This window comes from Salvelinus sp. IW2-2015, unplaced genomic scaffold (assembly GCF_002910315.2).
Source record: "Salvelinus sp. IW2-2015 unplaced genomic scaffold, ASM291031v2 Un_scaffold959, whole genome shotgun sequence".
NCBI classification, from domain to species: Eukaryota; Metazoa; Chordata; class Actinopteri; order Salmoniformes; family Salmonidae; genus Salvelinus; species Salvelinus sp. IW2-2015.
Genome location: NW_019942663.1, coordinates 194,812 through 266,900, shown reverse-complemented (window position 1 = coordinate 266,900; position 72,089 = coordinate 194,812). Strand labels below are relative to the sequence as shown.

Genomic DNA, 72,089 nt, shown 5'->3' with positions numbered 1-72,089 from the left:
TATTTGGACAGTGAAGGTAATATGTTTAAATTTGGCTCTAGGCTACAGGATTTTGGATTTGAAATCAAATATTTCATATGAGGTGACAGTATAGTGACAACTTTTATTTGAGGGTATTTTCATGAATATCTGTTGAACTGTTTAGAAATGAAAGTACTTTATGTATCTAGTCCACCCATTTGAAGAAGTCATAAATATTTGGACAAATTCAATTATAGCGTATTAAATTGTTGAACGGTGTTTCCTCCGACACATTGGTGCAGCTGGCTTCCGGGTTAAGTGGGCGGGTGTTAGGAAGCGTGGCTTGGCAGGTCATGTTTCGGAGGACTCGACTTTCGCCTCCCGAGCTCGTTGGGGAGTTGCAGCGATGAGACAAGATCGTAATCACGAAATTGGGGAGAAAAAGGGTGTAAAAAATATTATAGAATTTTCTTTGGAAAAGTAACGTCTATTCTTATTTACAGTAAAAGTGACTCCAAAATGACACAGTAGATTATTCTTAAAATGGAGGGACTAGATACACAAAGTTCTTTAATTTCTAAACGGTAAAACAGATACGTATGAAAATAAATAAAACATTTGATCTCAAATCCAAAATGCTGGCATATAGAGACAACTTTAAACATTGTAGCTTCACTGTCCAAATAAATAGAGGAGAGTGTATCTATATTAGCTAAGAAACATGTCTTATTTGATTAGAAATTGAAAAAACAATTTTTTCAGTAAAACTCAGTAAGGTGGTGTTCAAATGAAAGATTGATTTTCTATTTTCAAAACGTTGTTTCTTTAGTATGGCACTCAATTTCTAAAACATCTCCAGGTGAAAGAGATCAAATGCAAGTGTCAAATAGAGTTACTGTTCTATTAACTAAATTAGTAATTTATCAAGCATTGAACATACTGTATAGCTAGATAGATTAATATGGTTAATTATATTGTGTCAATAATCTATATGTCAACAATATTGTATGACCTGTAGTGATATTAGTGTCAATGCATTTCAGATCAAACAGAGTCTACTGAGAGGCCTGAAGGTATTATATCTATCTTTTTTTCAAGACTACTTCGTGTATTTCTACACATTATATGATTTTCAACATATTTGGTATCTTACTTTTAACCGTTTTCATTTAATAGAAGAAACAGCTCTTGCCGGAGGTAAATTTGAACATTTAATTTAGCATTGCAAAAGCAACTTTGCTGAGCATTTTGTGTTTTGTATTGAATATTATGTATTTATGTGTGTTGTTGATTATTTAATGTATATATACACATTTGCTATGAAATATGTGTCTCATTTCCGGGTAAAGGAAATCAAAGTCAAGAGTCAAATTAGTAATTTATCATCCATTGAACAGATAAATACGGTTGATTATTTGATGCATCAACAGTCAACTATATGTCAATACTAATATGTTCACTCGTGCAGAATGTGGTACGCAAACTGCCAAGGAAACAACTACACAGAAGGAATGTGTCCCGAAAGGTACATTTACATTGACATACGTTTTTATTATTTAACTTTTTCTCCTAATCTTTTAGAATTTATTCACCCACAAACACAGTCAATCCCAGGTTTATTCACATTCACTGAACAACACCCATAAAAAATGAGGTGCAACCCAATATTTATTTTCTGTTGATAAGCTTAATGGTTAGAAAATGTCTCTTATTTTGATTTGTTAATCATTTGCAGAATGGGGTGAAGTAAAAAGATTCAAAGGTAGGACAAAAAAAACATCAAACATAATATTATTACATGGCTGTACCTACTACCTCCATCTCAGCAACCACGTGACTGAATAAATTCACCAAATATTTTTTCCTTTTCTTAGTGGACATCACTCTGGATCCAAAGCCTGGTCATCCGTATCTACACGTGTCTACAAATCGAAAGAAGGTCTACTCTAAGACATCAAAAGAACCTACTGTTTCCGCAGCCCCTCATGTCCTTAGTGAGGACAAATTCAGCTTTGGACAGATATACTGGGAAGTGGTGGTGAGGAATGGTGGAATTTTGGAATCCTTTCTTGGAGAGAAACAGTCATGGTATGTTGGGGTAGCCACAGACACAGCCACTCTGACAACTGGTGTTGTACCTTTAACCTCTCAGAATGGTTTCTGGGTTTTTACATATAAAAAAGAAAAAGGGTATTGTGTCTCTGATGACCCTCAAATGCCAGTATCTGGAAATGAAAGCCCTTCAATGTTGAGCGTCACACCAGCAGACATTCTTACAACACTTGGAGTGTTCTTAGACTGTGACAGACAGATGCTTTCCTTTTATGATGCTGATTCAAAGGTACATCTTTGCAGTTTGTGTAACGTTGTGTCATCTAACACATTCTTCGCTGTATTCAGCCCTGGGTTACGTGACACCTGTCCCTTAACAGTAAAATGACTCTGTATGACAAAGTGTTATGGAATAGGCCAGAGAGTTTAGTTCTTAGGAAGACAATTATACACTACACTACCACTTCGACATTTCATCCCCAGATAGCAGCAACAGAGGCAGGTGCTGTCCTCTGCCAGGAAGTCTTGAACAGGTGTGGGTAATCGGGGTCTGGCAGCTTGTAGCGCCGTGAGGATGTTGTAGTTTGGTGGCCATGTGGGCTTTCGGTTTGGTTTTAAATCTTCAGTTTTGGGAATGCCATGTTTCTGTCCTTTTTGTATATACTATTATTTGTTGATCACAGTAGTGACACGTCATTCAGGGCAGGTGGGGCAGTTTGCAAACAATGTAAAAAAAAAAAAAAAATGTATAATTCAGTTAATAAAGCTGCATACAAACATGATCTCTTTATTGCTTTCTTGAGTAAGGCAGCTCCAAAATGCAGATCTTTCAGCCTAGCTCAGTGCTTTCTGTGGTGGTGGGGCAGCCGGCGGAAAATACGGAGCGTAAGGGTTGGTAATGTTCTCTAGTTGCGCCCTGATTGGCTCAGTGTTCTGTCACTCATGGGGACGCTACGTCACCGCAAAATCTACAGGGAGAAATTGAAAATTCAAGCCCCTTGGGTGCTGAAATAGACTTACATTAGAAGTGCCCATCCAAGAAGGCTCAAGGTCATTGGCCAAATCACATTATATCTACCGTAGCTTTGATTGGACTGATTTTGTCAGCATCATACTTTCACAATCTTAGCTAACAAACTAGACAAGCGGTCATCCTCATGAATCAAGTCGACAATCCAATGGGAAATCCTTTTCAATCCTTGTCATATGAAGATAAATTATAGATAAAACGTATCGGTGCTCATTGGCCATTGGACATAAACATTACACAAAGAGTTGGAAATCGGATTTTTAACAATGAGTGCTGAGGTGCCACTGCAGCCTTGGGCTCAATCCCAGGCTGTGTCACAGCCGGCCGTGACTGGGAAACACATGGGACGGCGCAAAATAGGCCCAGCGTCGTCCGGGTTATGGGAGGGGTTGGCCGGCCGGGATTTCCTTGTCTCATAATGCTCTTGTGTTTACTCCGACACATTGGTGCGGCTGGCTTCCGGGTTACGCGAGCAGTATGTCAAGAAGCAGTGTGTCTTGGCTCTCGACCTTTGCCGAGTCTGCAGGGGAGTTGCAGCGATGAGACAAGATCATAACTTCTGGCCCATGGCGTTGCATGTGAATGTTTATCCATTTTTTATTTATTTATTTTGTACACCCTTTTTCTCCCCAATTTCGTGACATCCCATTGGTAAAGTTTGAATACATTGGCCATGCTGTTAATCCAGCATGACTTCTGCCTCTTTCAAAACAACTGGAAACTCGGAACTAGGAAATCTCAGACTTCAGTGAGTTCCAAGACAAATGGGAACTCTGAAAACAACTAGCTCCGACTGGGAAAATGCGTAAAATTATTTTTAACGATCATCCAACTCGGAATTCCAAGTCGGGAACTCGGGCCTCTTTCTAGAGCCCACCAGAATGACCGCCGCTACACCTTCCGCTCCACTGTTCTGACTTGGTGGTACACAAGTAGCCTATAGCCTGTTTTAGAGAAATGTCATCATCGAATATTGTACAAGCTTTCATTGTCTGCTTGTATGACCCATTGTCTGCTTATTTATTCTACGGTTCTGACTTGGTGTACATGGAGAACACTGTAAGAATGGCCCATGTTCTGAATTCTGTCGCTGTACATTTCAAAAGTGCTGAACAAATAGTTACATTGACTACGTCCGTCCTGGCTCGCTCATTAATGTCTTAATCGAAATTACGGATTGCCTATTATCCTCTCGTCATTCCCTTATGCTATAGTTTGTACATCTCAATTGTCAGTAGAAACCACATTCGTTTCAGCAAGTCAGGCATATACAGTGGCTTGCAAAAGTATTCACCCTCCTTGGCATTTTTCCTATTTTTTTGCCTTACAACCTGGAATTAAAATAGATTTTTGGGGGGCATGTTTGTGTATTTTTTTCTGGCCCGTAAACCCCAGCTCTGTGGAGCGTACTGCTTAAAGTGGTCATATGTACAGATACTCCAATCTCCGCTGTTGAACTTTGCAGCTCCTTCAGGGTTATCTTTGGTCTCTTTGTTGCCTCTCTGATTAATACCCTCTTTGCCTGGTCCGTGAGTTTTGGTGGGCGGCCCTCTCTTGGCAGGTTTGTTGTGGTGCCATATTCTTTCAATTTTTTTTAATAATGGATTTAATGGTGCTCTGTGGGATGTTCAAAGTTTATTATATTTTTTTGTAAACCAACCATGATCTGTACTTCTCCACAACTTTGTCCTTGACCTGTTTGGAGAGCTCTTTGGTCTTCATAGTACCGCTTGCTTGGTGGTGCCCCTTGATTAGTGGTGTTGCGGACTCTGGGGCCTTTCAGAACTGGTGTATATTTACTGAGATCATGTGACAAGTCATGTGACACTTAGATTGCACACAGGTGGACTTTATTTAACTAAATATGTGACTTCTGAAGATAATTGCTTGCCCCAGATCTTATTTAGGGGCTTCATAGCAAAGGGGTGAATGCACTCACCACTTTTCCGTTTTTCATTTTTTTGAATTTCACTTCACCAATTTGGACTATTTTGTGCATGTCCATTACATGAAATCCAAATCAATATACATTTAAATTACAGGTTGTAATGCAACAAAATAGGAATACGCCAAGGGGGTGAATACTTTTGCAAGGCACCGTTGTCACGCCCTGACTTTAGTTATATTTGTTTTCTTTATTTTTTGGTTAGGTCAGGGTGTGACAAGGGTGGTTTGTTTAGTTTTTGTATTGTCTAGGGTTTTTGTCTTGTCTATGGGGATTTTGTATGGTCTAGGGGTATGTAGGTTTATGGTGGCCTGAATTGGTTCCCAATCAGAGACAGCTGTTTTTCGTTGTCTCTGATTGGGGAGCCTATTTAGGTTGCCATTTCCATGTTGGTTTTGTGGGTAGTTGTTTTCTGTTTTGTGTTGCTGCACCTTACAGGACTGTTTCGTTTTCGTTCATTCTCGTTGTTATTTTTGTTTTGTGTTCTGTTATAATAAAAATATAACATGAACACTTACCACGCTGCGCTGTGGTCCGACTACTCTTCATCCCAAGACAAAAATCGTTACAACCGTAAGCGTTTTTTGTAACCGTTATAGTGCAATTAATGTATTGTTTAGTGTTGTGTTGTGTAATGGCTTTGCTGGCATGTATAGAATAACTATCTTCAAAGTTATGACTTGGGACGTCGGGTTTGAAATGAAAGCTTCTTTTAGTAATACTACTTGTTCACGTTACATTTAACAACTTTAGATTCTACAAAACAGTAAAAGAAAGATGCTAGCGAAAGTCAGGATAATCACTTGTCACTTGTACATAACTGGCGCGTACTCTCTCTACTTCGTGTCGCAAGGCATTCTGGAACTTGCAATCAAAAGCATAATCCAATACTAACCAATACTACAAAAATATGTATGTACTTCTCTCGATCTCCAACACACAAATTCTAATACAACTACATATGTAAATAACTGTAAAGAGAATTTATTTAGATACAGCTCAGTGAATTAACTGTAAACATTAACTCTGTAACCCATTAAAGTTACAACAGCATGCGTCAAAACATTATTTTTGTTTTGCCCCACCAAGATTAACATGCCAAAAGCTGCTTGAGCTGGCTGACCAAAGAGTCAAGACGGAGCTGGCCCTGAACTCTAAGTTTGCCTCTCCTGGGGCACACGCATTCAACACCCTGTCCATACATTATACTGTATGCTTAATCCTCACAAAGCACACATTAAATCAGGTCACAAACTCTTTAACTAGGCCTAGTACCCCTAGACTTAGCGAGTGTAGCAAAATCAGTAGACTAGCTAGGTGGTTACGTAACAAAAGCTAAAAACATGCTACAACAATCTACAATTTTACTGAACATAAAACAGGTACACTGTCTATATAAAAGCTAATTATACCTGAATATTTAAATACAAAACCACAGTTGAATACATGAAATTCTACAGTGTTGGTGAGTTCACACAAAGTTAGTGTTATTTTAGGAACAGCCGGGTTGTGGCATGCCTAATTGTCACGCCCTGACCTGAGACCTGCCAGACCTCTGACTCAATCCCCTCATTCGCCCCCACTTCACAGTAGAAGCCTGAAACAATGTTCTAAGGACGGTTGACATCTAGTGGAAGCCTTTGGAAGTGCAAAATGAACCATATCCCACTGTATTCGATAGGGGCTGAGTTCAAAAACTACAAACCTCAGATTTCCCACTTCCTGTTTGGATTTTTTCTCAGGTTTTTGCCTGCCATATGAGTTCTGTTATACTCAGACATCATTCAAACAGTTTTAGAAACTTCCGAGTGTTTTCTATCCAATACTAATAATAATATGCATATATTAGCATCTGGGACTGAGTAGGAGGCAGTTTACTCTGGGCATGCTTTTCATCCAAAAGTGAAAATGCTGCCCCCTATCCCAAAGAAGTCCCAAAGTAGGATGGACGCAAAAAGTTTGAATAAACAATTCAGAGACTGAAACAAATCAGATGACTGATATTTAAGGAGAGAAATCGATATACAATCCCGAAATCAGCTTTAACTGTCAATAGTAAAACAAACTTTAAAACAATGTTTAAGGGAACTCTGAAATACAGAAAATGAATGGTAAATTTGCTCCTCCTAAACCAGTCTATTGAGTCGGGAAAGTCTGGCTGCACGCTCAGGACTGATTTCTTAGCACAATATCATATTATGTCTACAACTTCATCTGCAGGCTGTCAAATTATCGTAAATAAAGCACAAACTACACGCTGTTTTTCAGTGCCCAAAATCACTTGCTAGCTAAGTTTCAATTTTGTTTGTCAATGATGTGAGAAAGTAATAGCTAGCAGGCACATTGTGCAGCCAGGCCACAATCAGCTTATTAAGTCACTGGCGAGTGGCGACGTGTGCTTCCGTGCCGTAATGTTTTTTACAACGTTCTCACTATATTTATTCATAGTGAATCATGTTACAAAACAGGTCGCGGGGGTCACACGGTGCTGAAAAAGGGGTTTTGGAATATTGACAAGTTGCAGTTGGGATACAAGTGCGCTCTGTCTCAATTTTAATTTGGCTCAAAAAAGTGGCAGACTTGAGTGATCACTATCAAACACATCAGCAAGTGGCCACTCCATAAATGGTTTATAGCGAATTGTTATTTCAACATAACATTGGAGTGTTGTCTCATGTAAACATGTCTGAGGCGCTGGCTAATGGGCAGATCAGTCTCACTGTCTGGAGGTTCTGGCTTCTATTATTGGATAGAGCACGTGCAGCTGATAGCGTGCAATCAGCACAGCTGCTTCTCTCGGGTTAGTGGGCACTGGTCTAGTTTTTCATTAGCTACATTCTTATTTGCCAGAATCTAAGCTTATCAATAGTTGTCTGCATGTGTAATTTCCTTTCTTAATAAGGGACTGATGGGGCAGAGTACACTAAGAATGAGTATTCCACCTTGTAAGCGTTTGGCAATGGTCTTCATTCTTATGTAATTCAACAGTGAACTGTAAGCCTTAATAGTGCCCAAATAGCTCCAAAAACATCTCTACAGTCAAATACAGGTTTCCAATGCGTATAGGATACGCCACTTCTCTGCAGACATAGGTGTTCCCTATTCTGAAGTGTAAACACTTTCCTCTGTAATAAATGTATAATAAGTCATTATTACTCCATTGTCACTCCAAATTAGGTTCCCTGTTCTGAAGGGCAGGTTCATATTTTAGTGGAAAGAGGCAGAGTAAATATATCCTGTGTAAATGAATGTTTATTGTGTACAAAATAATTTTTCTGAACAGAGACATAGAAAGTGCATAATAGCAGTTGACCTTGTAATGAGTATGATGGGAGACAGAGAGCTGGTTTCAAGCGCAGGGCGCAGCAGGTGTTAATTTAGTATAGGACCACAGTAGGAGGCAGGTAGCAGGGTCCAGGGACAGGCAGAAGGTCATACACAGGGAATCCAAAAAGGTAACAGTACAGGCAGGGGAAAAAGCTAATAACGTAGTCCGGGAGATCAGGCAAGGTGTTGATGACAGGAAATCTGATAGGAATAGGAAAAAAAGCGTTGTTAGTGAGGATGGCCAAAGAATACGATACACGGGAGAACTAATATGGAAATACACAGAGCTCCGAATAGAATGTGTACAAAAACAAACAATACCTCACAATGATGGGGTGCAATGAACTGAACAAAATAGTGTGTGTAAATGACATGCAGATGTGTGATCAGAATTCAGGTGATTGGGATCTGGAGAGTGAGCTGAGTTCAGGTGATCTATGTGTTTGAGAGTGAGCTGGAAGCAGACGTTACATACATAGGTATATGCCTTTAAAATGTGCAATAGGCTGGAGACTATGGGTAATTTTGATTAACCAAGTTTGCCTCTGTACTATTTGTTGTGCCCTCACTCAGTAGCCTTCCTTAGTGCTGCTTTTATTATCTCTCACACACACACAGAACCCTGGGTTTGCACCTGTGTAATAAAGCGCACAGCAACATATTATACAATTAAATAAAAAGCTGACATTTTTGCATAAGTCCCCCAAAAATATTTAGTAATCAGAACAACATAGCCGAGATGATCGATGATATTTAATACTTTATCATTATTGGGAGCAAGTGGCCTCTTGCTTTCATATCCTCTATCCCCTTCTTACTCTCTGGTGTTAAATGGCCCGCGCAACGCTTCGCGAATGCATGCAGCATTTACATCGATGGGTCGAACATCAGGATGCTGTAGGTTTTCTGGTCCACCTTTTGTAGCTTGGAGATCAGTGCTGTGGCTGCGATGATGCCTCTATCCACGTTGTTGCTATGGAAGGTCCCAGACATGGTGCAGACCTTCTTGGAGGTCTTCAGGACGTTATGGTACCTGCAGATCACCTCTTCTGGACCATTGACTGCACATAAGAAAAAATATATAAAAAAATATTTGTGTGTGTAAACTAACAATAAATAGATAATCAAATGGATAGTTTGGGATTTGGCAATTCTGTACAGACTTCCTTATTTTCAATTTGTCAATTAGGTTACTATTGTGGAGTAACTACAATGTTGTTGATCCATCCTCAGTTTTCTACTATCACAGCCATTAAACTCTGTAACTGTTTTAAAGTCACCATCAGCCTCATGAAATCCCTGAGCGGTTTCCTTCCTTTCCGGCAACTGAGTTAGAATGGACGCCTGTGTCTTTTGTAATGACTGGGTGTATTGATACACCATAAAATGTGTATCAGAGATTAATTAGTCATTCAAAAATCATGTTAAACACTTATTACACACAGAGTGAGTCCATGCAAGTTATTATGTGATTTGTTAAGCAAATATTTACTCCTGAACTGATTTAAGCTTGCCTTAAATAACAAAGGGGTTGAATATTTATTGACTCAAGACATTTCAGATGTTCCTTTTTTATTCATTTGTAAAAAAAATAATAAAAAAAATAAATAATGAAACTTAATTCCACATTGAAATGATGGGAGTATTGTGTGTAGGCCAGTGACACATCTCAATTTAATACATGTTCAATTCAGGCTGTAACAACAAAATGTGGAAAAGACAAGGGGTGTGAATACTTTCTGAAGACACCGTATGTAAAATAAATATATTAGGCGACATGCTGCTAAGCAATCTTACCAATGGCAAATGCATCTGTTTAATCATTAGGCCTGCGTTTTAAATGTTTTTATTAGCCAACCATTATTATAATTCCTGTGCATAAAATAACTATTTGCTTGCAATACAGTTGATTAACCACTAGAATGTGTACGTACGCATGGTCTGAGATTAGCGTGGAAACATGCACACTTTCCCATCAAATTCAACATTTAAAAATACCAACCCTTTGTGGGAAATTGGACGCATGCAAGGTTTAGGGCATTTTTTTTGTGCACACGCACTTTTGATAAATGAGGCCCCTGGAGTGGTTAAGATGTAAGGGGTTGGGGAGACTCAAACAGTGCCAATCCAATTCATAGGAAGGGTACTACACTGAAAATGGATTAAGAACATGTTGTCCTTCAGTGCAACACTCTCACCTAGTGGTCTGGTTAGTGCACTGACGTGAGGTTATTGTTTGTCAGGGGTGCCAGGTAGATAATGTCTACCAGAGAAAATATTGATTTCAATTCCGTACGCCCTAATCTAATCCTACAAAACTTAACCTCATCCCTTCTGTTCCCATTACATGACACTATCTCCTGTACAGATCTCCTTGTATAATAAAAAATGTCTGCCCTTACTACTTTCATCCCTTTGTCTCTGCCAGCAGTCTAACACATTTGAATCAAATCAATGTTTTAAGTTCCCCTCTATCCAATTGCACCTGTGTATCCACAATATTAATTTTCACTGCTCTTTTTGCTATTATATCAACTATATAATTTCCATACACTCCTGTATGAGCTGGAATCCAACAGAACTGAATGTATTTCTTTATAACCCCAACACCTTCGTTATTTCTATTAATAAATCCTCACGTTCTGACTTTCCAGATATTAAACTACACAACTGATGCAGAGTCTGAACATATTACTGCTCTTCTTGGCTGCACCTCTATCCATTGCAATCCAACAATTATCGCAACCATTTCTGTTGAATATACAGATAAATCATTAGTTAGTCTCTTGCGTAGATTAACATCGAACTCAGGAATAAATACACCTGCTCCTGTCTTTCCATTCATTAGACCCATTGAACCATCTGCATACACTGCAAGACAAGAATAATATGGATTACTAATGTTTTGAACCAGTATTGTTCCTACATTATCTTCTTCACACCACCGTTTCTTCCATCAGGCTCAGATCAACATGTGGTCTTGTATAAAACCATGGTGCCGCGTTTCCTATTGCCACAGATGGCCCTATAACGATATCTCTGAGTCCATATTCATCAACCCTTTTTCTAATCTCTGGGCCAAAACCCCTCTTGATAGTGTTCATATTCCCAACAGTCTTCCAGTACTGTCAGTGTAGGATGATCTACCGTACTACCCTTCGGTCTTGCCAAGTATGCCAGGGCTAGCTCAACTCTTCTATGGGATAGTGGCATTTCCCCATTATCTACTTGTAAAGCCTCAACTGATGTAGTTTTTAAATGCACCATCGCACATCCTGAGTGCCCTCGCTTGCAATAACAATGTAAAGGCCACAGAACCATATACAAAGCACGAGAGGGGGCTCTCAGGATTGGTACACGAGAGACTCCGATCTCTGAATCCTGTGTCTTTGCCAAGACATTGCTATAGACGTGCAGCTAAATTAGTTTTCACTTCAGAACCTTTTTATGAAATAAATTGTTTTCTTGTTTGTTGGAGCCATTTATGTAACTTGAAAACAGATTCAATGGACGATCTCATCAAAGTACGATAAATATTCAGTAAAATTTGCCCCTCAATCATGACCAACTATTGTRCTCATAAGATGTAATACTTACTGTACTTACATTTAGTCTCAATACATGTACCATGTGTCCATGTAAGCTTTTCATCAATCCAAAGCCACAAATTATTTAATTATGTTACCCTTTCCATTAGTTCTCCATATAATTGAACACTGACATCTTCCTTAATCTTTTCGTTAGCGAACAACATACAGCATGGCAAGATTTAGACAAAGATAACTTGAAAACCATGATAAAGACCATTCCTCTACTGCTACATCAGCACCTCACATTTTCTCCGTTACATAAGGAATATTCCTTCCCCTTTTCCAAATTGCACCATCATCTGCATTTAATTCCACCCCTATACCCTGTCCAATATCCCCAAAAATATCGTCAGTCATCAACATGAATCAGATAGGACTAATAGCACTACCCTGTAGATTTCCATTTTCCACCTCATATTCTCGAATCCCACCCTGACGTGGAAGGTTCGGTCAAACWATAAATCCAGTTATACATTCTCCCACTAATTTCCATTCCATTCAATTTAATCAGGCTTTCCCACCACATTGTACCATATGCTTTTTCAATATCAAAATATGCTATTGACCTCACTTCCTTCAATGCCGAGGCTTTGGTCACGTCAGTACTAACTTTAACTAATGCATCAAGGGTAGTCCTTATTTTCTGAATCCACTCTGGTTTGGACTAAATAGACCCATATGTTCCAAATAATACATACATCMACCTACAATCAACTTTTCCATTAATTTACAGAGATTTGATGTATGTGAAACAGGTCTATAACCAGTCTTTCTCTGAAAGACTATCATGCTATCAAATTATACAAAGTTATTGCATGCTTCAGCCACCGAATGAACTATCTTTTATCTACCATCCCCCCCTCCTATTGGAGTAGCCAATAAAGCAGCATCAAATTTGACAGAATTCAGATGCAGCACAGTCTTTTTCCATTGACAATTTCTGACTCTCCTTTTCAGAGTCTAAAAAAGTTCCCTGTTTGTTTTGTCAAAGCACCAATTTAAATCCAGTTCCCGTTTCACAAAAAATACGTCAAGATCTATGTTGCACATGACTGGGAAATGATCACTACCTATTGTGGAMTCTATCTTCACATCCCACTCACATACTGTATACCAACAATAGAGAAAGACACCAATGTAAGATCTAAATATTACGATGTACAGTACCTCTAGTCACATTTACCRGTGTCCCCCGACCATCATTTAWACAAACTYGTCCCCTCCGCTAAACCATTGGCATCTGTGGTATTGCTGCCCCASAAGCTGTTATGCGCTTTGAAATCCCCACACCATATTTCCTTATCACCTTTACACAACTATATCTAATACAGATACAGWYATGGGCTTACAAGGATTATAGTAATTAAACAATGTGATATTACCCCCTTCTCTACAAATCTCCACTGCCACACATTTATGTTATTTGAAACCATGAATCGCTCTTTGTGAACCCTCCATTCTATCAATTCTCACAGAGATAAAACAAGGAATAATGTAATCAAATTGAGGTTTAAACCACGTTTATGTTTCACACCATGTAAGACATCTAAATCATATATAATCTTCTAAAATTCTTGTCCATTGGCTATCAGACTCCTAGCATTCCACTGCACAATAAGGAACACCATAATCCTATTTATTATCCTGATCATCATTTGAACTTTGGTTCAGCATCAGATGTATCATTTAGACCGTAWCTTCAGAAATCCCCAGAATGTCATTGGCTGCCTTGACGACTACTTTTATTCGTGCAGTCCTGCTTTTATGTGGAGCGGTCATCTTGATTGCCCTACACACGAAGGACAGGAAGTCTACACAACCTACTACTGTGGTTTTCTCTGTAATCGAGCATTTATGCTCACCTGTCACATTAACGATCGGCGGAGGTTCCACTGGCGTTCTCGGAGCGGCCACTATCTGCCGATATGTTGTACCTGGAGAATTTTGAACACTAAGTTTATTACTTTCCAAACAGCCTCAGTTAGGATACATTGTTTGTAATTTTGTACCTCTGCGCTTCCATTACTTTTTTGTTGTGTTTCACATCCTCCATTTGCTGCACTATGTTTTCCGTCACTGTTACAACGTTTAACTTTATCAGGCCCACATTTCACACACTCCTGATCCCCACCACACTTTGCACATCTCATTTTACCGTTGCAGACGTTAGCAACATGCCCCATCCGTTGGCACATGGAAGTGGCACGTACTCTCTAACTGGATAACAGAGTGATCCTAGATGCATCCTATCTGCCACTCTTTTTGCTTTTCATCTGTTTTGCGTCAATAACTTTTCCTCCTTTCAGGGAAGCCTTAACTTCTTTCATGGTAGTTTCCAATGGCATCCCAGCAATTACTCCTCTCAGTTTAGACACGGCACCAGGAATGTGACCTTTCACCCGACCCCCATTTAGCGAATTAAATTCCAGGACTTTCTCCTGCTGAATTATGTATTTGKAARGATCAGGACCTTCCCACAAACCATCGGTTTGGCCTCTTTAATCACCCCACTCAGAACGACAGATTTTTACCTTGTCAGCTCAGGGATTCGATCCAGCAACCTTTCGGTTACTGGCCCAACGCTCTAACCACTTATCGGTCATGTAGCAGACARTCTTATCCAGAGTGACTTACAGTAGTGATTGCATACATTTTCATAATATATATATTTTTATATCATACTGGTCCCCCATGGGAATCGAACCCACAACCCTGGCCTTGTAAGCACCATGCTCTACCAACTGAGCTACACAGGACCAAAAAGGTTCTTCAGTTGTCCCCATAGGAGAATCCTTTTTGGTTCCAGGTAGACCCCTTTTTGGTTCCAGGTAGAACTTTTTGGGGTTCCATGTAGAACCCTCTGTGTAAAGGGTTCTACATGGAACTAAATTAGTTCTACTTGCAAGCAAAAAGGGATCTTCAAGAACTCTTTCAGGTTTTAGATGGCACCTTTTTTTTCTATGAGTGTAGTTCACTATTCCTAATATAACTACACTGGAAGAATGACCTAAGAAGTAGGTGTTACTTGTTGTTTTTACAAACAACATAACATCCATAGTGTTTCTACAATCAATTCAAAGCCTTTGCCCTGTCACATGACTATACGTTAAGACAATACAATAAACAGAGGGAGTAGACAGATGGGAGTGGATAAACTGTTCTATCTTCATTCTCTCCTACAGAGCAGAACTCAAATACGGTGTGATATGCTAGCTGGTCATGAATCTATAGGAATATCAGTGCATTCCAAAGCCACGGAGGTTTGATGTCGCAACAGCTGGAAATGCATGTTACGACAACTTGAAATTGAAGAAGAATGATGCGTTCAGGTAGAAATGAATTTCACCATATAGCAACGGCCTTTGTTTGAAGCATGTTGTATCTTCTGTACTTCACCATCCTTTATCRTCCTCTCCTCCCATTGGTTTAATGTTATTTACAAAGACATGTTTTGATGTTCTATTGATTGACTTAGTGAGTTATTTGTATATTTACAAAAAAGGCTAAACTTCCTYCTGTAGAATAAGAATAATTCTTATGGAGGGTTAATCAGCATTTACTTGCGCATTCATCCAAGCAGGATCAGTCAAGGCTAGATGTATTTTTCTGCAATATCTTTCATTCTGTACTTTTTTAAACTTCCCTTCACAAGATACAGTAGCAGTAGTACAATTTAATTACACTGTCACAAGTTCTGCACTGAAGGTGCAAAGTTCAGCATCGCATGTGATCTACAGTTGAAGTCGGAAGTTTACATGCACTTAGGTTGGAGTCATTAAAACTCGTTTTTCAACCACTCCACAAATGTCTTGTTAACAAACTATAGTTTTGGCAAGTCGGTTAGGACATCTACTCTGTGCATGACACGTGTCATTTTTCCAACAATTGTTTACAGACAGATTAATTCACTTATAATTCACTGCATCAGAAGTTTACACACACTAAGTTGACTGTGCCTTTAAACAGCTTGGAAAATTCCAGAAATTGATGTCATGGCTTTAGAAGCTTCTGATAGGCTAATTGACGTTATTTGAGTCAATTGGAGGTGTACCTGTGGATGTATTTCAAGGCCTACTTTCAAACTCAGTGCCTCTTTGCTTGACGTCATGGGAAAATCAAAAGAAATCAGCCAAGACCTCAGAAAAAAAATGGTAGACCTCCACAAGTCTGGTTCATCTTTTGGAGCAATTTCCAAATGCCTGAAGATACCACATTCATCTGTACAAACAATAGTACGCAAGTATAAACACTATGGGACCATGCAACCGCCATACCGCTCAGGAAGGAGACACAGGTTCAAAAGTATCTATATCCACAGTAAAAACGAGTCCTAAATCGACATAACCTGAAAGGCTGGTCAGCAAGGAAGAGGCCACTGCTCCAAAACTGCCATAAAAAAGCCAGACTACAACTTGCAACTGCACAAAGATCGTACTTTTTGGAAAAATGTCCTCTGGTCTGATGAAACAAAAATAGAATTGTTTGGCCATAATGACCATTATGTTCGGAGGAAAAAGGGGGATGCTTGCAAGCCGAAGAACACCATCCCAACCGTGAAGCGCGGTGGCAGCATCATGTTGTGGGAGTGCTTTGCTGCAGGAGGGACTGGTGCACTTCACAAAATAGATGGCATCATGAAGATGGAAAAWTGTGGCTATATTGAAGCATCATCTCAAGACATCAGTCAGGAAGTTAAAGCTTGGTCGCAAATGGGTCTTCCAAATGGACAATGACCCSAAGCATACTTCCAAAGATGTGGCAAAATGGCTTAAGGACAACAAAGTCAAGGTTTTGGAGTGGCCATCACAAAGCCCTGACCTTAAATCCTATACATCATTTGTGGGCAGAACTGAAAAAGCGTGTGCGAGCAAGGAGGCCCACAAACCTGACTCAGTTACACCAGCTCTGTCAGGAGGAATGGGCCAAAATTCACCCAACTTATTGTGGGAAGCTTGTGGAAGGCTATCTGAAACATTTGACCCAAGTTAGACAATTTAAAGGCAATTCTACCAAATACTAATTGAGTGTATGTAAACTTCTGACCCACTGGGAATGTGATGTGTCACGTTCCTGACCTATTTTCTGTTGTTTTGTATGTGTTAGTCGGTCAGGGCGTGAGTGTGAGTGGGCATTTCTATGTTTTGTGTTTCTATGTTTAGGTCTATTGTAATCAGCCTTATATGGTTCTCAATCAGAGACAGGTGTTTGACGTTGTCTTCTGATTGAGAACCATATATAGGTTAGCTGTTCACACTGTTTGTTTGTGGGTGGTTGTCTCCTGTGTCAGTGTCTGTCTATGTTGCACCATACGGGACTGTTTCGGTTTGTTTGTACGTTCGTTAATTTATGTAGTCATTTCCCTGTTCGTGCGTTCTTCGTGTTTCATGTAAGTTCTTACGTCCAGGTCTGTCTACATTCGTTTTGTTATTTTGTGAGTTAATTCAAGTATAGTTCGTTTTTTCGTCTTCGTCTGTTTTTGGTTTAAATAAATATCATGTCTTATTCCAACGCTGCGTCTTGGTTCAATCCATGCTCCTCTTCGGATGAAGAGGAGGAGGAGAACCGTTACATGATGAAAGAAATAAAAGCTGACAAATCATTCTCTCTACTATTATTCTGACATTTCACATTCTTAAAATAAAGTGGTGATCCTAGCTGACCTAAAACAGGGAATTTATACGAGGATTAAATGTCAGGAATTGTAAAAAACTGAGTTTAAATGTATTTGGCTATTTGGCTAAGGTGAATGTAAACTTCRGACTTCAACTGTATGTTAATTGTTGTCCTTGCTGCACATTGGCTGGATGAATATGATGTTTTGGCTGAACCAACAGTTTTTGTTTTGAGACACAATGTGGATAGGGATGTATCCCCAAATTACCAGTCACGTACTTTCAGGGTGCAACAAATCAAATCAAATTGTAATGGTCACATACACATATTTAGCATAGGGTGTAGCAATGCTTGTGTTCCTAGCTCCAACAGTGCAGTAGTATCTAAAAATTCACAAAAATATACAGTACCAGTCAAAAGTTTGGACAGGTTTCTCTTTGTTTTTTTCTGTTTTCTACATAGTGAATACATCAAAACTATGAAATAACACATATGGATTCATGTAGTAACCAAAAAAGTGTTAAACAAATCAAAATATATTTGAGATTCTTCAAAGTAGCCTCCCTTTGCCTTGATGACAGCTTTGCACGATCTTGGCATTCTCTCAACCAGCTTCATGAGGTAGTCACCTGTAATGCATTTAAATTAACATGTGTGCCTTGTGTAAAAGTTAGTTTGTGGAATTTATTTCCTTAATGTGTTTAGCCAATCAGTTATGTTGTGACAGGGTAGGGGTGATATACAGAATATAGCCCTATTTGGTAAAAGACAAATCAATATTATGGAAAGAACAGCTCAAATAAGCAAAGAGAAATGACAGTCCATCATTACTTTAGACATGAAGGTCAGTCAATATGGAACATTTCAAGAACTTTGAAGTGCAGTCACAAACTATCAAGCACTATGATGAAACTGGCAGGGGTTAAGTTCATTATAGTACCAGCCTCAGAAATTGCAGCCCAAATAAATTCTTCAGAGTTCAACTAACAGACACATGTCAACATCAACTGTCCAGAGGAGACTGCGTGAATCAGGCCTTCATGGTCGAATTGCTTCAAAGAAACCACTACAAAAGGACACCAATAAGAAGAGACGTGCTTGGGCCAAGAAAACGAGCAATGGACATTAGACTGGTGGAAATCTGTCATTTGGTCTGAGGAGTCCAAATTTGAGATTTCTGGTTCCAACCACCGTGTCTTTTGAGACGCAGAGTAGGTGAATGGATGAACTCTGCATGTGTGGTTCCCACTGTGAAGCATGGAGGAGGAGGCGTGATGGTGTGGGTGAGCTTTGCTGGTGACACTGTCAGTGATTTATAAAAAATAAAAAATCAAGACTACCACAGCATTCTGCAGCGAATCACCGTCCCACCTGGTTTGCGCTTACTGGGATTATTATTGGTTTTTCAACAGGTCATTGTCCTGTTGAAAAACAAATAATAATCCAACACACCTCCAGGCTGTGTAAGGGCTATTTTACCAAGAAGGAGAGTGATGAGTGRTTCATCAGATGACCTGGCCTCCACAATCACCCGACCTCAACCCAATTGAGATGGTTTGGGATGAGTTGGACCGCAGAGTGAAGGAAAAGCAGCAAACAAGTTCTCAGCATATGTGGGAACTCCTTCAAGACTGTTGGAAAAGCATTCCAGGTGAAGCTGGTTGAGAATTCTGAGTGTGCAAAGCTGTCATCAAGGCAAAGGGTGGCTACTTGCAAGAATATTAAAATTCATATTTTGATTTAACACTTTTTTGGTTACTACATGATTCAATATGTGTTATTTCATAGTTTTGATGTATTCACTATTATGATACAATGTAGAAAATAGTAAAAATAAAGAAAAACCCTGGAATGAGTAGGTCTGTAAACTTTTGACTCGTACTGTACATAAAAGTAAAATAATATATAAATCGAGCAATGTGGCCTTGACTAAAATACAGCAGAATAGAATAGAGTATATACATATGAGATGAGTAAAGCAGTATGTAAACATTATTTAAACATTGTTAAAGTGACTAGTTTTCCATTATTAAAGTGGCCAGTGATTTCAAGTCTATGGATATAGGGCAGGAGCCTCTAAGGTGCAGGGTTGCGTAACCGGATGGAAGACGGCTAGTGATGGTTATTTAACAGTCTGATGGCCTTGAGATAGAAGCTGTTTTTCAGTCTCTCTGTCCCAGCTTTGATGCACCTGTCCTGACCTCGCCTTCTGGATGATAGGGGGGTGAACAGGCCGTGCCTCAGGTGGTTGATGTCCTTGATTTATCTTTTTGGTCTTCTTGTGACATCTGGGGCTGTAGGTGTCCTGGAGGGCAGGTAGTTTGCCCCTGTTTTGTTGACGTTGAGTGAGAGGTTATTTTCCTGGCACCACTCTCCCAGGGCCCTCACCTCCTCCCTGTAGGCTGTCTCGTCATTGTTGGTAATCAGGCCTATTACTGTTGTGTCATCTGCAAACTTGATGATTGAGTTGGAGGCGTGCATGGCCATGCAGTCATGGGTGAAAAAAGAGTACAGGAGAGGGCTGAGCACGCACCCTTGTGAGACCCCTGTGTTGAGTATCAGCAAAGTGGAGGTGTTATTTCTTACCTTCACCACCTGGGGGGCGGCCCGTCAGGAAAGCCAGGATGCAGTTGCACAGGGTGGGGTTCAGACCCAGGGCCCCAAGCTTAATGATGAGGTTGGAGAGTACTATGGTGTTGAATTCTGAGCTATAGTCAATGAACAGCATTCTTACATAGGTATTCCTCTTGTCCAGATGGGATAGGGCAGCGTGCAGTGCGATGGCGATTGCATCGTCTGTGGCTCTATTTGMGCGGTAAGCAAATTGAAGTGGGTCTAGGGTGTCCGGTAAGGTAGAGGTGACATGATCCTTAACTAGCCTCTCAAAGCACTTCATGATGACAGACGTGAGTGCTAAGAAGCAATAGCCATTTAGTTCAGTTACCTTTGCTTTCTTGGGTACAGGAACAATGATGGACATCTTGAAGCAAGTGGGGACAGCAGACTGGGATAGGGAGAGATTGAATATGTCCGTAAACTCTCCAGCCAGCTGGTCTGCGCATGCTCTGAGGATGTGGCTAGGGATGCCGTCTGGGCCAGCAGCCTTGCAAGGGTTAACACGCTTAAAAGACTTACTCATATTGCAGATAGAAATTCCATGAATAGAGATGACATGATTCCTTACTCCACTCCTTACTCCAGCATACCCTGTTATGATTATAATGTCGTCACACTGATCTTCAACACAGGTTTGTCTTTGAGGGTGATGATACTGGCATCTCTCACCGTTCCCATCATAGTTCAAAGTCCTGGTGAGCATATGCTATTAGTTTTCTGCAAAATATCCTATTTTCTCAACATAGCTGTCTCAAATTCAGAAATAAAAAATATMAATCTTCAATTTCCTTGAGTAAGAAAATTAGTCTCTCTCTCTCGCTCACACACTCTCTCTCTCTTACCCCAGAAATCTTCACCTTGTCGGTCCCACACGGTCCAATCTTCACCTGGTTGAACTCCTCCGTTTCTTTATCTTGTGAACTTTCACCTCTCTTCAATGCGGAGCCATTGGAGGTGCGCTGGTATAGGGCCAAAGACTTTGACTCAACTGCCTTGTTGTACAAAGATCACAAGATCCAGGAGGCCCCTGTGGACCCCCGGTACAGGGGCAGGGTGTCTCTAACTGGGGGGCTGGAGAGAGGGAACGTGTCCCTGACACTGGAGAGGGTCACACTGGAAGACAGGGGGGAGTATGTGTGCTATGTTAGCAGTGAAAGGTGGTATGAAAAGGCCATTGTACTCCTCACAGTGAATGGTAAGTAATTGGGGACAGTTTAATGGATAGTTCACCCAAATTACAGATTGGTTTCCTTCACTTGCATTGGTTAATAGGCCATAACTGCTAAAGAGTTTGCATTTTATGACAGTGGCCAGGTATACAAAACCGAAGCATGGATTGCCTTCTTAGCMTGTCCATACACAGATTTCAGGGTAAGGAAACCAATGTGTCATTTTGTAATTTGGGTGAACTACCACTTCAACATGGGATGYCATTTTTGTTCTGTCCACAAAACTACAACTTCCCCAAAAATACTGTAACACCAGGGTTTGGGTCAATTCCAATTCATTTCCAGAATGTAAACCAAATTCCAATTCCAAATMTTCCTAATTGAAGAGAATAGGAATTTCACTGTACTTCCTGAATTGACTGAAATTCAAATGCCATTGACTCAATCCTGCGTAATACTCACAATATTGTAGCAGAAATTATCTTGTATCTTTTTTTAAATTATAATTTACAGGTAAATGTGATGCATGAGATACAATAGTCTATTCCAATAATCTATGATCATAGCTTGTCCTCACCCTCCCCTTTTATCTGTCCATTAGTAACAGGTAGTGAACCAGTTCTCTCTGTAGCTGAAGCAAGAGGAGGAGGTCAGGTGAACGTTACCTGTTCATCAGAGGGCTGGTCACCACAACCTACACTCACCTGGAGAAACAAAGAGGGTACAGAGATCAGAAATGAACAAGTACTCAACACCACTGGTAATTACTTGTAGAATCACTACACATGCCAAATCAGTCTGAAGAAGGCTATCTGCAACTGTGCCTGTATCTGAGAATATGTATCTTTCCCATTATAATAAATGGTTGTGTGTATACCTGCCTCTCTTTCTGTTTCAGATCCTCAGGGCTTGGTGAGTGTCAGTAGCTGGCTGCTGTATTCTCCCTCAGACTCAGATTGGCTCTCCTGTACAGTCTCTCTGTCTGGGGAGAAGAGAGAGAGCAGAATCATGCCAAGAGCTCCAATGGAAGGTGAATGTCTCAGAAAAGGTTATCAATACCTTAACATTTAATATCTATTTAATATATTGAACTCTTTCAGTCGGTTCTAAATTATTATTCTTTTAAGTACAAAAGTTTTCACCCCCCTCTCAGACATTAGAGTATTTTTTGAAGATGGTAACAATTACAAATGTTTATTTTTATTACTTTTTTACAATTAAATGAAATGTAATTCCATGTTGTAAAATAATAAAAAGTCTAAGGGTGTAAATACTTATGCAAGGCACTGTGTGTTCTCTTAAAGTTGAAGTGGTTTATCCATCCTTTCTACAGGACATTGGAGCCTTGGTGCCTTCATGACATTACTGTTCGTCAATCTACTAGTAATCTGTACTCTAATTGGACTCTTCACCTGGAACAAAAAAACAGGTATATTAACAAGATTGCATTTTTTAAATTCAATGGCCGACTTCAACTTCAACACCATGCCGTTGAGCTACACAATCTCTGTCATCAGGTTGATTTGGGCATGAAATTGAAAGAATTCAGCTAACTTTAGCCGCCACTAGCTAACAAACAAGTGATGGGGGCAAATGAGCAATGTACTTAAAAAAAAAGCCTAATGATCTTATATTAACATCAAACCAATATAGCTGATTTCAGTTGATTTGGCCATTAAAAAACATTTCACAATTGCCCTTTCACATCCATTGCTTGTTAGCTAGCAGTAGATAAAGTTAGCTGAAATTTGTAGTGGCTGTTTAACGGGAACTGAACTATAGATTACAGTTTCTCCAGGCACATAGACAATTTTCAGGTTGATGAACAATCTCACATCAAGCTGGAAAATCCAGAGCTTCCCCAATACCAATATTCAAAATTAGGGACTAGGCCTGGGCATATTTCCGAGTACACATGTAAGGAGACATTTTGTACTCCCAATATTTAACGGTGTGCACATCTGATTTGTTGAAATTAAATCAAGTCATGAAAAATCCAGCTATGATACTAATTAGTGATAGGAGAACTCATAAACATAAAGTGTGAATGATAGTATTTGTYCTTGMCATTTAGGCTCTGCTTTTCAGGGTGCTCTGAGCCCAAGGGAAATACTCAGCTAATTTCCCTGATCATAGTATTTACATTTCCCCAAATACACAGAATCATACACCAAGGTGAGTTAACTATGTACAGCAGAGCACCCACTGCTTTCTGAAATCACTCAGGATGACCATACATGTTTTTACATTTATATTTTGGTCAGTTTTTATTATAATTTCATCCACAAGTGTTGCATTTGAACATTTCAAATACTATTGTAGGGATCAAGCATTCACTACCCATCTCTATTGTATTATTTTGGTTTTATTTGACTATCTCCTTTTTCCCCTTCTCACAGGGTTTATCAGGTTGTCAACATCAGAGAAAAATGACAATGCAGAGGGTACTGTGTGTTGTCTATTCATGTAAAGATGGTTATGTCTGACACTGGAAACATGAGAACACTGTTTTATTATGTACAATATCTTGATATTCGTGTGTCATTGGATTTCAGGTGAAACAGAGCCTAATGAGAGGCCAGCAGGTATGAATTCATTATTCCTACAAGTCTATTTGTTGTATTTCTACACATCATAATAACATAACTTTCATAACTTTTTTGTTTTTAATTAAATAGAAGAGGCAAATCTTCTTGAAGGTAAGTAGAGTTGAAATGCATTCATATTAAACCTTGAAAAGTGGTGGCAGGGTAGCCTAGTGGTTAGAGCGTTGGGCTAGTAACCGAAAGGTTGCAAGTTCGAAAWCCCTGAGCTGACAAGGTACAAATCTGTCGGCAGAACGGCCGTCATTGAAAATAAGAWMTTGTTCTTAACTGACTTGCCTAGTTAAATAAAGGTAAAATATTGAACTACATTTGCCAGTAAATYCATTTTATTAATCATCTGTTTCATTCTGGACAGAAGGTGTAAAGAAAACTTATAGGGAAAAAGCAACACAGACAGAATTCTTCCTGAAAGGTAAATTATTTTTTACAAAAAAAACATTTCTCTCTTCTTTTGAAAATGTATTAATCAAACATACAGTACATGCAAAATCATTCACAGTTTTTTAGTAGCATTAATTGAACAACACTCAGGAATAAAATAATGGTACATCCCAATAAAGTCAATAATGTTTCATTCTGGGCAGAAAGTGCTACGCAAACTGCACTGAGAGAATCATTCCCAAAAGGTAAATGGAAAATCTGTACAAACCTTAAATTAATTATTGTAGTCTTATTTATATACTTATAATTTTGTAATATTGTGATGTTAATTATATTTATTTAGCAGAAACTCTTATCCAGAGCGACTTACAATTAGTGCATTCATCTTAAGATKGCTAGGTGAGACACCAACAWAGTACAATCATATCAAGTCCATTTTCCCTCAACAAAGTATTTATTTGCAAAATCAGAGGTAGTCGGAAAAGACAAGTCTTTCACCTTATACACAGTCATTCAGGTTTGTTACTTTGGTTTAGAAGTGGGGAGACATAATTACTAATTCCTTTATTCCACATTTTGTTGTGTTACAGCATGATTTTACAATGGATTACATATATGTTTTTCTTACCCATCTACACACATTACCCCATTATGACAAAGTGAAAACCTGTTTTCAAATGTTTTTGCAAATGTATTGAAAATGAAATACAAAAATATGTAATTTAGTACATACACGACATGATCAAAAGTATGTGGACATACAAAAATCTKAATCCAAACACATGGGCATTAAAATGGAGTTGGTCCCCCCTTTGCTGCTATAACAGCCTCCACTCRTCTGGGAAGGCTTTCCACTAGATGTTGTAACATTGCTGTGGCGGCCMATTTCCTTTTAGCAACATTTGTGAGGTCGGGCACTGATGTTGGGCAATTAGGCCTTGCTCGCATTCGGAATTCCAATTAATCCCAAAGGTGTTCAATGGGGTTGAGGTCAGAGCTCTGTGCAAGCCAGTCAAGTTCTTCCACACRGATCTCTGTATAGACATCACTTTGTGCACTGTGGCATTGTCATGCTGAAACAGGAAAGAGCCTTCCCCAAACTGTTGCCACAAAATTGGAAGCACAGAATRGTCTAGAATGTCATTGTATATTGAAGCGTTTAGTTTACCCTTCACTGGATCTAAGCYGCCTAGCCCGAACCATGAAAAACAGCCACAGACCATTATTCCTCCTCCACCAAACTACAGTTGGCAATATGCATTGGGAAAGGTAACGTTGTCCTGGCATCCGCCAAACCCAGATTTGTCCGTCGGACTGCCAGATGGTGAAGCGTGATTCATCACTCCAGAGAATGCGTTTCCACAGRTCCAGAGTCCAATGGCTGCGAGSTTTACACCTCTCCAGCCGACAGTTGGCATTGCGCATYGTGATCTTAYATTTCATTTCATGAAGCTCCCGACGAACAGTTCTTGTGCTGACGTTGCTTCCAGAGTCAGCTTGGAACTCAGTAGTGAGTGTTGCAGCCGACTACAGATTTTTACGCTACACGCTTCAGCACTCGGCTGTCCTTTTCTGTGAGCTTGTGTGGCCTACCACGTCGCGGCTGAGCCAGCGTTGCTCCTAGTCATTTCACTTCACAATAACCGCACTTACAGTTGACAGGGGCAGCTCTAGTAGGGCAGATATTTTACAAACTGACTTGTTGGAAAGGTGGCATCCTACAACGGTGCCACGTTGAAAGTCGCTGAGCTCTTCACCATGGCCATTCTACTACCAGTGTTTGTCTATGGATATTGCATGGCTGTGTGCTCGATTTTATACACCTGTCAGCAACGAATGTGGCTGAAATAGCCGAATCCACTAATTTGAAGGGGTGACTACCTACTTTTGTATATACTGTATAGTGTAAGTATTCACAGCCCTGAGTCAACACATGTTAGAATCACCTTTGGCAGCGATTACAGTTGTAAGTCTTAATGGGTAAGTCTCTAAGCGCTTTGCACATCTGGATTGTACAATATTTTCACATTACTCTTCAAAATTCTTCAACCTCAGTCAAATGTGTTGTTGTTCATTGCTAGACAACCATTGTCAAGTCTTGCCATCGGTTTTCAGGCAGATTTAAGTCAAAACCACTTACTCGGCCAGTCACTGTCTTCTTTGTAAGCAACTCCAGTGTAGATTTGGCCTTGTGTTTTTGGCTATTGTCCTGCTGAAAGGTGAATTCATCTCCCAGTGTCTGGTGGAAAACAGACCCAGGTTTTCCTCTAGGATTTTGCCTGTGCTTAGCTCCATTCCGTTTCTTTTTTATCCTGAAAAACCCCAGTCCTCAATTATTACGAGAGTCCCTATAACATGATGCATCGACCACTATGCTTGAAAATATGAAGTGGTACTCAGTAATGTATTGGATTTGTCTCAAATCTAACACTTTGTATTCATGAAAAAAAGTTAATTGCTTTGTCTTATTATTTTGCAGTATTACTTCAGTGCATTGTTGCAAACATGATGGATGTTTTGGAATATTTTATATAGTGTACAGGTTTCACTCTGTCAATTATGTTAATATTGTGGAGTAACTAAAATGTTGTTGTGCCATCCCCAGTTTTCTCCTATCACAGCCATTAAACTTGAACTGTTTTAAAGTCACCATTGGCCTTATGGTGACATCCATGAGCTGTTTCCTTCCTCCTGGGAAACTGAGTTAGGAAGGATGCCTGTATAGGTGAATTGGAAAGCCGCCGTGGTCTTTGTGGTAGAATCTGTGTGTGAAATCCACTGCTTGACTGAAGGACCTTACAGATAATTGTATGTGTGGGGTACAGAGATGAGGTAGTCATTCAAAAATCCATGCAACTTATGTGACTTGCAAATGTTTACTCCTGAACTTATTTAGGCTTGSCATAACAAAGGGTATTGAGTCAAATACTCAAGACAGATCAGCTTTTCATTTTTTATTAATTTGTAAACATGTCAAAAAACATAATTCTACTGTGACATTATGGGGTATTGTGTGTAAACCAGTGACAAAACATTTCAATTGAATCTACTTTACATAGGCTGTAACACATGTGGAAAAAGTCAAGGGGTGTGAAGGCACTGCATATATTCTGAAGGCACTGCATATATTGTTAAATTACTACACGTGCTATGTGTAGCATGCTAACACAATCCAATGACTAACCATGTAAGTGAATGTATGAATTAAATCCTGTTCTCTTCTCTTAGTGGACATCACTTTGGACCCACTGACTGCTCACTCTTCACAGGCGGTGTCTTGCAGAAAAAAAGATGGTTCATTGTGAAAAAGGAGATCATGCTTCCAAAGCTCATTTTGTCCTTAGTGAGAACACATTCAGCTCAGGACAGATATACTGGGAAGTGGTGGTGGATTCAAAGTGTAAACAGACATGGTATGTCGGGGTAACCACCGCCGACGCAGSCCAGATTAATAAGGCTATTGTTCCCTTAAACCCCGGGAATGGTTTCTGGGTTCTTCGCTATAAAAAAGGAAAAGGTTATTGTGTCTCTACAGACCCTCCAACTCCATTATCTGGAAATGAACACCTTGAAACACTGGGAGTGTTGTTAGATTGTGACAGACAGATTCTTTCCTTTTATGATGCTGATTCGGAAGTACGTCTGTACAGTTTTGCTGACGTGTCATCTGACTCTAACACGTTCTTTGCTGTGTTTAGCCCTGGATTCGACCAAGTTCCCTTAGCAATTAAATGATTGTAGATGACAAAGGTGCAAACTTCCCATAATAATAATCATGTTAGATATTACTGAACAAAAAATTGTCAGTTTAATCAAATCCAATTTTATTTGTCACATGCGTCGAATGCAACAGGTGTAGACTATACCATGACATTTTTACTCATGAGCCCTTTGCCAACAAAGCAGAGTTAAAAAGAAAACAATTAGCAAAAAAATTAAAAATATTTACACAGTAAAACAACAATAATGAGGCTATATACAATGAGTACCGGTACCGAGTCAATGTGCAGGGGTAGGATGTAGTTTAGGTAATTGAGGTAATACAGTATGTACATGTAGGTAGGGGTAAAAATTACTAGGCAATCAGGATAGATAATAAACAGAGTAGCAGCAGTATATTTGAAGAGTGTGAAGGAGTTTGTGTGTGTGGGATCAATAAGCATGTGTGTGTTTGTGTACGTGTTGTAGTGTGTGTAGGTAGAGTCCAGTGAGTGTGCATAGAGCCTGTGCAAGAGAGTCAGAGCATAAAAAAGGTGGTCAATGCAAATAGTCCGGGAAGCTATTTGATTAACTGTTCAGCAGTCTTACGGCTTGGAGGTAGAAGTTGTTCAGGAACCTTTTGGTCCCAGACTTGACACTCCGGTACTGCTCGCCGTGCGGTAGCAGAGAGAATAGTCGATGACTTGGGTAGCCGGAGTCTTTTGACAATTTTTAGAGCCTTTCTCTGACACCGCCTGGTATAGAGGTCCTGGATGGCAGGGAGCTCGGCCCCAGTGATGTACTAGGATATCCACACTACCCTCTGTAGCGCGTTGTGGTCGGATGCCAAGCAGTTGCCMTACCAAGCGGTGATGCAGCCAGTCAAGATGCGCTCAATGGTGCAGCTGTATACCTTTTTGAGGATCTGAGGGCCCATGCCAAATTATTTCGGCCTCCCGAGGTGGAAGAGGCGTTGTCGTGCCCTCCTCATGACTGTGTTGGTGTGTTTGGACCATGATAGGTTGTTAGTGATGTGGACACAGAGGTTCCCCATTGATGTGAATGGGGTGTAATCGGCCCTCCGTTTCCTCTAAAAGCTCATTATAACTGAGACACTCACAAAAGATTGTAAGACATACATTTAAACGCACACATACAATTAAACACTTACAAATGTCAATTGAAAATGTTACTTGAAATCCMAATCAATACCACTCAGTTGTATCAATGTTAAAATATATGTCAATATTTTGATAAAGATGGGCAAAAAAGTCTGTATACAAATAAAGTGCAAATACTGAGCCAAATTGAATGCTAAAAAAGTGAAAATTATATTTTATACTAATACAATTGCTCAGAGAAGTTGATTTTTGTAATACAAAAAAAATCTAAAAAAGATAGGGGTAAAAATTATTGCCACCCCTGTATTCAATACTCCAGCATCGTCCTACTGCGAGGATAATGGCACTGAGCCTTATCCTAAAATATTTGTATTTCCTCCATTCAGAAWCTTTCCAGATCATTGATATCCTTTATTTGCTCTTATGGAATGCCCTCTTCAATTCAAACCACAGGTTTTCAATCGGGGTTCAAGTCCAGAGACTGAGATGGCCATTGCATAATGTTGAGGTCAGCGGAGTCAATCACCACCTTTACACCTGTCTCTTATACACATCTAGATGTGTATAAGAGACAGGTGCTAGGGGTAATTGTCTTGCTGGAAGATCCACTTGAGGCCAAGTTTCAGCCTCCCTGCTCCTTAACTTTGGCAATACATGAGGTAGGCTATACATTAATAGATCATATAGGGACTACTGGCCCAGAAAAATCAGACTCGTTACAGCAAGTCTGAGCAACAAAACCAAAAGAGATAGGCATCATCTCTCACCAATTCAACCTCACATGTCATTGTGATWGAGTCATCTGTTTTATCCATTGTCTAATGCAACGTTTACTAATGTAAAGATAAAGAAAACAGAGATCATGTACAAAATGTACTTTATTTTACAGGGTGATATACTTGATGCATGGAGCAAACATGGGATGATTTTGTGAAATGCGGTAGATTTGAAAGCATCTCTGTTTTTATCCCTCTCTGTACCCTGGTGCAGTGGAACAATCCTTGTTCAGCCTCAGTGTAGCACGATTCTGGATAGCTGAACTCCTGTAAATAGTGAAAGGACATGTAGATGTCTATGGGACGTTGGTCCGACAAAACGATTTATCCAATGTGCAGAGGTATGTGGTAAAACTAGGCTTGTGTCATAATCTTTTTTTGGGGGGGGGGTATTTCAGCTTTAATAGTGCAGATAGATTGTCGCTTCTATCAATGTAATTATCTGTGTCATTATAGTCATATTACTTACTAATTTCATACGAGTGTTCTTTTGTGTTTTCCTACTTATTGTTATTCAAAAGGAACTCGTACATCTATCTTTGTTGCAGGTGCGTGGTAACAGTTGAATAAGATGAGGAAAAAATAAGAAACCAGCACACTGCTCTTGCTAGTATCACTGCACTTTATTAAGCTTTTACGTATCGGAGCTTGACAAAAATACATAAATTACATTTGTTTTACGTAACAGTGCTCTTCTATTCAGATGACCTCTTTACCTTCACCTTATATTGGGTCTAAAGCTCTGACGATGGCCGTGAGGCCGACACGTAAAGCTTAATAAAAAGCAGTGATACTAGCAAGAGCAGTGTGCGGGTCTTTTCTTTTCTCTCTACTTATTTGTATTGAGATAGTGTTCTTAATCTGTTTTTTCACTTATTTTTTTATTGAATATTTTATAAATGTTGTGCTGTTTGAAAGGAGAGCTTGTTAATAAGCATTTTGTCGTGCTGTGTACAGTACGCTGTATAGTGTGCACATAAAAAAATACTTTGATGTGATTTGATTTCACAACAATGTATAGTTTTCTACATGCTGTAAGATTTTTGTTAATAAAAGTGTCTGTCTACAAAATTATTGAATTCTGAATGATTGACATTGTGTACATAACATTCGTTAAACATCCTGATATTGTATACAGTAATGACTTTATAAAAACCACAGTGCTGTTGCCATAGTCTACAGGTACACATTGACATTGAAGATACTGCAAATTGTGGACATAATTTTACAGGTCAGCTGACACAACATACTTTAAAATAAATCCAGAACAACACCTCAACTCAGTGGTCTATTGTTTGATGATGGCCTAACAGCTTTAAAACATTTGTTATATACTTGTTGCCTTGTGAATAATTAAATAAGCATAAAAAACTTTAATCTATTTTTTGAGTGTGTACTCTACAGCAGAGTTAGGTGACCATGGCCCTGGTGTCCTGAAATTACTAGTATTAGTGTTTTCCCATTACTAATTTTGTGTGAGAAAAATCCTGATATTGTCTTCATTCTAACTTTTGGTGCAGTGGTAAACGGGTCCCTACTACCCCCTAAGGTCGATATCCTCGCCCCTGTGAGAATCGAATTAGCATAATTTAAAGAATCCCCATAAAAATCTGTTAGTTTAAAACTTCTTAAAGCTATGCCCCTTTTTCTCAATTTCCGCCTGAATGACGTGCCCAAAGTAAACCGCCTGTTGCTCAGCCCCTGAAGTTAGGATATGCATATAATTGGTACCATTGGAAAGAACATGCTTTGAAGTTGGTAGAAATGTTAAAATAATGTAGGAGAATATAATGCAATAGATATGGTAGGAGAAAATCCAAAGAAAAACAAACCAGATTTTTGGGGGGAGAGAGAGACCATCCTCTTAGAATGGCAAGTTTAAGGTCATACTGACAATTAGCTCCCTGGATGCAATTCCTATGGCTTCCACAGGGTGTCAACAGTCTATGTTTAATGTTTCAGGCTTGTAACTTCCAAAACGAATAAGAAATTTCWGTTTTAGTACAGGTACACAGTCTTGGAAATTTGTTTGGTTGAGCCATGAAGACAGGACGCACCTGCTAAAAATCCGTTTCCTATTGAACATACTTCTTTCTGTAAGAAATATTATAGTTTGATTACATTTTAGGCTATCTGAGGAGTAAATAAACATTTATTTTGACTTGTTGAAACAAATTTTAAGGGTAGATCTTCGGATTCCTCGATGGCGCCAACTAAACAGACTTTTTGGTATATAAAGAAGGATTTTATCTAACAAAACGACACTACATGTTATAGCTGGGACCCTTTGGATGACAAATCAGAGGAAGATTTTCAAAAAGCAAGTGAATATTTAATCGCTATTTGTGAATTTATGAAAACTGTGCCGGTGGAAAAATATTTCYATGTGGGGCGCCGTCCTCAAACAATCGCATGGCATGTTTTCGCTATAATAGCTACTGTAAATCAGACAGTGCAGTTAGATTAACAAGAATTTAAGCTTTCAACCGATATAATACACTTATGTACAGTTGAAATCGGAAGTTTACATGCACCTTAGCCAAATACATTTAAACAATGTTTTTTTTTTTACAATTCCTGACATTTAATCCAAGTAAAGATTCCCTGTTTTAGGTCAGTTAGAATCACCACTTTATTTTAAGAATGTGAAATATCAGAATAATAGTAAAGGGAATGATTTTTTTCAGCTTTTACTTCTTTCATCACATTCCCAGTGGGTCAAAAGTTTACATACACACAATTAGTATATGGTAGCATTGCCTTTAAATTGTTTAACTTGGGTCAAATGTTTTGGATAGCCTTCCACAAGCTTCCCACAATAAGGTGGGTGAATGTTGGCCCATTCCTCCTGACAGAGCTGGTGTAACTGAGTCAGGTTTGTCGGACTCCTTGCTCGCACACGCTTTTTCAGTTCTGCCTTTTTTAAGGCGGTTTTGGAGCAGTGGCTTCTTCCTAGCTGAGCAGCCTTTCAGGTTATGTCGATATAGGACTCGTTTTACTGTGGATAAAGATACTTTTGTACCTGTTTCCTCCAGCATCTTCATAGGGTCCTTTGCTGTTGTTCTGGGATTGAAATGCACCTTTTGCACCAAAGTATGTTCATCTCTAGGAGACAGAACGCGTCTCCTTCCTGAGCGGCATGGCGGCTGTGTCGTCCCATAGTGTTTATACTTGCATACTATTGTTTGGACAGATGAACGTGGTACCTTCAGGCGTTTGGAAATTGCTCCCAATGATGAACCAGACTTGTGGAGGTCTACAATTTATTTTCTGAGGTCTTGGCTGATTTCTTTTGATGTCAAGCAAAGAGGCACTGAGTTTGAAGGTAGGCCTTGAAATTCATCCACAGGTACATCTCCTATTGACTCAAATGATGCAATTAGCCTATCGGAAGCTTCTAAAGCCATGACATAATTTTCTGGAATTTTCAAGCTGTTTAAAGGCATAGTCAATTTAGTGTATGTAAACATCTGACCAACTGGAATTGTGATACGGTGAAATATAAGTGAAATGATCTGTCTGTAAACAATTGTTGGAAAAATTACTTTTGTCATGCACAAAGTAGATGTCCTAACCGACTTGCCAAAACTCTAGTTTGTTAACAAGAAATTTGTGTGGTGGTTGAAAAACGAGTTAATGACTCCAACCTAAGTGTATGTAAACTTCCCACTTCAACTGTACCTAAATGTTTAATATCCATAATTTTTGGGATTATTTATTTAAATTGCGTGCCCTCCACTTTCAACGGAAGTTTGGACGCCTAGCCCTAAATTAAGCTAGAGATATACTGTATATATTTTTTTGCATTGGATGCGTCTCAATCCACCTCATCCGCCTGTGTCACACTTCTGCATCTCCGGTGAAAGTTGACAGAGCTAGACCATTGTTTGTGAGACCATGAGACATCCCGAAAATCGGTCTTCTCACTAAATCGTCTATTGGGACTCGTATGAAGTCAGAACAGCTGATTTGCAAACTTCTGTCCGTAGCATCTGAGCAGTTTGGGATACACAATAATATGACCCATCTGTGCAAAGGACTTTCACGAACGTGTACATGTCGGTTGTGGTACACTAGGACYCCCACAGGCCTTACAAGACTCGTCTGAAGGTCCCCCGGTACCAGTTGAAAAAATGTATGGAAGTGCAGTATATATGGAGACTGTTTACTGCCAAAAATGAGGGGTTAAATACGTGTAAAAAAAATATATATATATATTTTTAAATAACACATTTTTCCTGATCTTTCTCATATCTCCCAGATATAGGACAGAGACTGTTAGATTTTTGTTGGGGAGTATCTATTGTTCCACGTTGTGAATCTCTTATTCATTTATGGGCTAATATCAGTAAGGCCCCACTTTTTTTTTCATCAATTTTTTGGGGGGGAGGGTAAGTCAAGGGATCTTAAAATTAAAAATCAAATAGCTAAATGATCCTTGATATGACCTTCTTAAAACAATTCCATATTGCTTAGTACAACCCCCCCTACCTGGCTTAGACAGGGCTTAGACTCGTATGGGTAAACTTGGCAGTGTTAAATAGGAAACGCAAGAGGAAATGATATTGTACTCCTCTTCTGGCTTCTGACTAATTTACTTGAACAGGAGAGTGGCCCCACTCTTTCTGGCTCATGTTCCTTGGATACTGGCTAGCATCCCCCAGCCATGATAATCATACATACTGTACACTCAGCTGATGTGCACATCAAGTGTTGTAAAAGCAAACTAACCAGGATATTGAGTTCATGTGTTTGGTAAATGAATAAGTCGGAGACGTTTTGTTTGTGAGGAGAAAATGAAATGACTGACTGGAAAAATAGAGGGAGAAAACAGAAGGAGAACAAAGTTGTTCCCACTATCACGTTATCGTTCGTAAAGTACAAATACAGTAGAGTATACAAATATAAAGCCAAAGAGGATTTTGATTTCACAATCTCAGAATTGAAGGATGCACTCTGGAACAAATTTATTTTACTTCTATATATCACTATCACCTCTGGTGAGATACACCAATACTGGTGCCTAGCCCACATGGGCTTATAAAATGTAATTTCTTGAAGTATTATGTGGACAAAACAACATTTAATTTTGCAAATTATACACAAATAATAATCATAGCTACCATTTTGTTATATTATACAAACAATACATGTATCCTTCTCCCCCAGGCTTTAAAAATAAATTGAGCAATATTAAATATGATTATTAATACATGAAATGAATAATATAATTCATAAAGTAGCTCTCAACCACCCACTCAGATTGCATTTGTATATTTCTACAATGTCTGTCTTTTCTGGTGGGGAATATATTGTAGTACTAAAATAATCAAACTGCTCCAACGTAGGTCCGAAGCTCACCGGTCTTTCTTTACTGCCACTTTACAGTGCCTATAGAAAGTCTACACCTCCCTTGGATTTCTTCACAATTGATTGTGTTACAAAGTGGGATTAAAATTAATTTGTCACTTTTTGTCAACGATCTACAGAAAATACTCTAATGTCAAAGTGGAAAATATTTTCCTTGTATTTTTTTGACTAATGACAAATTTAACACTAATGTATCTTGGTTAGATAAGTACTCACCTCTTGAGTCAATACATATTTCTCAGCGATTACAGCTGTGAGTCTTCTTGGGTAAGCCTCATATAAGAGCTTTGCACACCTGTATTGTGCATTATTTCCCTATTATTCTTTTCAAAATTCTTCAAGCTCTGTCAAGGTGTTGGGGATCATGGCTAGACAACCATTTTCAAGTCTCGCCATAGATTTTAAAGCATATTTAAGTCAAAACTATAACTTTACCAATCAGATTATTTTTGCTGGTGCATCAGTACATTCAAATGAGCCTTGTGAGTCCCTGAAAAAGAGTAGTTATCTTTCTTTCCATGTTTAGTTAATTTAACGATTATTTTTACAGTGAAGACATATGGAGACGTAGGTGTCTTGTCACGACTTCCGCCGAAGTCGGCTCCTCTCCTTGTTCGGGCGGCGTTCGGCGATCGATGTCATCGCCGCTCCATTAGCCATCGCCGCTCCATTTTTCATATGTCCATTTGTTTTGTCTTGTTCTATACACACCTGGTTTTCATTCCATAATCACACTGCGTGTATTTAGTCCTCTGTGCCCCTCGATGTCTTTGTGTATAATTGTTTATTGTTATGTGGATATTGTCAGGCGCCATACTTTTGTTCCGTGTTTTTGGCACGTTTATGTTTTTATGTGCTGTCGTTTTTGGACCGGAATTAAAGTGTGCCTGTTTACTACACTCTGCTCTCCTGCACCTGACTTCGCCTCATGTACACACCCCTAACATCTCTTTTCCAATTTAAAATACACATTAAACGCAAAATATATACACTATATTTACAAACATATGTGGACACCCCTTCAAATTAGTGGATTCGGCTATTTCAGCCACACCTGTTGCTGACAGGTGTATAAAATCGAGGGCACACAGCCATGCAATCTCCATAGACAAACATTGGCATTAGAATGTTCTTACTGAAGAGCTCAGTGACTTTCAATGTGGCACTGTCATAGGATGCCACCTTTCCAACCTTCAAATTTCTGCCCTGCTAGAGCTGCCCCGGTCAACTGTAAGTGCTTTTATTGTGAAGTGGAAACGTCTAGGAGCAACAATGGCTCAGCCGCAGTGGTAGGCTACACAAGCTCACAGAACTTGACAGCCGAGTGCTGAAGCGCCTAGCGTGTAAAGATTGGCTGTCCTCGGTTGCAACACTCACTACCGAGTTCCAAACTGCCTCTGAAAGCAATGTCAGCACAAGAACTGTTTGTCGGGAGCTTCATGAAATGGGTTTCCATGGCTGAGCAGTCACACAGAAGCCTAAGATCCCCATGCAAAATACTATGAAAACGGATGATGCGTGGGCATGTCATATTTTGTTTAAAGCCTTCCCCAAATCATGGCCCTAACCTAAACCACCACTCTTGGTGACATCCCTAAGCAGTTTCCATCGGTCTGTCCTGCAGCTCAGTTAAGAAGTACGACTGCATCCTTGTTGTGTCTGGGTCGTTTAACACATCACCCACAGCATAATTATTAACTTGCCAATGCTTTAAGATGTATTCAATGTCTGATTTGTTATTGTTACATATCTACCAATCACTTCCCTTCTTTGAAGCTTTCGAAAAGCTCCCTGGTCTTTGTAGTTTAAGCCGTGCTGGAAAATCAATACTTGACGGAGGGACCTTACCGATGTTCTAGGTATGCCATTCAAAACCCCTATTATTTGAGTTATTTACTTGTTTTATTAATTACAAAAAATGTGCAGAATTTTCTTTTTTGCTTTGACATTATGGAGATTTTTGTGTAGATCAATGAAAAAAAAAAAAAATACAATTAAATATTTTCACTTACACTTTTTCACTTAAAGCAACAAAATGTGAAAAAAGTTCAAGAGGGTGTCAACTTTCTACAGGCACTGATAGATTCAGCAACAAGAGTCGGGGTTCTACTCTACAGCAGGATCCTGCATCTATTTATGACATAGTCATAACAGCAATTAATTCAACTACAGTGGGTTTCAAATGCACTTTATTTGGGATGGAGGTAGTAAGTGTTTACAGGTCATAGCTAGACAGTACACTACCACGTCCTATTCCTTTGGGGGCAGCAGCCTGCGCCCAGCAAGGATTGATAACTGAGGTACGGCTTACAGGTGTGGAGGATTGGCAGGATTGGATTGGCAGGATTGGTGATTGCAGAGTGAGAGGTGGACGTAGTATCAACTCGTCCCTAAATGGTCTTCCCACATGTGATATGTTTGTGGTATGTCATTCCCCTTTCTTTTGCTATACATTATACATTTTTTTCATCAACTGGAACATTAGGCTTGCCGACGAGAGAGTTAGGACAGAGCTTACCCTTGAGCCCAGTAAGTAAGCACATGCAGCCAACACCTGGTCCACTCAAGTGTATGGAACAACTAGCCATGCCTAGAACCCTTTGCAAGAGTATACATACTCACAGGTTGGCTAGTTGGTTTGGTAACAACTTTAAATGTTATAGTTTCTTCACTAATACAGATAGAGACACTGTGCTGGCCATGATTTCTTGTCATAATGTCATAATAATGTCCTCTTCAACACAGGGTTGTGTCTGAGGGTGCTGATACTGCAGCTCTCGCTATTCCAATGACATTTCAGAAACCTGGTGAGAATTTCTACACTCAGTCGATTACAATATATTACATTTGCCCAAAAAGTCTTATAAACTAATATGCCTCTCCATCATTGAGTGGCTGTGCGTGCAAGATATGTCTTTCTCATAAGCAGTGGTGGGAAAAGTACCCAATTGTCATACTTGAGTAAAAATCAAGATACCTTAATAGGAAATGACTCAAGTAAAAGTGAAAGTCACTCAGTAAAATACTACTTGATTAAATATCTAAAAGTATTTGGTTTTAAATATACTCAAGTACATGTAATTCTAAAAATGTACTTAAGTGTCAAAAGTAAAAGTTTAAATAATTTCTAATTCCTCATATTAAACTAACCAGATTGTTTTTGTTTTTTACATTTACGGATAGGCAGAGGCATATCCAACACTCAGACACCATTCAGAAACCAAGCACTTGTGTTTAGTGAGTCACCAGATCCGAGGTGTCATGGTTCTACCTGTCACCAGAGGGCGGCAGAGACCATCCTAGAGACATGAATGAGTCTCAGGTGTGTCCTATTACTCATTATGTGTGTTTTCTGGTTTCCTTTGCAGAAGCTTGAATTGTTTACCGTGTGCGGTTGTTTCCTGACTGAGTTTTTGAGACTTAATGTTGTTTTTTCCAGTGTACTCTGATCCTGCGGCTACTGTTTATCAGTAAAGTATTTATGTTTATCACTAACCACTGATTCCTCGTCTGGTCTCTTCTTCTCTGCACCTGGGTCCAACCTCACCATTTCACAAGAGGCAGTAGAGTTGATCAGGGATGTTCTCTTGATACATGCCTGAATTGGACCATTTCTGTCCTGCTAAGCATTCCAAATCTAAGGAATACTTTTCGGTGTCAGGGAAAATATATGGAGTTAAAAGTACATCATGTTCTTTAGGAATGTAGTGAAGTAAAAGTTCTCAAAAATATAAATAGTAATGTACAGATACCCCCAAAAATGACTTAAGTAGTACGTTAAAGTATTTTTACTTAAGTACTTTCCACCACGGATCATAAGTTCTTATCTGTCTTTTCCCCTATACCCATTCCCAGAGGTTTTCATCTTGTCGTTCCCTCATGGTCCAACCTTGATCCGGTTAAACGCCTCGTTTAATGAAATACATGAAATATAAGGATTGTTCACCAAAAATATGCACACATAAATATTGATTGACTAAATGGAATCTGCCTCATGGTTATAGCCATATTGTTCTGCTTATAGCCTGCGTCCATCCTCTCTGTTTTTATCTGTCCATTAGTAACAGGTAGTGAACCAGTTCTCTCTGTAGCTGAAGCAAGAGGAGGAGGAGGAGGTCAGGTGAACGTTACCTGTTCATCAGCGGGATGGTCACCACAACCTAAACTCACCTGGAGTACGAAGAGGGGACAGAGATAAAACAATGAACAAGAAGTACTCAACACCTCTGGTAATTACAGCTGGGATAACTAGTTTAAGTATGAAGTGTGTGTATAGTATCTCACCTTTATTTAACTCAGCAAGTCAGTTAAGAACAAATTCTTATTTACAATGACGGCCTAGGAATGATGGGTTAACTGCCTTGTTCAGGGGCAGAACAACAGATTCTTGTCAGCTCAGGGATTCGATCTAGCAACCTTTCGGTTACTGGCCCAAAGCCCTAACCACTAGGCTACCTGCCGCCCCTATGTTTCAGATCCTCAGGGCTTGGTGAATGTCAGTAGCTGGCTGATGTATTCTTCCTCAGACTCAGATTGGCTCTCCTGTACAGCCTCTTTGTCTGAGGAGGAGAAGAAAGAGACTGGAGACCAGCCCCATGTATACAAATATACAGAAATCGTAATACGCAGCAACATTTGTCAATTGATAAAAGGTAAGACAAAGGACAGACAATGTGCCACACATTCAACAGTATTGATTTCCTCACAAGTGGCAGCAAAAATACATGTAGGTGTTGATAAATATCTTATATTGCGTTACTGTATCTACCCAAATACATCATCAGAAACATGGTAAACCAGGCTCACTTCAGATTTCAAATACAGATTTGTGTATTTTCACATTTTAATTGGTTTGATTAATCTTTTGTACATAAGAGCCTTCATTATGTCTGTGATCCTCTTACTGCTAGTCGCCTCTACTGCTATTGGGCTCTTCATCTGGAACAGAAAAACAGGCATGTCAACAAGATAATAAAATTAAATCAATGCCAAATGCAATTACAATGTTTTAAATGAGAAGCCTATATTGATAGTCTAGGGATGGTAGAACTGACTGATTGGAATGTCAATAGGGTGAGTTAGACTATCATCTTCACATATACACTGCGTGCACAATTATTAGGCAAATTGTATTCATCAGGATTCAGTTCATTGTTGAGGATTCAGTTCAATGCTCTCAGTCAATCCAAAATGTTATTGAACCTCAAACCTGAATGTTTAACAAAGGAAAAGTGAGTTTTGTCTTTCTCAGGGGAATATATGTGTGCACAATTATTAGGCAACTGTCACGCCCTGACCTTAGAGAGCCTTTTTATTTCTCTATTTGGTTCGGTCAGGGTGTGATTTGGGTGGGCATTCTATGTTTTCTGTTTCTTTGTTTTTGGCCGAGTGTGGTTCCCAATCAGAGGCAGCTGCCTATCGTTGTCTCTGATTGTGGATCACACGTAGGCAGCCCTTTTTCCCACCATTAAGTTGTGGGATCTTATTTTCTGTTTAGTGTCTGCCTGACGGAACTGTTCGCTTTCATTTTTGGATTTGTTATTTTTGTTTGAGTGTTTCTTGTAATAAATATCATGAACACTTTCCACGCTGCGCTTTGGTCAACTCTTCCTTCCACCGACGACGAGCGTTACAGCAACAAAATTACAAAAATAATTTTGCCCAACTCACTTGTTTATTCTAAGTGTAACAAGTGTAACAAATAAGTAACACAAAATTACAATTAAATAACATTTTTGGCCTTTCAAAAATATTCAGTGACCAATATAGCCACCCTTCTTGTCAATGACTGCCATGAGCCTTCCATCCATGGAGTCTGTCAGTTTCTTGATCTGTTCACGATCAACTTTCGCTGAAGCAGCAACCACAGCCTCCCAAATGCTGTTCAAAGAGGTATATTGTCTTCCCTCACTGTAAATCTCACGTGTGAGAAGGGTCCGCAAGTTCTCAATAGGATTTAAGTCAGGTGAGGAAGGGGGCCAGGTCATTATTCGGGCATCTTTGAGGCCCTTGCTGGCTAGCCAAGCAGTGGAGTACTTGGATGCATGTGATGGAGCATTGTCCTGCATAAAGATCATGGGTTTCTTGAATGCCGAGGACTTCTTCCTGTACCACTGCTTGAAGAAAGAATGTTCCAGAAACTGGCATTAGGTTTGGGAGTTGAGTTTCAGTCCATCTACAACCCGAAAAGATCCAACTACCTCATCCTTAATGAGAGCAGCCCATTCCAATCAAATCAATCAAATGTATTTATGAAGCCCTTCTTACATCAGCTGATGTCACAAAGTGCTGTACAGAAACCCAGCCTAAAACCCCCAAACAGCAAGCAATGCAGGTGTAGAAGCACGGTGGCTAGGAAAAACTCCCATGAAAGGCCGGAACCTAGGAAGAAACCTAGAGAGGAACCAGGCTATGAGGGGTGGCCAGTCCTCTTCTGGCTGTGCCGGGTGGAGATTACAACAGAACATGGTCATGGTGTTAAAATGTTCATAGATGACCAGCAGGGTCAGATAATAATAATCACAGTGGTTCTAGAGGGTGCAACAGGTCAGCACCTCAGGAATAAATGTCAGTTGGCTTTTCATAGCCGATCATTCAGAATATCTCTACCGCACCTGCTGTCTCTAGAGAGTTGAAAACAGCAGGTCTGGGACAAGGTAGCACGTCCGGTGAACAGGTCAGGGTTCCATAGCCGCAGGCAGAACAGTTGAAACTGGAGCAGGAACACGACCAGGTGGACTGGGGACAGCCAGGAGTCATCAGGCCAGGAAGTCCTGAGCTCAGGTCCCGAGAGAGAGCGAGAACACTTAAATTCACACAGGACACCAAATAAGACAGGATAAATACTCCAGATATAACAGACTGACCCTAGCCCCCCGACATACTAGTACCCCTCCTCCACCTTGCTAATTCTTCTCAAGTCTTTTGCAGTTAATTTGCGCTTTTTCTTCTCCATGCGTTTTTGGCGCCCCAGTTGACTATTCGCAACACTGATTGTCCAGTGGAAACGCCTCAATAGTTTAGTTATTTCAAGAGCGTTGCATCCGCCTGATAGGCATTTTACAATTTTTGACTTTTCAGTGTCAGTTAAATCTCTTTTTCTTGGCCCATTTTACATGAGGCAATGAAGCTGCCTAATAATTATGCACACCTTGATATAAGGTGTTATTCACTTTCGCCACACCCTCCCTCATTACACCTGAAAATGATTCAATCCAAGAAGCATTCAAGTGTATGTGGTTTGGAGTTGGAAAATGTGCATAGAAATAATGATAAGATCAGAATACTCGCTTGCCTAATAATTGTGCACGCAGTGTGTACATCAAATCAAATTGGATTTGTCACATCCACCGAATACAACAGGTGTAGGTCGACCTTACAGTGAAATGCTTACAAGTCCTTAACCAACAATGCAGTCGTAAGAAAAAATGAAGTGTTAAGAAACTCTACTCTGAAGGTGAACATGTTGAAGATGTATTATAGCTTTTGTTTGCAAATTTCACTGACGTTCTCGGTCGCATGTCTTATGAGAGAAGACAAATAGCGATGCCATGTTGTGTACCTGTGTTCGGGAGACTGGAGAGAAGCCTTCATTGTTATGCTAGTCCTGTCTCTGGCCATCATCTGTACTCTGTCATCTGTGCTCGTCATCCTGTACAAACAGAGGTATAGAACTCCATAATATTAGTGTTTATGAATCATCGCAGCAATATATGACAGGAATACCAACCCTATACAGAAAAGTGTCAACATAGTTAAACAATCATATATTTTATATTTTAGTCCAGAAACAGTTCAGGTAGTGTATTTCATCTGATCTGTGTGATAAATAAACTAAGCGTAAGATATGCGTTATGAAATAACATGAACCATCATTGATCGTATTTTGACATGATTGTGTCTCCATATTTCAGATCAAACTGAATTGGAAAGATGCCAGCAGGTAACTGTTTCATTCTGATCTCTGGGTGAAATGCTAACATAAGATACATGTGACACATTTTTTTAGGAAACCTTCCATTAACACAAATAATGATATACACATATCTCAATAGTATTTGACTCTCCCTGTTACTTAATTCCCCTTTTACAATAACCTTCCCCTTTTCCATTCTACAGAGACGAAACAATGACTAGAAGCCAATGTTCACTATCATGATATAAGGCAATCACATAACTTGTTAAGCTCTTATTTTATAACATCTTTTAACTTGATAAGCAATTATGACCTAGTTTGTATCAGTCACTTATATATGATAATGAATGGCAAGATAATGACCTAAATGTATTCTGTTGGGGGCAGAAAACACAGTGCAGACACCTTTTGAACAGATAACAGCTGGCAAAGAAAAGTAATGGGGAGAAAACATTTCATTTCTCAGTCTAAATTGGAGCTATAATTGACAGTGTTTGCAGTGTTCATAAAAAAATGTTTCCTGACATTTCAGAGTGAATTAAATCATAAACGATGTACTTTAAATAGCAATAAACCATACAAAGTTTGAAAAAAATGAAAAACAAGTCACTTACAGCTTACTAAAAGGGATAGTTCACACCAAAATTACACTTTGGTTTCTATACCCGGCAAGCAGTCTATGGACAAGATATGACAGCAAACCATGCTTTGGTTTAGTTTCCCTGGCACTGTTTCCACATGCTTTTCCCCCCCAAAAGTATCTAGAATTGATTACAAAGCTCGACAAAGTCACTTATAGATGATTTGAAAATGATAACATAAAATGCTGATATCAGTCCCATGACTTGAATGGGATTTGTGCCACAAAATGTTAGCATATGGAAACTGTGCCAGGGAAACTAAACCAAAGTATAGATTAATGTCATACCTTGTCCATAGACTGCTTACGGGGTAAGGACACTAATATTTAATTTTGTAATTTGGATGAATTATCCTTTATCTTTAATATTTTTTCATGCAGACTTACACCAGGTGAAAGGATTTAAAGGTAAGAAAAAACACTGTAGGATAGGATAATAAGTATGTATTAGTTTATAACATATTTATACAACGGGTGGGTCTAATCATGAATGCTGATTGGTTAAAACTGAGTACCAGCCTGGTGTCTATTCCACAAGTTACCACCCGCTAAGGCTATGAAGTTGAAATGCCCATTCACTATTCCATCTGACTGTGCAATCCACTGTCTCATTAGCCCAGCCAGGCAATTTATAAGCTTGATCTTTACTGTAAAAATCATCTAGCCATTGTCACTAGCATTTGTATTATCCTGGCTTTCGGTCTCTCTGACATTTGCAACATTGTTTCAGTATTCAAATTCGATCTCCAGTTGTCTAATAGTAACAGACAGACAGGCTGTCGACTTTTCTCAGCCAATCGAAATCATGAATTAGCATAATTTTTATCGTTATGTACAAAGAAATGTCAAAATAAAATCCCACAATGCAGCTCATTTTCTGTCATTCCAGCTTCAGTTTGAAGTGATTGTTTTAGCTGTGTAGTTGGCTAGCTCCTCTGAACATTGTCCTGATGAGAGAGCACATTTTCTATGCCAGGTGAAATCCCCCATCATTAGTTCATTGTTAAAAAGATTCACTGGAAAACAGCTTAAGCAAATGCAAATTAATTGATGTGAAAATACCAATCAATTTTGAGGAGAGACAAGGTCAATCACCAATCAGGATATTACTTTATTCAAAACGTATTAATAACATTGATTAATTGTTGCAATAATGAAGATGGTCGACGAACCACCCCTAGATGATTCGTTGAGAGACCAACGAGCGGATTTGAGCCACAGCATTTCATAGCAAAGTACATCCGCCTGAATGTTCATGACAACCAACAGATGTATGGATTGGGTCACAAGGTTAAGATTTGTATGAAAGATACTAATAATTCACAGCAGACAGTATCTACTGTAAAGACTGTTCTCATTGTGTAGAAACCCATACTCGAGCGATCTCTCCCTGGTACCTTCCAGCACACAAACATCAACTCATGCTATAGAATGCGTTCTTTAGGTTTTTAMAACCAAAGGCATCATAAACGTTRAGACGAGCTTCAATGCKATACAACTCTCCTTCCGTGGCCTCCAGCTGCTCTTAAATGCAAGTAAAACTAAATGCATGCACTTCATCCCCGCCCGTCTAGCATCACTACTCTGGACGGTTCTGACTTGGAAAATGTGGGCAACTACAAATACCTAGGCGTCTGGTTAGACTGTAAACTCTCCTTCCAGACTCACATTAAGCATCTCCAATCCAAAATGAAATCTAGAATCGGCTTCCTATTTGCAACAAAGCATCCTTCACTCATGCTGCCAAACATACCCTCGTAAAACTGACTAGTTTGGCAGCAGAGAACTGGAAGGAAAGACGACCAAAGGAGGAATTGGCTTTGGGGGTGACCAGTGAGATATACCTGCTGGAGCGTGTGCTACGAGTGGGTGCTGCTATGGTGACCAGTGAGCTGAGATAAGGTGGGGCTTTACCTAGCAAAGACTTGTAGATAACCTGTAGCCAGTGGGTTTGGCGACGAGTATGAAGCGAGGGCCAACCAACGAGAGCGTACAGGTCGCAATGTATGGGGCTTTGGTGACAAAACGGATGGCACTGTGATAGACTGCATCCAGTTTGTTGAGTAGAGTGTTGGAGGCAATTTTATAGATGACATCACCGAAGTCGAGGATCGGTAGGATGGTCAGTTTTACGAGGGTATGTTTGGCAGCATGAGTGAAGGATGCTTTGTTTGCGAAATAGGAAGCCAATTCTAGATTTAATCACTATTCTGGACGGGCGAGCAGGTGCGGGCAGTGATCGGTTGAATAGCATGCATTTCGTTTTACTTGCGTTTAAGAGCAGTTGGAGGACACGGAAGGAAAGTTGTATGGCATTGAAGCTCGTCTGGAGGTTAGTTAACACAGTGTCCAAAGAGGGGCCAGAAGTATACAGAATGGTGTCGTCTACGTAGAGGTGTATCAGAGAATCACCAGCAGCAAGAGCAACATCATTGATGTATACAATCATTTGAGAAACCAAGGCTGTCGAGTCTGCCAATAAGAATGTGGTGATTGACAGAGTCGAAAGCCTTGGCTAGGTCGATGAATACGGCTGCACAGTAATGTCTCTAATGTCACATTAATGAAGCTGGAGACTCATATCTCCCTCACTAACTTTAAGCATCAGCTGTCAGAGCAGCTTACAGATCATTGCACCATTGCCCATCTGTAAATAGCCCACCTCATCCCCATATTGTTATTTTTTTTGTTGCTCCTTTGCACCCCAGTATCTCTACTTGCACGCTCAACATCCGTTGAATATGTCAGTAAACGGCGKCAAAAAGGCGTAATTAAKATMATTGCCAGCAGCACAGTTAGTCACCAATGCTCTGGATAGCAGAGCTGGTTAGGCTGTTTTCATYTTTTCCAGAGCGTTGGTGACAGTAACTGTGCTGCTGGCAACAATTTAATGACTCTTTTTTTTTGTTTAAAATGCAATTTTGTACTGCTACAAGGGACGTTCGTTTAATTTCCAAATTGGCGGGTGCACGGCGCACTGTTTGGGGGAGATTTGTTTGACAAACAGAAGAAAACATCATGACTGGTTGTGTTCATGCCACATWAAAAGGTAATAGKTTAAAATYCGRCTTTACTATTAGTCGCATAAAAATGTTTAGCACATAGGAAGTCCCGTGAAAGTGATATAGATCGCGAATGTCACGTTATAATTTGCACTCTGCTGTATGCTCTGTTGCGTTATATAATCGGTTGACTAAAAACTGTCCGTCCAAATCCTAATGAAGATAAGACCAAACAAARTCAAGTTGCCAGTGCAATTACCCGTCACCTAGTGGTAAAGATAGTGACCAGTGGCGCTGCGTGGGTAAAATCACTGGGGAAGCCAAGCCAGGAAAAAAAGTCATATTGCAACCTATGAGTTGTGATAATTGCGTTGTTTTCTCTATAACCTGTTATTTCATATTRCTTGCTACCGTGATATATAGGCCTAAGGCAGAGACAATAGGAAGACACAGTGGTAGAATATATTCAACCACACCTTTGTTTCATCACAAAACAGGAGAGCAACATCTGTCCGGTAGAGTCAACAAAGSATATTGAATGTAACAAACAGTTACATGACCTACAGCATGGTCAAAAGTTAATGTTTCTGACATTTTTGGAATACTTTACAAGTATTGATTTAGAAACCAGGAGAGTTACCACAAGTCGCAAAGAAAACAACAGGAGCTGCCTCCACTATTCCAGCACCATTTCAACTTRGACGTTTCAACATCATCAAATCACCTATGCTTAGTCTAATACAGTGACAACTAAAACATTCCAAAAACMATTTAGTCCAATCAACGTAAGCTAAATATCATGTGSCTGTCCATGGTGCTGATTTGTGTGTGTAGGTAAAAACATGACTCACCCTACTAGTAGAAAAATGCCAATGCCATTGTCTTCTCTTTCATGTTGCTGAAACGGTCTATGACTCTGTCATACAGTACACACTTTGAGTTTTTGTTGTGCTAGGCTKCCTGGCTAAAATGATTGCTCGTTAGCATTTCATGGGCAACGATTAGCCAGTTAGTTAACATTAGCCTACTACATCTAGCTACATATTGAACTTATATTCTCTGTGGTCAGAAGCACAATGTATACATTTATGGTTGGATCAGAATCGCCATTATAATCATTGGCCAGTAAGGAGAATTAAGTAAAACCACAAGTCTAAATCCCTATCTCCGTCCATGGCTAATTTAGGAAATGGACAATTTTAGCTAGCCAGCCACCAGAGAACAACACAACGAGATGCAACGATTCAAGATTTCTTCTGTCAATGATATTTGGCTTGATGTGATGTGATTGGTGTGACGCCAAATCCAAACTAGCTTCCCTTGACACTTTCWTTTAGTGCGCCAGGACCATTCACAGTTGAGCTCACTCAGTTTAGCTCAATACTGACTGGTTATTATGCTATTATTTTTTTTGATCAAGGGAGGTCAAATGCTCGCTGGCTTCCCTTGCATTCAATGCTGCGGGCGGCAACAATATCATACTCTTTTTGACCAGACAGCATCAGATAGATGAGCTACACATAGAGAGACAGAGGGGCGCTGTTTCGCTCGCTCGGATGCTTTCTCCAGTGAGATACATTCAGTCTCTTGTGAATTGAAGGACAATTATGAAACACTGAGAGATTTATTTTATTATTGGWACATTTTTGGGGGGAAGCCTGGCTTCCCTTGGSKTCCATGAATACATACCACTGATGGTGACTGAACAACATGGGAAGTAAAAAWAGAAGAATCAGACTACAGGAATACATGACAAACTATTAGTGTAGCTATTTTTGGGACACAATCACATTCAAGGTTGACCCGCCGTTGAGGGCAGCAAGATTTGTTGGCTGGATTACAGTGCTGGCCCCAGGGCCGGTCTACCCTGACGATGAGTTTGAAGGCAAACCCCCAAACTGAAAGTGAAATGTGAGCATAAGATATAATGAGATGGAATGAGATGGATGGAATGAGAGCTACCTGTGAGACTTTCAGTGTTCTGGGCTGGCGGTTGCGTTCAGTTAAAATGTCACCAGGTATGTAGTTAAAATGCCACCAAATTGGTTTCATATGGCAACAGTTAGGCACATTCAAAATATGCAGTACACAGAATGCAAAGTGAAATCATTTGGCTGACATTGCCGCAGGCCCGCAACAGTACTTTTCGTATAATTCAAAGCTTCAGTTTGTAATGAGATATTGGATCAAAARCCAGTATGCATGAGATGGCTCAGCAGCATCTCTCCACATAAGCCTTCAAGCTTGTTTTGAATTTTTATCTTTTAGAAAAAACCAAATGAGACCTGGGAGCCAGTTAACCCTGTCTGTCACTTCAACCGATTCATATGTCAGAGTTTGCTGTAAGGTTGCTGTGGTTCTTTCCCAATTATCTCTCCTTCCTCCCAAAGTGTGCACTTGATCACTTCACTGAAAATAAATGACTGATATAAGAAATAGGATGGGAACTTTGCYGGAAGTAGTGAACAAGTGTTCAATTCAGGAGAAATTGTTGGGACGCACACTGTGTCTGACTGGAGCATGCTGTGACTGAGAATGTTACCGAGGATGGACTGGTAAAAGGAGGGAGGGAATATTCTGGAGTGAATATTCAGCCAAAACGGTCAGCTGTCCTACTATCGGTGGGGATGTCGAAATCAGAAAAAGGTAAAGAAGCCATACTCGCATGTGCACAGTTGGGATTCGACACGTATTTTACTTAGCCAWCTTTGCAAATGTAGGAGATTGTTTCAGCTGGCCCGAAAAATGTGTTACAACTTGCCATGCATTTGACTTTGCTTACAAGCCATCATGTTGGTAACTTTGCAGGACCAAATGCATTAGTACAATACCTGAACCCATTGTCCTTCAAAATGACAGACTGGAATTGCGGGGGAAAAGATAATACATTTCCCATTCACTGTAAAATGAAAGGCTATTACCTGCAGAGTGGTAGCTCTATATTCTTACAGAACGCCAAAAGAGTAAATCAGAGTGAACCCTGCACTATACGTCACTCTGTGTGTGTGTGTGTGTGCGTGTGCGTGTGCGTGTGCGTGTGCGTGTGCGTGTGTGTGTGCGTGTGTGTGTGTGTGTGTGTGTGTGTGTGTGTGTGTGCGTGCATGTTCGCTTATATAATGATAACACACAGGTCATGCATTACTGTGATAATTGGCTTACCGTGATTTGGTCACCACATTTCCTAAATATTAAACTGTTAGTACCAGTCTTCAGTTGCAATTATACATTACCTTGACTAAAAACTTTGCAATGCATATTTAACAGCATGTAAATAGGTTGACTGTGTGTGGGCTGGAAATGACAGGGCTGCCAGACAGCGAAGCAGATGACAAGGTTTTGCCTCAGTATCAACTATGGTAGAGCTTGTTAGGATGGATGAGAGTGTTTTGTGCCTATTAATGAGTCATTGAAATATGACTACTTCTTATGAAACACCCACTTTTCAGGTTTCTCAACAGGAAGTAAAATAAAGGGCTGGAAGGAATTTGGGTTGRAGTTACACTTTAAAGTGGGTGTAGGTTGTAGGCTCTGTATGGTCGGTGTAGGGGGAAGTTYCACCCTAGACGGTGACCTTGGGTGAGTTTTGCATTTAAAGTCAGGATTAGGGCAGGGAAAGCTGATCCTAGATRTGTACCTAGGGGACAACCCTGGAGCTGCCTGGTCACTCCCCTCTCTACTATAGTAACACCCTAAACCACATCCTGGTTTGTGAAATAGGTATTGAGGTGTGGCAGGTGGGGAGAAAACAGTAAAATAAAAACCGATTTGTTTGAGGCTGGGAAACTTTCAATATCATGATCAAGTTCTTGTGGACTACCATTGTAGATTACAGTTTTTTCTAAGGCCTATTGGATGGCAATTTCCTTTCTATGGCTGACATTTAATTGGAATACCTTTTTTTTTAACCATTTAACCAGGCAAGTCAGTTAAGAACAAATTCTTATTGACAGTGACGGCCTACCAAAAGACAAAAGGCCTTACGAAGTACCTGTCGTGACTGCATCAAACCGGGAGAAGCTAGTTCTGCTACTGTAGCTAGCTAGGCTAATTGAGGCTGCATGTGCTTTCTCATCCTACAGTTACAAACAACAACAACATTCAGAATATTAAGTAGCAGCCTACCTGCTGGCTCTTGGTCGTTTGTACCCAGTCCTTCTCCTTTAACTTTTAATTCTGTCATTTACATTTTTAATCCCATCTTCCATTGACTAGATTTCTTAACTTTTGCCACACAAGGAGGCTCTATGACGCTTTAAAGACTTATGATTGGCCAACAACGAGCTACACTTGCCTCTCTCGTGAAAAGAGCAGCAGCAATTATTACATTTCTCTCTCTACTGCAGCTGTCGCATTTGGTTATGTACAGGTCATTCTGGTTAAGTCAGTAAAGTTACACATACCCTAAACCTGTGACAATCATATCAGATCCGACCCAGACCTGTGACATATGGAATCTCTGGATCCGGACCCGCTCAAGTCCTGGATCTGGTCTCTGTTATTAGGGTACATGTGGATCCTTGAAGACCTATAGAGTGGAGTGGTTAGCTGCTGCTCAAGGTCCTGCGAGGGTGGAGGGTAGTGCTGTAAAACTGCCTAGTCAGGAGGACGCTGTCCATGGTCCTGTAGAGCAGAGTGCAGGAGTTGTCATGGTCCTGTAGAGCAGAGTGCAGGAGTTGTCATGGTCCTGTAGAGCAGAGTGCAGGAGTTGNGAGCAGAGTGCAGGAGTTGTCATGGTCCTGTAGAGCAGAGTGCAGGAGTTGTCATGGTCCTGTAGAGCAGAGTGCAGGAGTTGTCATGGTCCTGTGGAGTAGAGCAGAGTGCAGGAGTTGTCACGGTCTTGTAGAGTACAACAGAGTGCGGGATTTCTCATGGTCCTGTAGAGTAAAGCGGAATATTAAGGAGCTGTCCAAGGTCCTGTAGAGGAAAGCAGAATATTTAAGGCGATGTCCATGGTCCTGTAGAGTAAAGCGGAATATTAAGGAGCTGCCCAAGGTCCTGTAGAGTAAAGCGGAATATTAAGGAGCTGTCCATGGTCTTGTAGAGCAAAGCAAAATATTCAGGTGCTGTCCATGGTCCTGTAGAGTAAAGCAGAATATTAAGGAGCTGCCCAAGGTCCTGTAGAGTAAAGCAAAATATTAAGGAGCTGGATGTTGGCAGTTGTCATTCCGTCCAGTGAAAAGTAATCCAGAACTACAGCACCAAAACTACGCTTTCACTTTTTTTATTAACCTTTCAGGCGCAGGCGTTCCACTAGTGACCCACCTCGACAACATCCGGTGAAATTGCAGAGCGCGAAATTCAAATTACAGAAATGTCAATATTTAACATTCATGAAAATACAAGTGTCATACATCAAAATAAAGCTTAACTTCTTGTTAATCCAGCCGCTGTGTCAGATTTCAAAAAGGCTTTACGGTGAAAGCACACCAAGCGATTATCTGAGGACAGCGCCCCGCATACAAAAGCATGAAAAACATTTTTCAACCACGCAGGTGCGCCACGAAAGTCAGAAATAGCGATATAATAAAAGCCTTACCTTTGAAGATCTTTTTCTGTTGGCACTCCTAAAGGACCCAGCTACAGCACAAATGGTCATTTTGTTCGATAAAGTCCTGCTTTATAACCCCAAAAACTCAGTTTAGCTGGCGCGCTTCATTCAATAATCCACCGGTTTCCCTCCTTCAAAATGCATACAAAATTAATCCCAAACGTTACCAATAAACTTCTCCAAACAAGTCAAACAACATTTAAAATCAAACCTCAGGTACCCTAATATGTAAATAAACAATTCAATTTAAGACAGAGAATCGTTATTGTTTTTACCGGAGATAAACAACAAAGAACGCGCTCTCATCCACGCGCATGAAAACACTACAGCCAAAATGGGAGCCACTTAGGAAAACTACAAATTCTAGCAAATTTTTCCAAAAACAAGCCTGAAACTCCTTCTAAAGACTGATGACATCTAGTGGAAGCCCTAGGAACTGCAATCTGGGAGGATTTCGCCTCATATGACAGCCATTGGAAACAGTGGTAGGCTGAAAAGAAAAATTGGGGGATGGTTTGTCCTCGGGGTTTCGCCTATCATATCAGTTCTATTATACTCACAGACATTAGTTTAACAGTTTTAGAAACGTTAGAGTGTTTTCTATCCAAATCTACCAATTATATGCATATCCTAGCTTCTGGGCCTGAGTAACAGGCAGTTTACTTTGGGCATGCTTTTCATCCGGACGTCAAAATACTTCCCCCTAGCCCAAAGATGTTTTAACAGTGTCGGCTACAAACTAATATTTCATCAATATCGAAAGGGGATACTCACTCCTACAACATCCACAAGCTTTACAGCAGTTGTCTGAACTCTCTGTCGCGGACGTCTTCATTTCGAAGAGGTCTTCTCACAAAACCTATTGTCCAGACTAAACCGTTGGAGCTACGAATTAATATGTAACCAGTATCGAACGGGGAGACTCTCACGAACATGAAGGTTCTGCTCTGACGCACACAAGCTTCAGGGGAGTCGTCTGAAGGTAACCCAGTACCAGAATGTAAAAACTGCGTAAGGGTTCCAATGTCCCAAAAATAACGTGACCAAACATGAGTTTAAAAAAAATATATTCTTCGATATAGTAGATATAATAGTATAGATATAGTAGGACATACACTTTAAAACCTTGTTACTTATGATTTAATCTTTGACTTTCTGTTTTGCCATTCATGAATGTGTTATTCAATGTATTTCTTTGGGCTATACAGTAAAGACAAATTCAATGTGTCAATGTCCCAATACTTTTGGAGCTCACTTTACTGTGTTTCATCATAATGACGCAGAGGAGAGTTCTCTTAGCGAATCAGATGCTTGTGAACTGTAAATTATTAATGAAAAACAGCAGTTCCAATAAGCTTGTTTGAAAAATTAAAGGAGAGCCGCACACTCTAGGAGCTCAGATGCAATAATATAATAACCAACGTTCCGACAGACAAGCTGTCTTCATCAGGGTATAATGACAAACACTGCGGGTCACTAGTTTATATAGTGTCAAAGGACACACACACAGGTGTGTGTAATCATGGTCGGGTGTGGCCTGATATCATTGATTCATCTTCAGATATAAAAATAACATACAAAAAACATGGATAGTGTTAGGGTTCGTTCCTCTGCCCTTGTCAATCATTGGCTCATTGGTGAAATTAGCATTATGACAATATCTTTAATTAAATCATTCAAACCTTTTAATGCAATTGCAGACAGAAGTTGACAACCAGGAACATAGCACGCATGTTTCCGAGTAAGTTCTGCATCAAAGAAAAGGTTCCATGTTATTTTATCAAACCCGAAGTGATGTCACTGCCTACGTCATTATCTTTTACTCATGAGACCAAAACCATGCCTACACAGCTATATAAACAAGGCTTTTATTGTGTTATCTAAAAGCTTAGCAGTAAATGTCCAAGTTGATTTATAGTGGAACGTCTGACTAGTCTTATCTCCTACACTCCCCTGCAGAGTTCTGTCTCAGTCACACATTTCTCAGAGGGGTCTCTTTGTAAGAGGCAGAGAGAGAGAGAGAGAGAGAGAGAACTACAAAAACAACTGTGGAACAATATTAAAACCTCATAATGTATATATATTGTTAATCTGTAGTCTAGGATGCTATAAATGTAAGGAGAGAGGGGTCTTATAACTCCTCCCCTTCTATTAATACAACATAAGCATTTATTCTCATACATCAATCATTTGGTACAGCCCCAATCATGACCCTTAGGTGAACCTCTAACAATAGCATACGATCATAGATACAATTTGGCTGCAAAAAGCTTGTTCACCACTCCATCTCAAAAACAAGATATAGGAAAATGGTTTGATAATGTGCTAAATAATGTGCTGGATGATTGACAATGTCCCACCTTCTCTGGGGGAAGTAATCTATAGAAGATGTCAGTGTGATGGCATACCATAAAGATAAACATCCTTACCATCCTTGCTCATCTCTGTCAATCGTTTCCATGGCAATGGGGGCCACAGTGATTGACAGGTCAGATACTTAAAAGGTAAAGGTAATTCAAGGTAATTTCATTGACAAATAGGACGCTTAAGTATCTGAGCTGTCAATCACTGTGGCCCCCATTGCCATGGAAACGATTGACAGCTCAGATACTTAAACGTCCTATTTGTCAATGAAATTACCTCTGATCAATCACACACAGGAACGTCTTGTTCCTCTGGCGGAAATGCGATGGAATTGACCCCAATCCTAGCTGTAACTTTGTACAAAAGAAGAGTAGATAATTATCCACATCTTAAAGTTGTTAGTTTAGAGGGTTGTTGCTTTACACATTATTTCTATTTAAACAACAGAGAAAAGCAGGGTTGGGTAGGTTACTTTCTTAATGTAATCCGTTACAGTTACTAGTTACCTGTCCCAAAATTGTAATCAGTAACATAATTTTTGGATTACCCAAACTCAGTAATGTAATCTGACTTTCAGCTAATTTTTTATTACTTTCCTTTTAAGAGGCGCAGGTTAGTAGCTGGCACATCCACAGTCATAAAATCTGATTTTAAACCTAACCCTAACCCTAAATCAAATCCAATGTTATTGGTCACATACACATATTAGCAGATGTTATTGCGGGTGTAGCAAAATGCTTGTGTTTCTAGCTCCAACAGTGCAGTAGTAGTAATTCACAACAAAACACACAAATCTAAAAGTAAAAGAATGGAACTAAGAAATATATAAATATTAAGACGAGCAATGCCTGAGTGGCATTGACTAAAATACAGTAGAATACAGTATATGCATATGAATCGAGTAAAGCAGTATGTAAACATTATTAAAGTGACTAGTGTTCCATTATTAAAGCGGCCAGTGATTCCATGTCTATAATATATGGGGCATCAGCATCTAAAGTGCAGGCTTGAGTAACCAGGTGGTAGTCGGCTAGTGATGGCTATTTATCTCATGGCCTTGAGATAGAAGCTATTTTTCAGTCTCTCGGTCCTAACTTTGATGCACCTGTACTCACCTTGCCTTCTGGATGATAGCAGGGTGAACAGGCCTTGGCTCGGGTGGTTGATGTCCTTGATGATCTTTTTGGCCTTTGCTGTAGATCCTGGAGAGCAGGCAGTGTGCGTTGGGCAGACAGCACCACCGTCTGGAGTGCCCTGCGGTTGCGAGCGGTGCAGTTGCCGTACCAGGAGGTGATACAGCCCGATAGGATGCTTTCTATTGTGCATCTGTAAAAGTTTAAGGGTCTTAGGGGCCAATCCGAATTTCTTCAACCTCCTGTGGTTGAAGAGGCCCTGTTGCGCCTTCTTCATCACACTGTCTGCGTGGGTGGACCATTTCAGATTGTCAGTGATGTATACTAGGATAACTTTAAGCTTTTCACCTTCTCCACAGTGGTCCCGTCGATGTGGATAGGGGCGCGCTCCCTCTGCTGTCCCCTGGCTATATACTATCTCCACCCAGCACAGCCAGAAGAAGACAGGCCACCCCTCAGAGCCTGGTTCCTCTCTAGGTTTCCTCCTAGGTTCCAGCCTTTCTAGGGAGTTTTTCCTAGCAGAAATTGCTCAGTTCTGCCTTCAGGACAAGAGTCATCCCAATAAACATCAACACTACTGAAGAGGCATTAGAAGAAGACAAAAGTGTATATTACCAATTGAACGACATCTATTGCAGGATAAATCAATGTTACATTTTACTTTATTGGTTGGTTATGTAGGCTTGTTCTAACCCATTGCTATCTACTATGATTAGGCAATATCTTTACATTTCTGTCAGATTTCCAGTCATTCCAATTCATTTAATACCCCTAATCTTTAAGAATAGGAAATATGGAAATATACCTTGAGTGTACAAAACATTAGGAACACCTTCCTAATATTGAGTTTCACCCTCTTTTTCCCTAAAAGCAGCCTAAATTCGTCAAGGCAGGACTCTACAAGGTGTCGTAAGCGTTCCACAGGGATGCTGGCCCATGTTGACTCCAGTGCTTCCCACAGTTGTGTCAAGTTGGCTGGATGTCCTTTGGGTGAGGGGCCATTCTTGATGCACATGGGAAACTGTTGAGCTTGAAAAACCCAGCAGTGTTGCAGTTCTTGACACAAACCGGTGCGCCTGGCACCTAATACCATCCCCTGTTTAATAGCACTTACATGTTATGTCTTACCCATTCACACTCTGAATGGCACACATACACAATCCATGTCTCAATTGTCTCAAGGCTTTACAATCCTTCTTTAACCAGTCTTCTCCCGTTCATCTACACTGATTCAAGTGGACATCCATACGGGATCATAGCTTTCATCTGGATTCACCTGATCAGTCTATGCCATGGAAAGAGCAGGTGTTCCTAATGTTTTGTGCACTCACTGTGGATTAGCCAAATTGTTTGACCTGAGCATAGCCCAAAAACTAAGGACAAATTAGCCTACTCTGTTTTTTGTTTATTTTGGGGGGGGGGGGGGGGGGGGGGTCAGGAAGGGTTGATTGGGCTCATTGCTTCGAGTTAATGGCATGATTGGAGCACTACCGAAAAGTAAAAAAACTAGATGGTAAAAGCATTTGGAAAGCATTTTGGAAGCATTTTCCACGAAGACAATAAAGGTCCCACACGTGGTCTTCTGAAATTGAACTTATATTTGATAGTATAGATCCTGTCTCTTATACACATCTAGATGTGTATAAGAGACAGACGAAACAGAGACCTATACGGGGACCTGTCCAATAGAGACTCTCATTTTGCTTTGTTTGCTTCAGTTTGGTTCTTAAATGGTAACCACAATCTGTACGGCGCAAATAAATGAGAGCAGCAGTTTGAGTCACATCAATGCTATGTAGCCTACAGTCGTGGCCAAAAGTTTTGAGAATGAAACAAATATTAGTTTTCACAAAGTTTGCTGCTTCCGTGTCTTTAGATATTTTTGTCAGATGTTACTATGGAATACTGAAGTATAATTACAAGCATTTCATAAGTGTCAAAGGCTTTAAATGAAAATTGCATGAAGTTGATGCAAAGAGTCAATATTTGCAGTGTTGACCCTTCTTTTTCAAGACCTCTGCAATCCGCCCTGGCATGCTGTCAATTAACTTCTGGGCCACATCCTGACTGATGGCATGCTTGGAGATTGTCAGAATTTGTGGGTTTTTGTTTGTCCAACCGCATCTTGAGGATTGACCACAAGTTCTCAATGGGATTAAGGTCTGGGGAGTTTTCTGGCCATGGACCCAAAATATCGATGTTTTGTTCCCTGAGCCACTTAGTTATCACTTTTGCCTTATGGCAAGGTGCTCCATCATGCTGGAAAAGGCATTGATCGTCACCAAATTGTCCCTGATGTTTTTCCTGGAGAGAAGTGGCTTCTTTGCTGCCCTTCTTGACACCAGGCCATCCTCCAAAAGTCTTCGCCTCACTGTGCGTGCAGATGCACTCACACCTGCCTGCTGACATTCCTGAGCAAGCTCTGTACTGGTGGTGCCCCGATCCCGGAGCTGAATCAACTTTAGGAGACGGTCCTGGCGCTTGCTGGACTTTCTTGGGTGCCCTGAAGTCTTGTTCACAACAATTGAACCGCTCTCCTTGAAGTTCTTCATGAGACGATAAATGGTTGATTTAAGTGCAATCTTACTGTCAGCAATATCCTTGCCTGTGAAGTCCTTTTTGTGCAAAGCAATGATGACGGCACGTGTTTCCTTGCAGGTAACCATGATTGACAGAGGAAGAACAATGATCCCAAGCACCAACCTCCTTTTGAAGCTTCCAGTCTGTTATTCAAACTGAATCAGCATGACAGAGTGATTGATCTCCAGCCTTGTCCTCGTCAACACTCACACCTGTGTTAACGAGAGAATCACTGACATGATGTCAGCTGGTCCTTTTGTGGCAGGGATGAAATGCAATGGAAATGTTCTTGGGGGATTCAGTTCATTTGCATGGCAAAGAGGGACTTTGCAATTAATTGCAATTCATCTGATCACTCTTCATAACATTCTGGAGTATATGCAAATTGCCATCATACAAACTGAGGCAGCAGGCTTTGTGAAAATTTATATTTGTGTCATTCTCAAAACATTTGGCCATGAACTTTTTTAAATTCCGATTTTTCAAGGGGTGCTGCAGTACCCTCAGCACCCATACCTCCCGTGGCTATGATGGGACAAGCGAATCGCTGGTCTCGCTCTCTCAGTGGCAGTAGATCTTACAGAGCAGCACAACGAAAGACCCCAAGTCACCGTGTTGGTGCTTCTTTGTCGACACATTTCCAATGACATCTTTCAGCGCTGTGCATTGAATTACCCGTGCTCAATCATGTATAACTGACCTTGTACACCTTGTTCCCTGGACACAATGACTCCCACTCACATGAATAGTAGCAGAGTGGGAATTCAGAAAGATTGACTGACACACACATAGACTTAATGGAGGAAGTGCATAAAGCCATATCATTATCTATGAATCACACCAGCCCATCCTTGTCACATGGCTTTTGAAAAGAGAAATAGTTCAAACCAACAATGGGTTGGATAATGAATGTATTGACCAATTGCTCAGTTAACAATCAGCCAGTTGTAAGAGCAAAACCAGAACCTTTATTCAAACCCTTTGGCAATATCAACCCACACATACAAGCATGTGCAGAGTTGCACACACACACACACACACTACCTCGACTAACCTGTACCCTTGCACACTGACTCGGTGCCGGTACCCCATGTATATAGCCTCGTTATTGTTATCTAAATTTATTGTGTTAATTTTAGATTTTATCATATTTTTCTACTTTAGTTTATTTAGTTACTATTTTCTTAACTCTATTTCTTGAACTGCATTGTTGGTTAAGGGCTTGTAAGTCAGCATTTCATGGTAAGGTCTACAAAAATATGTGCACCATGAATTAAGGCAATGGATCAAGAGATACACCTTGCACAGTCTTCACATTTTGTTGCCTTAAAATGAAATCTAAAAAAGGATTACAGTGCACCTTTTTTTTACACCAATTTTGGTTCCTTGGATGTTGTGGGAGCGTATGTTTTTGGTTTCCCATATATTTCCTGACCGTTAAAACGGAACGAAACGTTCTGAGAATGATAGTGAAAATTTCACCTGTTCTGGTAATGTTAATTTTTAGTTTGAATGGGGATTCTGAGAACGTTTCTCTATGGTTACCTGAAAGTTTTGATAATGGAAATGATAGGTTATTTGAAGGTAATTAAATAACATTCAATAATACTTTTAATAACACTTCGGGCTTAGTACATTGTTTTGAACTCTAAGCACATATAGGACACATGGACATTCATTTGCTTTGGCATTAATCATGAAAAACATTTATTTTTTATGGTGGCATGTTGTCAGTGACATTCAAACCTTCTGGTCTCTTTCATTGGAATTAGTCCACTGCGCCACCAGCATGGAGCTACCATGCCAAGTGTTTGTCATTCATACAAAGCTGTTCATTTTTGTCTATTCAAACGGACCCTATTTCAAAGGAAACAAGCACTCATTAAGATCACATGTGGGAAATTAGTGGGCGTGGCCAACACACCTCAACACACCTAACAAGATAGAGGCTGGAGAGAGTTTTGTTGATGCTAAGAGCGGAATATACATGTTTTTAAATAATATTCTTAGAACGTTCTTTGAATGTTACTAATGTTTTGTTGTGGTTTTAATGGTAAGTTTTCTTAACGTTCTGAGAACATGACTTTAAATAGAACCATGAAGAAACTGTGAAGAAAACCATTATGCAGAAGTACCAAAATTCACACAGAAGAACATTTGTTTCATAACGTTCTCTGAACATTTTGAGAACATTACTTGAAGTAGATCCACGAGGAAACCTGTAGGAAAGGTTATGGGAAGGTTGTATCCAAAATAACCATAGAACAAACCACGCTCTTACCAAGCTCCAAGAAACACATGGTTCTCAGAACCACTGGGTAAGCACTGTAACTGCATTTTGAGGAGGACTTTTTCAGATTACAATTCAAACAGAAACTGAAATTGTATCCAACAAGCACAATGTGGGAATCCAAATTTGGAATAGATTGTGCATAGCAGCCTAGCAGGCATTGTAAATGTCAGTACACTTGTTCGTCACGGCAGGATTAAAATCACATTTTTCATAAACACCTCCGTTTCCTGAAAGTGTCATTTGATTACGAAGGGGCAGAGAAGGTTAATCAACATTCCTTTGGGACTTGCTTGAGGTCATCAGACAGATGTCACCTGATTTGTGCTTCTTTGATGCCACATTTCCATCTTTCAGGTGTTTCGTGTGCCGTACATGAAATGCCCTGCACTCAGTCATGTAACTGACCTTGGACCGCACGTTCCCTCGACACAATGACCCCCCACTCTCATGAATAGTAGCAGAGTTGGAGTTCAGAAAGATTGGCTACACACACACACACACACACACACACACACACACACACACACACACAGACTGTTAATGGAAGAAGAAAGGGAGTTCAGAAATAATAGTGCACAAAACCATACCGTTGTCTATGAATCACACCAACCCATCGTTGTCGCATACTTTAATGGCTTTTGAAAAGAGAAAATGTTAAAGGGGTTGGACAAGGGGGGTGGATAATAACATATTGACCAAATGTTAACGGAGCAATCAGCCAGTCACAATCCATTACTAAAGAGCTTAACCAGAGCAGAAACTTTACTCAAACCCTTTGGCAATACCGTCCCACACATGCAAGCATCTGCACACACTCACGCACACACAAACACAATCTGGCTGGTGCACAGCTGACCATGTAAAGTAAAAATATACATTTTACACTTTTGTAAAGAAGAACAGGACTTTGAATCACTTACATGTGATACTATGAACACAGACACATCAATAGCACAATAATCGGTGGAGAATCATAATTCATTAACAAATTGCTACATATCTCAAAAGGAAAGTGCAGTCTTTTATGAGAAAGGCGTATACACGACAAAAATATGTGAACTATGAGTTAAGGCAATGTATCTCAGAAAGTACAGATCGAGAGAGGGAGAATTCACAATTAAGATCCCACATCACATTTACATCACAAAAACATCATATTACAGATGCTCATGCCTGATGTTAGCACCAACTCACACTATACCCTAGCGTCAACGTTCAAAACAAGAACAACTTCCATGAAACCAAACATTAACACAAACATGTAGCTATTCCCTCCGCAAGGCAATCAAACAAGCTAAGCGTTAGTATAGAGACAAAGTAGAGTTGCAATTCATCGGTTCAGACACGAGAGGTATGTGGCAGGGTCTACAGTCAATCACGGACTATAAAAGGAAAGTCAGCCCCGTCCCGGAACAGGATGTTCTGCTCCCAGACAGACTAAACAACTTCTTTGCTTGCTTTCGTGACAATACAGTGCCACTGACACGGCCCGCTACCAAAACCTGCGGGCTCTCCTTCACTGCAGCCGACGTGAGCAAAACATTTAAACGTGTCAACCCTCGCAAGGCTGCAGGCCCAGACGGCATCCCCAGCCGCGTCCTCAGAGCATGCGCAGACCAGCTGACGGGTGTGTTTACGGACATATTCAATCAATCTTTATCCCAGTCTGCTGTCCCCACATGCTTCAAGGGGGCCACCATTGTTCCTGTACCCAAGAAAGCTAAGGTAACTGAGCTAAATGACTACCGCCCCGTAGCACTCACTTCAGTCATCATGAAGTGCTTTGAGAGACTAGTCAAGGATCAGATCACCTCCACCTTACCTGACACCCTAGACCTACTCCAATTTGCTTACCGCCCCAATAGGTCCACAGACGACGCAATCGCAATCACACTGCACACTGCCCTAACCCATCTGGACAAGAGGAATACCTATGTGAGAATGCTGTTCATCGACTACAGCTCAGCATTTAACACCATAGTACCCTCCAAACTCGTCATCAAGCTCGAGACCCTTGGTCTCAACCCCGCCCTGTGCAACTGGGTCCTGGACTTCCTGACGGTCTGCCCCCAGGTGGGGAGGGTAGGTAACAACATCTCCACCCCGCTGATCCTCAATACTGGGACCCCACAAGGGTGCGTTCTCAGCCCTCTTCTGTACTCCCTGTTCACACACGACTGCGTGGCCATGCACGCCTCCAACTAAATCATCAAGTTTGCAGACGACACTGCAGTGGTAGGCTTGATTACCAACAACGACGAGACGGCCTACAGGGAGCAGGTGAGGGCCCTCGGAGTGTGGTGTCAGGAAAATAACCTCACACTCAACGTCAACAAAACAAAGGAGATGATCGTGGACTTCAGGAAACAGCAGAGGGAGCACCCCCATATCCACATCGACGGGACAGTAGTGGAGAGGGTAGAAAGTTTTAAGTTCCTCGATGTACACATCACGGACAAACGGAAATGGTCCAACCACACAGACAGCGTTGTGAAGAAGGCGCAGCAGCGCCTCTTCAACCTCAGGAGGCTGATGAAATTCGGCTTGTCACCAAAAACACTCACAACCTTTTACAGATGTACAATCGAGAGCATCCTGTTGGGCTGTATCACCGCCGGGTACGGCAACTGCTCCGCACATAACCGTAAGGCTCTCCAGAGGGTAGTGAGGTCTGCACAACGTATCACCGGGGGCAAACTACCTGACCTCCAGGACACCTACACCACCCGATGTCACAGGAAGGCCAAAAAGATCATCAAGGACAACAACCACCCGAGCCACTGCCTGTTCACCCCGCTATCATCCAGAAGGCGAGGCCGAGAGACTGAAAAACAGCTTCTATCTCAAGGCCATCAGACTGTTAAACAGCCATCACTAACATTGAGTGGCTGCTGCCAACATACTGACTCAACTCCAGCCACTTTAATAATGGAAAAATGTATGTAATAAATGTATCACTAGCCACTTTAAACAATGCCACTTTTATATGTTTACATACCCTACATTACTCATCTCATATGTATATACTGTACTCTATACCATCCACTGCATCTTGCCTATGCCATTCGGCCATCACTCATTCATATATTTTTTTATGTACATATTCTTATTCATTCCTTTACACTTGTGTGTATAAGGTAATTGTTGTGAAATTGTTAGGTTAGATTACTCGTTGCATACTACTGCATTGTCGGAACTAGAAGCACAAGCATTTCGCTGCACTCGCATTAACATCTGCTAACCATGTGTATGTGACCAATAAAATTTGATTTGATTTGATGCTCACACTTCACCCGGTCCGCTCAACCTTCAAATGAATTAAGAACAAAACATTAACACAGACATATACAAATCTGTAATTCAAATGACCATCAGGTCTTGGTGGAAACGCTACTTGTTTTCTTTCACATACATTGGGTGTTCTTGATTTCGTTGCCCTACAATAGAATAGTCCCAAATGTGCAAACCCCACCCACCTGGTACTCCTGGTCAGCTAAATAAAATGGATACAAAGTATTTTAAAGAAAACAAATAAAATTGTATCCAAGGTCTGGTTCCCAGTACCATCAACAGTATTACAGAAGCCTTTGAGTGACTCATCTTGTCCACCAGCAGGCTCTCTCTGTAATTGAGCCTGCGGACGAGGTTACTCAGTGCCTAATTTCCATCAAGTGAACGCATATGTAGCATATAACCAGTAGCCTTCTCATAGACAGTGTCCCAAATAGCACCCTGTTCTACTTTAGTGCACTGCTTTTGACCAGGCCTATAGGGTCCCTTCCGTCAAGTATAGTTTCCCACTTTCTTCTTTCCCACAGTCCTGAACTCAATCACTTCTTAAAGTTACAGCCCAGCAACCAAATGAATGCTTGAGATTGTATTTTGAGAAGCAGCTGGATTTAGTCATTAATAATGATAACACTTTTCTTCTTTTTTTTTTGCAGAATGTTTTCAGTGTGATTTGAATCTATGAACTTCTGCTTTCTACCCATGGAATTAGTCAAATATGGGACAAGGATGGAGCTACCATACCATGTTTTAGTAACTCATACAAAGCTTGTCATTTTAGTCTATTCAAACGTACCCTATTTCAAAGGAAACAAGCACTCATTAAGTTTACATGTGGCCAATTAGTGGGCACGGCCAACACACCTAACAAGATAGAGGCGGGAGAGAGTTTTGTTGATGCTAAGAACGGAATGTATATGTTTTTAAATAATATACTTAGAATGTCATTTGAATGTTACTAATGTTTTGTTGTGGTTTTAATGGTAAGTTTTCTTAACGTTCTAAGAACATGACTTTAAATAGAACCATGAGGAAATTGGACAAAAAGGTTACGCTGGAGTACCAAAATTCCCACAGAAGAACATTTGTTTCTTAACGTTCTCTGAACATTTTGAGAACATTCCTTGAAGTAGATCCACGAGGAAACCTGTAGGAAAGGTTCTGGGAAGGTTGTATCCAAAATAACCATAGAACAACCACGCTCTTACCAAGCTCCAAGAAACACATGGTTCTCAGAACCACTGGGTAGGCACTGTAACTGCATTTTGAGGAGGACTTGTTCGGAATACAATTCAAACAGAAACTGAAATTGACCCCGCAACCACAATATGTGAATCCAAATTTGGAATAGATTGTGCATAGCATTGTAAATGTCAGTACACTTGTTCGTCACGGCAGGACTAAAATCACATTTTTCATAAACACCTCCGTATCCTGAAAGTGTCATTTGATTACGAAGGGGCAGAGAAGGTTAATCAACATTCCTTTGGGACTTGCTTGAGGTCATCAGACAGATGGCACCTTATTTGTGCTTCTTTGATGCCTCATTTCAATCTTTCAGGTGTTTCGTGTGCCGTACATGAAATGCTCTGCACTCAGTCATGTAACTGACCTTGGACCTCACGTTCCCTCGACACAATGACCCCCCACTCTCATGAATAGTAGCAGAGTTGGAGTTCAGAAAGATTGGCTACACACACACACACACACACACACACAGACTGTTAATGGAAGAAGAAAGGGAGTTCAGAAATAATAGTGCACAAAACCATACCGTTGTCTATGAATCACACCAACCCATCGTTGTCGCATACTTTAATGGCTTTTGAAAAGAGAAAGAGTTCAAACCAACAAGGGGGTTGGATAATGAACATATTGACCAATTGTTCGGTTAACAATCAGCCAGTTATAATCCACTATTAAAGAGCTAAACCAGAACAGAAACTTTACACAAACCCTCTGGCAATACCATCCCACACATTCAAGCATGTGCGCGCACTCACGGATACACACGAAGGCGCACACACATACACAATCTGGCTGGTGCAGGGCCGACCATGTAAAGTAAAAATATACATTTTACACTTTTGTAAAGAAGAACAGGACTTTGAATCACTTATATCTAATTCTACAAACACACATCTATAACACAATATTTGGTGGAGAATCCTAATTCATTAACAAATTGATAAATATCGCAAATGGAAAGTACAGCCTTTTATGAGAAAGGCGTGTACACAGCAAAAATATGTGCACTATGAGTTAAGGCAATGGATCTCAGAAAGCACAGAGAGATGGAGAATTCACAATTCAGATCCCACATCACATTTACATCACAAAACCATCATATTACAGATGCCCATGCCTGACGTTACCACCAACTCACACGATACCCTAGCGTCAACGTTCAAAACATTCAAAACAAGAACAACTTCCTCGAAACCAAACATTAACACAAGCATGTTCAACTGTCAGGTTTAAACCACCATCATTATCATCTGTACACGTGAACATCATGTCACAGATGCTCACACTTTTACCTGGTTCGCTCAACATTCAAATGAATTAAGAAGTAAACATTGACACAGACATGTGCAAATCTGTCATTCATATCACTATCAGGTCTTGGTGAAAACGCTGCTTGTTTTCTTTCACATACTTTAGACGCACTTGATTTACAATAGAATAGTCCCAAATGTGTAAACCTCACCCACCTGGCACTCCTGGTCAGCTAAATAAAATGGATACAAAGTATTTAAAAGACAACAAATAAAATTGTATCCAAGGTCTGGTTACCAGTACCATCAACAGTATTACAGAACCCTCGGATGAGTGACTCATCTTGTCCACCAGCCGGCTCTCTCTGTAATTGAGCCTGCGAACGAGGTTACTCAGTGCCTAATTTCCAACAAGCTAATGCATAATATAACCAGTACCCTTCTCATTATAGAAAGTGTCTGTCACGTCCTGACCTTAGTTCCTTTTTTATGTCTCTATTTTGGTTTGGTCAGGGCGTGAGTTGGGGTGGGCATTCTATGTTTTTCATTCTATGTTTTGTTCTGTGTGTTGTATTTCTATGTGTTTGGCCTGGTATGGTTCCCAATCAGAGGCAGCTGTCAATCGTTGTCTCTGATTGAGAACCATACTTAGGTAGCCTGTTCCCACCTGTGTTTGTGGGTAGTTGTTTCCTGTTTTGTGTTGTGTCACCTTGCAGGACTGTTTTGATTTTCGTTGTTTCACTTTTGTTATTTTGTATTCAGTGTTCAGTTGTAATAAATTTAACATGGACACGTACCACGCTGCATTTTGGTCCGATCTTTCCTATTCCTCGTCCGAAGAAGATCATGATCGTGACAGTATCCCAAATAGCACCCTGTTCTACTTTAGTGCACTACTTTTGACCAGGCCTATAGGGTTCCTTCCGTCAAGTATAGTTTACCACTTTTTTCTTTCATATATTTATCCAACTGAAAGCACATATATATATATTGATTTAATTAGGCAAGTCAGTTAAGAACAAATTCTTATTTACAATGACGGCCTACCCCGGCCAAACCCAGACAACGCTGGGCCAATTGTGCGCCGCCCTATGTGACTCCCAATCACAGCCAGATCTGATACAGCCTGGATTCAAACCAGGGACTGTAATGATGCCTCTTGCATTGAGATGCAGTGCCTTAGACCACTGCACCACTCGGGAGCCCATTTATACATTTATGCTCTGGTACTTTGGCAACTAGTATTTTTTAAAGTATTTTTTTTTTTACCTTCCGCTTTGGGCTGGATGTGTCAATATGTATACATACAGTACATAAATAATCTATGAGCAGAATTATTTTATGTCAATTAGCCACGAAATCCTTAGTTTGAAAGGGACTGTTTTCTGGAAGCTGTGCGGCGGCATTCTCCCTACATTTACCCCCACGTGGGCCAGCCCTCTAGCAGTTTCCGGCCAATGAGCTTCAGCCCCTCGCCATTTGAGTGACAGCTAGCAAGAATCACACACAGCAGAGCGAGAGACAGCAATGGCGCGGTGCACATATCTGCGCAATTTCCGGGGACCACAAAAGGGCCGGAGAATATCTTTAATAGCTATCACCATGTGTGCAGCCAGCTGTCCATGTTTCAATTTGTATCTTATACAGGGACTGCCAGCAGATTTAGGGTGGAAATGTCTGCGGTAAAAGATCTTCACCCCACCTCCATTACTTCATCCCTGTCGACGAGCATATTGAGTATACACCTTCCGTCAAGTACAGCTTTCCTCTTTCCCCCGGTCCTGAACTCTATCAGATCTCAAAGGTTCGGTCTGTTACTTTCGTTCACAGTCAATGGTTAAAAGCGCTGCCCCGCCACGTGTTTGTAAACTTCAGGAGTGGATCTCGGCAAATGTACAGAACCTGCTACGGAGTTACTGAAATTCTGTGGGTCACCTTCAGTTACATTTGCCGAGCGAGGCCCAACGCCACAGTATACAAACGTGCAGGGATAGCACTTCCGACTGGAAGTGAAAGTTACAGATTGTTCCGTCAAACTCTAGCTCCATCAGCCCCTCGCCTTCCTGCAACTCCCCGACAGCAGCAGTGAAACTCGGGGAGGGGAATGTGGCACTCACAGTCTTCATCCTCACTGGTTAGATAGTTCTGTCTTCAACAACAATGAAATAAAAAGCTGGCAGGGACACACCACAACACTTAATAATCTGTGTGCAGTGGGCGATCGGTGGGAATGAAGACCATATAATTTTTTTAGGAACGCATTATGGAGTAAACAGCAGCTGTTGAAATGACAAAATTCCAAGGTGTTGTCACTGCCTTTTGATGTCCAATGTCGGATATAATTAGGATATAACTATCTGTGAATTATTTAGAAAGCGAGGCAAAATAGACAGAACAAAAAAAGAGGCAGAGAAGTTTTGCAGGTTGTGGTGCAATGCGCTCCCGAGACAAAGCAGAACTGTCTATGCCGCGACAATACTGTTCTGCTAATATATACTGAGTGTACGAAACATTAAGGACACCTGCTCTTTCCCTGGCATAGACTGACCAGGTGAATCCAGGTGAAAGCTATGATCCCCTTATTGATGTCACTTGTTAAATCCACTTCATTCGATGTAGATGAAAGGGAGGAGACGTTAAAGAAGGATGTTTAAGCCATGAGACAATTGAGAAATTAATTGTGTGTCTGCCATTCAGTGCCTTTGAACAAGGTATGGTAGTACACACAGTTTCCCGTGTGTATCAAGAATGTTCCACCACCCAAAGGACATCCAGCCAACTTGACACAACTGTGGGAAGCATTGGAGTCAACATGGGCCAGCATCCCTGTTGAACGCTTTCGACACCTTGTAGAGTCCATGCCCCGACGAACTGAGGCTGTTCGGAAGGCAAAAGGGGGGGGTGTAAACTCAATATTAGAAAGGTGTCCTTAAATGTTTTGTACACTCAGTGTATACAGTATATGCTAACAGAGTAGTTGCTGGTTTGGGTGTTGCATTTGTTGCTAGACCTCCCCAACCCCTATTCCTATCCATGTGAGACATTTCTTCCTGAAGGTGGCGCTGTCATGAAAGTTTAAAGATCTCACATTTCCTGTTCAAGAGCCCCCACTGTCTTTGGCTAACAACGTAGTCCTTCAACAGGACTCACCACCAAATGCAGCAACTTTACACATCTTTAATTGTCAAAAAAACACTCAATCATTCACTCAATCCCAACCCAAATGCCTTCTGGTAGTTGTAGTTAACTGACAGCTACTATAGGCTCCACCGATAAGATGTCTGTTTTACTGGCATGTCTAGCGGAGAAAAGGACATGCCTGTCTTTAGGAGGCTGGTGAGAGGACGAGGAGTGGCTTGGTCGAGAAGAGGCGTGGCTCGGGTGTGAAGAGGCGTGACTCGGCCGAAAACCGGTGCGGCTCTCCGGCCAGGCGGCTCTGTGGCAGGGTGCGCAGGAGGGCGGAGCCACCAGCACCGGCCCCACCCCTCCACGCCCCCTCCTCTGGCACATGCCCAATAGCAGCCTTAGCTCCTGGCGGAAGGCAGGGTTCAGACAACAGTAAATGAAGGGATTGTAACACGTTGAGCTCATCGCCAGCCAATGAAAACAGAAATACAAGGCATTGGATGACTGAATGGCCTGGCTGGAGAGAAGCACCACGTAACAGTTCAGAGGGAACCAGCATACCGCGAACACCCCAACAACCGCCAACAACATAGCCAGGGTGCGCCGCCGCTTCCGCCGCTGCACAGCGAACTGCGCAGTGGTGGTGTCCCCGATAGTGTTACGGCGCCACAGGCGGCGTGCCACGGTTGAGTAGGCGGCGGTGATGATGAGGAGGGGTAGGACGTAGAGGAGGATGAAGGTGAGGAGGTCGATGTACTGCCAGTAGACGTCAGAGGGCTCGGGGAAGTCGGGGACACAAAGGCTGCGCACCTTCTCCTTACTGAGAGAGGGGGGGGGGGGGTGAAGAGGAGAGAGAAGGGAGAGGGAGTGAGAAGGAGGGGAAGATGGGGGAGAGTGAGAAGGAGAATGAAAGGAGGGTGAGAGAGGAGAACGAGAGAGAGCCCATAACCAGCTATGAGTATAGCACAGAGAAGAATACAGTCATGAAAAGTCAACAAGAGAAACAGCAACAATATTGGAAACCCCAAAACAAAACGTCTAATGAGAAATGTAGTGAGAGGGAGAGTGAGAGAGGCTGGAGGGAAGAGAGACGTGTGAGAGAATAATACCTTGTGGGTATTGTGTACACAAAGGTGGTGTTTGGTTGATCAATATAGTGTGTGTGTGTGTGTGTGTGCGCGTGTGTGTGTGTGTGTGGGTACCTGTGCACGGAAGTGTAGTGTTTGTTCTATCGATTTATTGTGTGTGTGTGTGTGTGTGTGTGTACCTGTACACGAAGGTTAGGAGCTTCTGGTAGATGGCATGAGGCAAGGAGAAGCAGCTGGCCAGGACCCAGATGAGAATCACACACACAACGCCGCGAGTCGGGGACATGCGGGGCCTCAGAGGGTGGAGAATGACCTGCACACAGTGTTTTTTTTCAGGCCGCATTATACACACCAGGCCGCACTCATTCTCCAAGACACACACTCCGTTACACACACCTGCTGCTATTCTCTGTTACACACTCCTTCCTCCCTTACAAGCCACACTTTTGGTTTGGGAAAAAAATCATACTCAAACTCAGCTTGAGCTCTGTAGCTCATTGATACATAGTAGACTCATATCCAAAACAACTCTATGTAAAACAACTTATTGTGAAAACCATCAAATATGAATTATATTGAAAGGATAGACTACAGCAGACGCCAGAAAATAACATACTTGTCCCTATAGCTTGGAAGCTGTCCCTCAAACTATGACCATAAACCAATAAATGTATGTTACATCAATTGTCATGCTCCATTGAAATGGACCTATCCCTACAAATGTATTTCTATGTGGACACAACAACAGATTAGTGGCTTTTGTTGCCTGTATCAAACTGTCAGCCTGGTGATTGGTGACTCACTGGTAACAAGCTGACAATTAGTGAGTCTATTTGATACACCTCTTGAGCTAAGGCAGCATTGCCGCGTGGACAGCTCCCCTTTGCGCTTTCGAGTGCTAACGCTTGACCCACTTTCCTAACAGTTTTCCTTTACAGATTTTAATTTGACTAGACTAAGCAAACTGCAACACTTTAATTAGACGAAGCACATACACGACATTCACGAATTGTATGCATGACTGTTAGCCTACCTGGCGTCTGTCCAGCGCGATTGCCGTGAGAGTGAGTGTGGATACGTGTAGGGAGCAGTACTGGACGAACCGGCTGATGTGACACATACCCTTCCCGAACCCCCAGCTGCTGTTCACAAAGCGAACCTGAGGGAGACCACACAGGCATGTTGTCGAGGGCGTTTTTTACTGACATGATGGAGTGATGAAAGGCTGGAGCTTTCATATCCATACGCGTAATAGATTGATTTAACACTGACAGATCACCCTCACTCTCATTATCCAAACCATTTGTGAATAATTGGTTAAAAGGGATTTAAAACCTATTCCTTCTTCCCCTTCCTGA

At 40.7% G+C, this 72,089-nt stretch overlaps 3 protein-coding genes across 4 annotated transcripts in view; 2 read left to right on the top strand and 1 right to left on the bottom strand.

The window, feature by feature from the left end:
* Positions 1-2,783, top strand: part of LOC112069279 (butyrophilin subfamily 2 member A1-like) — a 16,386-nt gene extending 13,603 nt beyond the window's left edge. The window contains exons 8-12 of the mRNA XM_024136579.2: positions 1,005-1,034; positions 1,138-1,158; positions 1,430-1,486; positions 1,697-1,723; positions 1,836-2,783. Coding sequence (XP_023992347.1) covers positions 1,005-1,034; positions 1,138-1,158; positions 1,430-1,486; positions 1,697-1,723; positions 1,836-2,401 — 701 coding nt within the window. The 3' untranslated portion in view covers positions 2,402-2,783. The remainder of the gene's footprint in view (positions 1-1,004; positions 1,035-1,137; positions 1,159-1,429; positions 1,487-1,696; positions 1,724-1,835) is intronic.
* A 12,285-nt stretch (positions 2,784-15,068) lies between these two features.
* On the top strand, positions 15,069-29,636 carry LOC112069268 (butyrophilin subfamily 1 member A1-like). 2 transcript variants are annotated; one of them, XM_024136567.2, is made up of 12 exons: positions 15,069-15,234; positions 20,767-20,829; positions 20,982-21,329; positions 21,905-22,063; positions 22,202-22,333; positions 22,637-22,732; positions 23,703-23,747; positions 23,859-23,888; positions 23,982-24,002; positions 24,265-24,321; positions 24,494-24,535; positions 27,519-29,636. In XM_024136567.2, the coding sequence occupies exons 1-12, from the start codon at positions 15,222-15,224 to the stop codon at positions 27,593-27,595; spliced, it is 1,083 nt and encodes a 360-aa protein (XP_023992335.1). In that variant the 5' UTR covers positions 15,069-15,221; the 3' UTR covers positions 27,596-29,636. The 2 variants fall into 2 exon arrangements, with proteins under 2 accessions (XP_023992335.1, XP_023992337.1); XM_024136569.2 differs by lacking the exon at positions 24,494-24,535.
* A 36,158-nt stretch (positions 29,637-65,794) lies between these two features.
* Positions 65,795-72,089, bottom strand: part of LOC112069278 (G-protein coupled receptor 83-like) — a 6,963-nt gene continuing 668 nt past the window's right edge. The window contains exons 2-4 of the mRNA XM_024136578.2: positions 71,765-71,890; positions 70,911-71,044; positions 65,795-70,463 (exon numbers count right to left, since the gene is read on the bottom strand). Of these exons, the coding sequence (XP_023992346.1) occupies positions 69,761-70,463; positions 70,911-71,044; positions 71,765-71,890 (963 nt within the window). The 3' untranslated portion in view covers positions 65,795-69,760. The remainder of the gene's footprint in view (positions 70,464-70,910; positions 71,045-71,764; positions 71,891-72,089) is intronic.

Excerpts from the sequence above, each read along its gene's own strand:
- LOC112069268 (XM_024136567.2), top strand. Across the intron at positions 20,830-20,981 it reads CATCATAGTTCAAAGTCCTG|AAATCTTCACCTTGTCGGTC; the intron begins GTGAGCATATGC and ends CTCTTACCCCAG. Across the intron at positions 24,322-24,493 it reads GACAGAATTCTTCCTGAAAG|AAAGTGCTACGCAAACTGCA; the intron begins GTAAATTATTTT and ends CATTCTGGGCAG.